Source organism: Cenococcum geophilum, assembly GCF_001692895.1.
Source record: "Cenococcum geophilum 1.58 unplaced genomic scaffold K441scaffold_78, whole genome shotgun sequence".
Taxonomy (NCBI): Eukaryota; Fungi; Ascomycota; class Dothideomycetes; order Gloniales; family Gloniaceae; genus Cenococcum; species Cenococcum geophilum.
This window is the reverse complement of record NW_027137636.1, coordinates 353130-424177: the sequence shown is the minus strand read 5'-3', so window position 1 is coordinate 424177 and position 71048 is coordinate 353130. Positions and strand designations below refer to the sequence as shown.

Below are 71048 nucleotides of genomic sequence, written 5' to 3'. Positions count from 1 at the left end.
TACTTCTAAGTTAGTTAAAGCAAAGGTTAAAACTTAATATCTATTACGGAATAAAGTATAAGGGATAGTGCAGCATTTTTTACTAACTAGCTAACCTAGATTAACATATAATATATTAATCCCTTTTAACCCTAGAGAGAAGTCTTCCTCTAGGGTTCCTCTTTTTCTAACTCTATACTATCCTCCTAAATTAATAGGACCTTATTTATCTTTACCGCTATTAGGCAGCCCTTTATAAAGTAGTCTTTTTGGCCGTATAAAAAGCAAGCTCCTTAATTACTAAGTGCCTATTTACGGGGGTTGCTATATATAGGCCGAGTATTAGCCAGGTCTATAGTAGGACTAGCTACGCGGCTTACTGCTAGATTAATAGTGGGCTATATAGCTAGTGCATTAGGAAAAAATTTAGCAGCATTTAGCCAGCATTTTCAGCATTTCGCAGCATTTCGCAGCATTTAAAACAGACTATACGCATTAAGCAGTATCTAGGTAGCTATATATATATATTATATAAAAACATAAGTTATAAGTAATTTATAATTTTTTTTTTATATAATATACTATATCTAATTAACTATCTAAAAATAAATTTTTTTATTTTATATAATATATATATATAGCTGCCTAGATGCTGCTTAATGCGTATAGTTTGTTTTAAATGCTGCGAAATGCTGCGAAATGCTGAAAATGCTGGCTAAATGCTGCTAAAATTTTTCCTAACGTGCCATAGGAGTTATAGATTATGCTAAGGCATTATAGGCTATTCTTAGAGTGCCTATAGTCTAATTTAAAGAGTTTCTGGCTTTATACTGCTTGGCTTATACCTTAATTTAATAGAGGCCTTAGTTAATAGCTAAGCACTAGTCCGTAAGTTCCTTTAGCGTCTATATAGTAATAAAAACTAGTAATACGGCCCGCTGCAGGTTTAGGGTAAGCTTATTAAATAGGTCTAGTATTAAATCTTCCTAGGGAATTTAGGCCTAACTAGCTAGGTATAGAAAGCGGGTCTAAAAGGCTAAGAATATCTCTATTGGTTTTATATTTAGGCTTTTATAATTAAGCTAAGCGTTTTATACTTTAAAGGGGTCCTTATAGATAGAAGACAGCTAGAAAATTATCTCTTTTTTAGAGAGGAAGGGATTTGCTAAGTCCTATACGTATCGCGGACATAGGTGCGTCTATATGTCCCTACCGGTGCGGCCAAAGACGTAAGCCATTTTAGCTTAAGTAGTAGGGAAGTAGTCCATATTAACTTTAAGCTTATTCTATAATTAAAGCTTCCAATTATTAAATATAGGGTTGGTTCTATTTGTAAGCAATAGGGGGTCCGCAACCTTTATAGACCGCATTAATACTAATACTATACGTTAGGCTAGGGCCTTAAGGACTATAGTAAGTCTATATGTGTCTAATAACTTATTACTAGGTATAGGGGGTTCCCTAGCTTTAAGCAACTCTTAAAGTTATTTAATTTTAATATTAGCTACTACAAGCTCCACTTAGGGGTTTAAGTCAGTTACTGTTTTACTATTAAAGGTATTTAAGGGTCCTGTAGCTGCTTTACTGGCTACTACACTTCTTAGTATAGTAGTAGGGGTATTAGGTAATTCTAGGTAATTCCTTTAAGTGTTCTAGTCTATACGTGTTTTTTAGGTTATATTATATATATCCTTATCCTATTCTTAGGGTCCTATTTTATTCTTATTATTCTAGTAATATTTTTTGGGGTCCGTTACTATGTCTTTGTCCTATTTATAGTCCGTAGATATATTTAAGTTCCTTCTTAAGAAAAAAGGTTAGTTAAGCTTTAGATAATATTAGCGACTTAGTTAATTAAGGCATGAGTATAACAAAAGGAACGCGCAAGCCTATATAAATAGTAGTCTATAAACGAGGATCTAAAGCTAGGGAAAGGAAAGGAGAAGAAGAGCAGCGCCGCTCGATGTTTTATAAGATCTTCGCGTTACGTAACCGCAATATGCGGCAATTTATGGCAACTTGCTAGTATAAAGGACTGTATAGTTCTGCTAAGTTCTGCTAGTACCGTAATAGTTTGCCCTAATTTAGCTAAAAATAGAATACTTACCCTATATAAGCTTTAACTAAAAAAGGCTAGAAGAACCCTAGACTATATAAGAAAAGCTATCCTATAATACGGCCTAATAGTACGCTAAACGCTTAGAGGAAGCCTAAAGATTAATAAAATAGTAGGTAAACAAATACCGTTAAGAGCTTAACTTTTCCCCTAGTAATATAGTCTAGGTTATAATAAGGAATTAAAAGACTAAATAACTTAGCTATAAGCTAGACTATTAGATGGTAGAACCGTATAAGGTCCTTAAGAAAATAGGTAATTTATATAAGGTAAAGCTCCTAGATTTAATTGGGGTGCACCCTATTTTCTCACTAGATAAGTTATTGTATAATTACAGCACCTGGTGTACTAAACGCGTGTTTACGCGTTTGGTGCACTAACTACTTGCTTATAAAGCACTAACTAATTAGGGGGAGGGCGCGTCAGTATATAGGCTACGTAGTCTACCTTAATAGAATCGACAGTCACTACCATCTAAAAGAGCATACGATACTATACGTATTTCGTGCCCCTGGATATAACTCACTTGTATTATTAAATTGATATAAATACTAATTAGTAAGCGTGCACAGATTAGCAATTACTTAATACCTCCCCCCGAGCGATACACGACAGCGACTACCCGTTTATATCCTAGTACGACCTGCTAGAAGGTTAGAAGTTAGGGATTACAGACTATCACCATCTTTGTATACTTATTTAAGTATTAGTATAGTTTACTAGAAGTTTATAAACGTAAATACAGACCTTTATAGAACTCCCTGCTCTTTTACAAACTATTATAAACCTATTAATTGCCTTTACGGACCATTATAAGACCTCTTAAACTATTACGGACCTGTTAATTAATTTACGGACCGTTATAAGACCTCCTCCACCCGCTATAAGCTACTACTACCCGTTACAGCTTATATAAACATACTACGCTATATAATATGGCAGATATAAATAAGCAAATTAATAAAGGTCAAAAGGAGTGGAGTTAAGGAGTCAACCTTACGTCTATAGACGGCGTTAACGACTATATTAATTTCAAAATCCTTAAATACGGACACTTTAAGCTTCTAAATAACGACCTATAGGAATAATATAAGGAAGACTTTACGGACTTTACAGAAGCTATCTTTAAGGCTTGCAACCTTATAGCTACTCGCAACCTACAAACCCTCTTATATTATTAAGGTGTATAGGTTAAAAAGGATAAACAAGTTACTATTGCACGATCTTTGTATAATATATTATATAAGGAGGACTAAACGGAATAGACTAAAGAGCAGATCTTAAATTATATCAAAACCAATAGACTCTTTGCCTCTTTTAAACTTAATAGGATCTCCGGTCTTATAGACAACCTATTTAACTAAATTTATTTTATAGACTAAAGAGATCTTAGAATTAATCTTACGGGCTAAAGTATACCTAGTACTTAAGTTACGGACTATAATACCCCCGTAAACCAAAATATGGACTAAAACCCTTTTATTACTTAAGTTATAGATCTGTAAACTACCTAAGTAAAGACTTATAGTAAGGAGCTAGCTAACCTAGCTAAGCTCTATACTAACGAATCTAAGTAAAAACGATAACTTTAACTTTAAACTAACTATCTTTATAGACCTCTGTTAGAAGGCTAATATTCCTAAATAGGAGTTTAGCTAAGCCTACTCTACTATACTAACCTTAAGAGTAACCCCCTTAGTGTTCCCTTTAATAAGCTATATAAAGCTATACGTAATTACTTTAAAGGGCTAGAATATAAGCGTAATATCCTTATATAATAGAATGCGATTAAGTTACGGACCGTAATTAATAAGAATACCGAAAAATCGACTATAGAGTGCCTGTAAATTCTTATTAAAGACCTTCGGCACCTACAGTACGGCCTTAATACTAAGCTTTAAATAGATGACTTCCTATATAATAAACTTATTACGGCTTACTAGGAAATAGAACCTTATAAATACGCCTATTATAAGCCTACAGACACCTTAGCTGGCCTTATTAACGATTTACGGTCCTTTATTGTAATATATAAAGTTTTAAACCCACTAGGTAGTACTTAAGCCTTTATTACGGACCTATAAAACCTATAAACTAACTTAGATACCTACTTTATAGACCGCCGCTACTGCTAGCAGTACCCGTACCGACTAAGTCCCACCTATAACCCCTACAGTAACTTCTGTACAAAAGTATACCCCTATAGACAAACTAGCCAGAAGTGCTCTATATGCGGCAAGGAAGAATATTAGTCTATAAGGCATACTTAGGAAGAATATAATAAGTCTAAGAAGAGATTTAATAATTAGATTAACTAGTTTATCTTAGACTACAAAGGAAAGGAAGTGGAGGAGCCTCTTAACGAGTTAATAGAAGCCCTTATAATTAACTTTAACTTAAATACTTAAGAATAGGAGACCTTAAAGACGTTTTTAACTACTTTTAGACCTTTTACGGACAGCTAAGCCTTTAATATTACGACCGTATTAGCTGACCGCTCCTTTATATACTTAATTGCACCTAAAAGCTAGCCCGTAAGTACACCTATTAAATCCGTTATGGACGTTACAGACTACAAACAGGACCTATTTATATATATTACTATAGAACGCTATACCCCCAAAGAATTCTATAGCATTATAATCGATATAGGTGCCTTTAAGAAGTCTATTATAGGTTATGGACAATACCTTATATATAAGACCACCACAAATAATAATACGGATATTAATACAATGCAAACTAGGGCCATAAACGTCTAATTCAGCATTGGCTTAACTGTATTAATTAGATTAGTTACAGTTAAAACCCTAATTAGCCTAGTTAACTTTTACGTAGTAAAAGCGGATACCCCTTTTCTACTCTATCTTGCGGATATAGATAGGTTATAGGTTTACTATAATAATGTTATAGACACCCTAATTGGCCCCGTAATTGCCCTAGGAAGTAAGCATATTACCCTACCAATTACATAATAATTTGGACACCTGTTCCTTATATAGGGAGAGACTTTATAAACCTATATTTAGGAATCTTTTAACTATAACCTGTACTACCTCACTAGTACGGAAATCCACCGCCTATACCGCCGTTTTGGCCACCTGTTAGCCGAAAAGCTATATAGAGTCCTTAAACGCTTTGGATATAATAACGTTAACAGGAAGGCAATTAACTACCTAACTAAATACTGCTCCTTCTGCTAGAAATACGGACGTTCCCTAAGCCAATTTAAGTTTACTCTTTGTAAAGACCTTAATTTTAACTACTTAGTGTACGTAGACATTATATATATTAATGGTAGCCTAGTATTATATATAATTAACGAGGCAACCCGCTATTAAGCCGCCCGTTAGTTATAAAATATATTTATAAAATTTGTCGTTTACGAAATGCATTGAAATCCTTGGCATGCAGATCTCCGATTTTTACACCCAACCTTACTTGTAAAACCGTGAGATAGCCTATTTCCACGTTTAACACGCCTTATTGTCGACATAACTTCCTACCGTCAGTTAGTAAGTTAAAGCCGACGTCGCCCTACTATTTGCCCTATCTTGACGCGTTTCCTGGTGTTGTAGTGCCTCCTATTAACCCTACTCGTCGCGCGGATATAGTCCGTCTACTTAAATTAGGCTAGCGGCTAGATGCTATTATAGAATAGCTACACGTCAGTTAAACTACTATATATAGCACCGAACGCAACCTTATACGATATGGCCAGCCTATTAGGCCTCGTGTATAGAAGGCTAGCCGGCTAGCGGCGTTAATAAAAGCTAATAGAGAGGCTCTCCTTAAACTTCTGCTCTATAATGGTTGGAAATATCTAGATAAAATTTAGTACTAGCTCTATCACAAACGCGATCTTAATATTACTAGCATTACAATCCACTGTGTTTTAAAGAAGGAAGGGTAGTTAAGGAAGGCAATTAGGCGTATGGCGTAGGGCCGTAACTTATAGCTAAGGGAGCTCTATTGTGATAATATAAGGCGGTTTCCGGCAGATATTATGGTATTTCTTAACGAGGCTATTTTTAACGAGAAGACTAGCTGGTGGACGAGAAGGCGAGCTCTAATTGGTGAGGAGGCGTGTTATAAGGGCGATCTTTAAAGAGGTAATACTTAGAGTATCTGCGCGGCTATAACGATTAACGGCTAGGTTTGCTATTAAGCCTGTAAAGGCTACTTTAAGATTAATGACTTTATTAGGTAGCTATACGGCTGCCTATTTCCTGCGCTTTATAAGTAATATCTAAATTGGACTATAGTAATTGTAATAGATAACCTTCCGGTTTACGTTAATGCGCAGATTCCAGCTGCTATTGAAGAGGAGGGCTATATCATTCGCTATCTACTGCTGTACTTACTAGACTTTAATCTAATTAAGCTTATATAGGCCGTTTTAAAGGTATAGATTTATCGCTGGCACCTATATACTTAAGAGCTCCACTATAATTATAGTGAGTTTCTTAAGTAAGCTATCCGCAAGAGTAGGTGCGATTTCTTTGCCTAATAGTAGTTTTAATATACTATAGAAGGAATCTATATAGAACAGGCTAAGCTAGAGCGTTTACGGCGTTAATTAAAATAATTTAAGCGTAGTGTTAAGGTCTAAGGGCTAAAGGAGTTAATTATAGCCTTTAATATCGCTATGGGTACTTACTAGGAAATCTTCTAATATTAATTTACTATAGAAAACGCCTCTTTCTACCTAGTTTATATATCTTTTATATACGCGTAAAGCCTCCTACTAGGTCTATAAGGGCATTCACCGCTATAGCGGCCTTTTGCTACCTATAGTATACCTTAAACTTGCGGAGCTAGCTAGCTATATTACTAATAAAGCCGTTAGCGGCACCTAACTCTAAAGCCCTACGAAACTTACGTAAATTTTCGTTTTCTATAGTATGTAGATTATCTAGACTCTACTATTGTTCTAATATAATGTCCCTAAACTACTTTAGTTTCTCTTATATTATAGCATTATATATCCTTTTTAGCTTCTAGATAAATAGACACTAAATAGTATCTATATTCTCTTTATTGACCAATATAGGACTTAAGCGTAGGTAATTATTAATATTGCGTGTGGGGGCGAGAAGTAGCGGCGGTAGAGGGCTAGCGGTAAGAGTAGCAGCTTGGATTTGAGGCTGAATAGGCAGTTAAGTAGGCGGCGGTAGAAGTAGTTAAAGCTGCTGCGGTGGTAGATAAGGCACTTAATTTTGCGCATACTATGCATAGGAAGGGCCAGCGTGGTGTTGAGAATACGTAGGTAGCTGCTAATTAAAGCTATATAGAAACGTTGCTATTTACTACTGCTGTCTCTATATGGCAATTAGACGGCGACGCTCCTCTTATTCCTTACGTCGTTTATTATAACGCTCCTTTCTCTTTTCCTCTCTATCCTCTAATTAACGTCTACGGGCCTCTATCTGCAGTTCTTAAAGCTTAGCTATGCGGTTAGTTGCTATATAAAGCTCAGCTATTACTAAAGGTTTATAAGATCGTTAACCTAGGCGGCTAACTGGACTATCTACTATAAGAGCACGGAAAACCTTTATAGACGGCTCCTTGTACTAAGCATTATTAAAGGCAATAGCGTTTGCCCAGGCCTCACGCTAAGCAGCGTTAATAGCGTAGTGTTAACTATTAAATATATAGTAGAAGTTTTAATAGTTACCACAGTTTATATCTATACACTTAATCTATTTCCCTAGGCGGGCTTAGAAGTTAGCAATATTCTTATACACTACTTAACGGCTTAGATTCTGCTATAGTAATGGCTTTAGGCGTAATTTTATAGGCGCGCCTTTGCCTAATATAAGAGTAGGACTTTTAGACTATAAGGTAACCAGTAGGGAAGATAGGATCTTAATAGATTCCTTAACGTCTTTAATAACCTTTCTCTTCCTTCCTGACTTTATTAACGCCTTATAGTTAATCTTAACTTTAAAAGTTAATTAAATATCGCTGTTAAGGTTATGCGCCTACTAAACATTAACTACTTTAAGTAGGCGATTGCTCTGTTTAATAGAGAAGTCGTTAATAGAGTAGTTAGCTCATCCGCTATGGCTAGAAACGTACTATATAACTATAAGACGTTTAACCTAGGTATAGATCTTACCACTAAGTTAACGGTTAATCTTACTTATAATAGCGTCCTTAATAAGGCTTAGGTTGTATAACTACCGTTTCTGTTTAACTAGATAGTCTATAGTAACCTTAGAACTATTAATATAGAGCCTAAACTAACCGTAGATAGGATAGTTAACGGTTACCTGCTTAGTCTAATGCTTAAGACGAACACCTTAACCTTAAATTTAACGCCTTTAATATAGATCTTTCGCTTACCCTTCTAACGCATTTTTAATATTAAAGTCCTTATTATCCTAATTAATAAGATCTAAACTAAAAGGACCTAAATTAAGCCTCTCTAGATCTAACGGAACCTTTAAATTTAGGCCCTTAAGTCTCGTAATATCGCGCTCCTATCTAGCGTAAAGCTTATCCCTCCTACGCTCCTTCCTCGCCTTAACCTCCTCCTTAGTTTCATTATAATAGTGCCTGTAACAACTATAGCCCTCTAACGCCTAATATGGTATAGCCTCCTTAACTTCCTTAATTTTCTTAATTTCTTTATTCTAAAACCGTATACGCTGACTACGGTCTATAGGTGGCTCTATGCAAGTTATCTAAGTAACCTTTATTGGTTTGGCGCGTTAGCTAGGCTTAGGTGGCCCTAGAGGAGGAGGAGCAGACAGCTTCCTACGTTTATTTGCAGTAGAAGCCTTAGGAGTAACACTAGCAGTATATAGACGAGCGAGAGTATTGCTAATAGAGCGAGTACTGCCAGCTGGAGGAGCTGCTGATGGCGTTAACATTGCTGGCATTAACTTTAAGGCCTGCTTCGCGGGCTTCTTCGCAGGCTTTTTCGCGGGCACTATAATACTAGGAAACGCGTTAAGATAGGGCAAATAGCAGGGCAACGTCGGCTTCAACTTACTAACTAACGGTAGGGAGTTATGTCGACAATAAGGCGTGTTAAACGTGGAAATGGGCTATCTTACGGTTTTACAAGGTTGGGTGTAAAAATCGGAGATCTGCATGCTAAGGATTTCAATGCATTTCGTAAACGATAAATACACTTAGGATATTTTACGGACCTGCTGGATTAATACATACGTTAAACCCCCTAAGTATATTACCCACAACGCTAGTAGGAACTTTATTAGCAAGGAGTTCCAATAGTACGCTATAGCTATAGCTATTTTAACAAAAGCCGTTCTAGTTAAGGCGTACTAGTCCGTTAGGCTTATTAAGTAAGCTTACCTAGCTCTACGGAGAGCTTACTAGATTATTACGGACGAGTGTAAGGATATCTAAAAGGAACTGGCTTTATAGATGGCCGTAAAAGCTATTAACAATACCGCTAGCCCTAATGGACTAGTACCTACCCTCTTGGTTTATAGAGCCACTTAAGGATAGGCAAACTAGACCCTTCTACCCCATCTGTTATAGATTAAGCAGCTATAATATAAAAGGCAATGGCCGAAATAGTTAAATTACGGGCTAAATAAACTATTAATAGCGCTCTGTACTACCGTAACGGACCTAATATAACCTTAGTTTACGACCTCCCGCTTAACTCTAAAGTCCTTATATAGCGTAAGAGCGGTAATTAGACTGGACCTTACTATTTACTAGCTATAGAAGACGAAACGTGCTGTATATAACTCCCTAGCGGACTAACTAGCTTTAGAAGCACGTCTATAAAACCCTATTTTTGGTCTAAATACACCTATAACGTTAAACTAGATAAACTGGAAGCACCCTTACCTACCCTAAAAGTCCTCTGTAAACCTACTAAACCTATTAAACCTGCTGTAAAGTGTGGTTAAGGACGCCCCTAAAAGAACCCTATAATAGAGAATTACCTAACCTCCGTAGGTATATTTATAAGGTAACCTCCGCCTACGGATATATTAGTTCTAGTATAGGAAACCCCTTTTACGGACTTACGACGCAAAGAGATTAACGGACTACTTAAAAAGGGCGTCTTTGCGGTTATAACGGAGAGAGACGTTCCGTAAGGCGTCCGTATATTTAACTCGCGCTTTGTTAATAAAATTAAGCACCCTAGTACTAATAAAGCCTTTAAAAAATCAAGGCTTATTATATAAGCTTATAACGACTAGGGAAAGGACTTAGTCCTTACGTAATTGCCTATAATTTAATAGATTAGTTAATGGATTATACTTGCACTTATACCTAGACTATAGTAAACTAAACCCGTAGCCCTCTACTTACGGGACATCTTATAAGCCTATGCGCAGTCTAATACCTACTTAAGTAGGGATATCTTTATACGACTACCCCTTGAGCTTAATTTGCAACTAGGAACAATTTTATAGGTCGTAAAACCCCTTTACGGAGTGCTAGAAGCTAGAAACCACTAGTTTAAGATATATTACTAGTATTACATCTGTAAACTTAAGATAGAGTAGTTAATATATAACCCCTACCTCCTATACACCCTATTAAACGGCCTTAGTATTATTAGACTCTAAATAGATAATACCCTCTTTTTAGCGGACTAGACTTTTGTGGACGTTAAAGAAACTAAACTATAAGAAGCTAAGTTTCTGGTAAAGCTATAAGAGCAGTTAACTAAGCAGACTCTAATTAAGTTTAATAGAGGTTTAATTATATAAAAGGGCAACTTAATCTAGCTAACTTAGGAACGCTAAGCTTAAAACCTAAGGCTTATTATAGTAAAGCCTATAGACCTTACTAGTTCCTATAAAGAGACCTATAAGACCATAAATATAAAGGACTAATACGTTATATAGCGTGTAAGAGGCGCCTATATTACTATAGTCTGTTAACCTAAATCTGCCTATAATTTATCCTTTGCGGCCCAGGTAACAGATCCGTAAAAGAAAAATATTAAGCAGCTTAATAAGCGTATTTAGTGGCAAATTAACAATGTAATAAGAGGACTTACTTATGTACTACTAGACCTAAATTCCCTTAGCGTACTAGTATTTATAGACGCCTCCTTTACTAATAACAGAGACCTATTATTATAAATTAGCTTTGTAATTGTACTTACGGACCATAATTAGGACATAAATATACTATATTAGTCTTTAATTAAATATAAACAAGTAACCCATAGTGTGCTAGCTTCTAAACTATATACACTAGCCTATAGCTTTAATATAGCAGCCGTAATTAAATTAACAATCTAGAAGATCCTATAATTGGAGCAGTTACCCCTAGTTTTATACACTAATTTAAAGTCCCTTTACGACTGCCTAGTCAAACTAGGTATAACATAAGAGAAGAGCCTTATGGTCGACCTAATGTGCTTATATTAGGCTTATAAACGACGTGAGATTATAGAGGTTAAATGGATTAGCAGCGGAGACAACCTAGCGGACGCTATAATTAAGGCAAAGCCGCGCCAAGCTCTTAAAACCCTAATTAACACAAATAAGCTTAATCTAAAGGTTATAGAATGGGTGGGACGAGACTAACGGAGCACTTATAGTTTATTTACGGCCTATTAGAAGGCTGCACGGTTTATTTTACGGACCGTAAATAGGACTTATAGCTAGCTTAGAGCACCGTTTGGAAGGCAGCCTAGAAGGCACCTTAGGAGGGATTTCCTATATATTCCTTTTGTGTTTTATAGTTCTGTTAAAGCAATTACGGGGGCTATATATAAGTGGGTCTATTTTTAAGTGCCGCTAGTGTATAATTATAGCACCTGGTGTACCAAACGCGTATTTATGCGTTTAGTGCACTAACCACTTACTTATAAAGCACTAACTAATTAGGGGGAGGGCGCGTTAGTATATAGGCTACGTAGTCTACCTTAATAGAATCGACAGTTACCACCATCTAAAAGAGTATACGATACTATACGTATTTCATGCCCCTGGATATAACTTACTTATATTATTAAATTAATACAAATAGTTATAAAAAGCTATAAATAACCTATTACCTAGATAAAAGAACAAGGCTTACCTACTAATTTAAGTAAACGGTAATAATAAATAGGAAGTTAACAAAATACTAGCCTATAAGGTAGTATAGGGAATATTAAAATACTATATCTAATAAAAGGGCTATAACCTAGACCTAGCCTAGTACCCTATATAGAACTTTATAGGCTGCCCCTAGAAGCTTAAAGAGTTTTATAATTAATACCCTAATATACCTAGACCCCTAAAGTACCTAAATAAGTAAATAGAATACTAGTATAATAAGTTACTAGAGGAGTATAGGGACAAAAACGCCCTAAAGCCCTAATATAGCTATTTGCCAAATTCTGCCAAATTCTGCCAAATTCTACCGTTTTCTGCCAGTACCGTAAAACTTTAAATATCTAGGAACTTCGACCGCTAGTTAAAGTTGTCTAATTAATTAGATCCTTACTAAGACTTTTAGCAGCTACTCTTTCTAGCCTAGTACTTCCACTTAACCTATAGTTGCCTTTTATACCTAGTCTGGATATACTTATATCTTCTCTTTTTTCTCCTTCTTATTTTATATTTTATAATCTTACGTTTTATAAGCCTAGTGCTATCCTATTTCTAACTAAGCCTAAGGGTAGGCTTTCTTTTAAAGAGGGGGGTAATATAACGGCGCTCTTATACGTTACCTGCTAAATTCTACTATATTCTACCGACCTATAATTAACTTGCCTAAAGCTAGCGGCTTAGCGGCTTACCTAATATATTTGTTTACATCGGTCTTAGCAACCCCTTTTTCTTCTCCTTAGCTTAGTATCTTTGTAAGATAGCATTCTATAAGCTTTAGTTTAGAGGCACTTATATAATAAAGCCTTGTAATAGGAACTACGGTAGACTTACTAATAGGCTAGGTATATAGGTATAGAATAGTTAAACAACAATAATATAACTAGTGGAGTGGTTGCCTAATAGATTAACTCTAATTATATTCTAAGAATTACTATAAAGAAGAGAAACTATCTATAGAGACCGTTCGTCCTTAAATATATAACTTCTCCCTATAGTAAAGGATTTAGTATACTGGTACGTTAGTATATCAGTACGTTATATTCCTACATTCTTACGTTCCTACATTCCAAACCTATAACGTAACTAGCCATATAACTTAGCTACCTTTTATCCTATAGCTTAATCGGCTCCAGCGCCTCCTATACTATCTTAACTAACCCGTTTATATCCTTTATTAGTAGTTATGCTACTACTGACATAAGGTCCGTAATACTATCCCCCTCCTCTTTATTTTCGTCCTTAAAGATATCTCCTATCTCTAAGTCATCTATTAGAGGTATAGCATTCCCATCTTTAATTTAATGACCTTTATTATTCCTAATACCTCCTATTAAATCCTCTACGTCTAATTATTATAACTAGCTAGTGACGTTTATTCTTTTACTTAGTAAAGTTATACCGTCCTGTTTTTATTGTGTAGAGAAAAGGTTAGTATATATTGCGATTATAGCCCTATCTAGTTACCAACCTTCTTCCTATGCTAAGTATATACGAGTAAATATGCAATTGTTTTATAATATTCAGTCCGTTTCTAATGCTAAGTATATACGTCTTATTGCTCTTTATAATTGTCTGGTTCCTTATCTAATCTATCTTAGGGTCGCGCGTATTAGTAGCGGCTAAAAAACTAGAGAGTAAGCTAGCTAAGGCCCTTGTTAAGGTTTAGCGTCATTTTAATAAGGCGTTTTAGGCTCTAAAGGCTTAACTAGATGCTTATACTCGCCTAAGCCGTCTAATAAAGGTTTATAAAAAGGTATATTTAAAAAAAACTGCGTTTAGTAGAGTAAGGTCTGTCTAAACTTAAGGCGGAGGAGGCTAGAAAGGATTCTGGTTAAGGAGAGGCGGAAACAGCTAATACGCTAGTAGTAGATCTCCTAGGTAATCTGGCTCGTCTATTACCTTTAACTAATCCTTTTATTTTAGGCTCCTTCTTAATACTACTTAACCTATTTTCTTCTAATACTCCTATACCTTTCCTATAGTATTCTTTAAATTCTATAGTAGTTCCTAGGTAGTCTCACTATAGCCTATCCACTTAATCTTATACTATATTTTATTGTTAATGTCCTTATAACTAATAATCTTTAAAACTTACTATTTATCTTTTTCTTATCCTCTATACGTGTCTGCTTTATAAGCTAGTAGCTTAATATTCCTATATACTAGCTCTAGTATTGCAATGTACTATATAGGGTAGATCTTTATTTTGGCTGGTAGGTTTAACTTAAATATAACTAGTAAAATCCTCTATATAATTTTAAAAGGTCCTAGTTTAACGTGGTCTAACTTCTTACTTAATTATTAACTCTTAAAATTTTTATATAGTAGCTACACTTTGTCTCCCTCTTTAAGATCTAGTCCCTTAGATCTCTTAGCGTTATAGTACCTTTTTATTCTTTTTTATACCTTTTTTACTAACTCCATAAGGTCTATATAAAGATTTATTAGTGTTTTTATTCATTTTTTTAGCTATGCTACTCGTTTTCTTTACTTGCCGTAGTAATAACGATATTCTTAGCTTATATCTATAATTTGCCTTAAATAGTAATATGCCTATTCCTTTTTAAGGTGTTGCATTATATAACGTATATAATGGGGTTATAAAGGTGACCCTAGTTATAAAGGTTTTAAACATCAAAATACTCGAAAATACAAATTTGGTCGCAAATAACCAGTAAACCCCATTTAAAATCACTGCATTATTATTAAGGAGCATTAAAGCCATAAATATATATAATAGAGTCTATATAAAGTCGATTTTTGGTGTTTTAAAGTTTAACTGACGACCAAGTTTGGCTCCAGATATCGCTAATTAACTCAGGCTCCTCATCTAAGGACTCTTCGTCGCTTAAATTACTTATATCATCATCCTCCTACCCTTCCTACGAGTCCTCCTGTAAAGCAGCTTCTTCTACAGCCTTCTTGGCGGTCTCTTAAAGTTGCTTAATAAAAACTATAGCCGTAGCGGCGGTAGTAGAGGACTCTTCCGCCCGCTTCTGGAGCTTATCTACGGTTAATTGTTTCAACGTTATATAATGGGCTGCTATATTAGCCGCCAATTAAGCTTCTTTAGTATGCTTTCTGCAAGCTATATTAGCGGCAGTAAGGGAGTCCTTTTGCGCCTTCTTAGCTACCTTTCCTGCCTCTGCTACTTCTCTATAGTAAACCTTGGCCAGCTCCTTTGCATTAGCAACCCTTTTCCGGGCTGCCTTTCGGACCTTAACTTGCTCCTTAGCAAGCTCTACTACCACTTAACGATCCTTCTTAAGCTGTTTCCTAGTAAGCGTAGCTTACTCTTTAGCCTTTTAAGTGGCCTCTTTGGTGGCAGCGAGCTCCCTTATTGCTTCTAAAGTAAAAACTAATTCAGTAGAGAGTACGTTCCGTTTACGCTTCTTCTTAGCCTTCCTCTCCTCAGTACATTGCCGAAGATCGTTATTTTCAACTTGCATAAGCTTAAGACCTTCCTCCAAGGATTGTAAGTATTACATTAACTTTAAGACAACTGCCTCCGTTGCCTCTGGTGTAGTTTCTAGATAAAGGATTGTATGCGTATACCAAGCTCGAGCGTACTCGCTATCTGGTAGGGGAGGATACATAGGGGAGGATAAGATCGTTACCTCTTTGTAATAAGGTAGAGGCGTAGATAGCTCAATAGATGTAGGCTGTTTAGAGCAGCGCGTAAGGGCTCAATTTAGGTTAAAGAAAAGGAGGCCCACAGCCTTAAAGGCGCTCCTAATTAACTCTCTAGTATATACCTGCGGCCGAATCTCACCTAGTATCCATAGAAAATAGTCTCTATTAATACCAGTAATACTACACGCCGCATATTTATTAACTTTTAATAAATAGAGTCGCTTAAGAACTAAAAAGATAACCAGATCTAAGGGCTAAAAAAGGTGCGTTAAATACAGCGGTAAGCAAATTGGTATAATCTTCTTTAACCAGCAGAACTTAACGAACTTAATATTAACATGGCTACTATAGCCGTCCATAATTAACAGTTAATAGCCGTTGTATTTTCCGTCTTTTATTATCCTCTCCCATACCTTAGTTCGTTGGGTATAGCGCTTAAAGTACTCCAGCCACCGTACCCCAAGCTCTTAATTTAACTATCTATTTTCGCTTATTGCAATTATACACTTGCCTATAGCTTCCTCTACTTCTTGCCATAGCAATTCTATATATTAGCGTCCTTTAAAAATAATAAACGGTGGAATTATCCCCCCTTATATACCAATTAAATTAATTTATAAAACCCACTCCCGAGAGCCGTTAATTGTCTTAAAGTTAATAACGTTGCCTCTTAACACGACTACTTTGGCGCTATATGCGAAGCCCATAGCATAGCCAGTCTCATCCATATTCTATACATTGGCGTTATCAATATTATACTAAGTCTTTACATTTAAGTAGTTAGTAAAAACCCTCTTAATTAAAGCAGGATTATTGCTAGTAATAGCGCGCTCTAAGTTAATTAATCGTACGTAGCAAGTACGGAGCTCCTCCTGCCGTTTTAGGAAGCCGTATATCTATTTTATACTAAGTAGTATAACTTAGGTATAAGGGAGGTTGGGGTTTTCGCGTTAGAGAATAAGTGTCGCGATTGTTCGAACTGTGTAGTATTAACATAAAAAGCTAGCTTTAGTAAGATAAATACAATGTTAAATAACTGCTGCCTCTCTAGCTAGAGTAATACGATACTGATTAATATGAGCAACTTAAGAAGACTATAATTTGCCTTAGAGCCGGCGGCGGAAAGTAACTGGGTTAACCTCATGGGCCTTTGCATAAGCTTCGGCGCTTTTATAGAGACTTATTATTCGCTAGGCTATTAAAGCTGCTTATAAACGATCTTCTGCATTAAGAGCACGCGGCTAGCAAGGCATAGTAATATGGAGTTTTATATAGGGAGGTAAGGAGAAAAGTCAATGTGTTAATGTTTAAAGCGGCAGTATATTTTAGGCAATATGCTAGCCTAAATAGGAAGGCGGTAATGTAAAACCTTTATAACTAGGGTCACCTTTATAACCCCATCACATACGTTATAAACTATATAACTAGTAGTAACGATACTTAATTGTTTTATATATAATTAATATAATATCTTAGATACTATTCTAGTGTTTAATTTAATCTTTCTATCTGTCCGTCCGTCTGCGGATAATATATAGTGGAAGTTACTGCTCTAACTCGCTATTCTGCTAAAAATACCTCTTAAAATACTATTACAAATCTTAGATCCCTATCCGATATAATCTTACTTAGTGCTCTATATCTTGTAAATACTTCTTTAATATAAATTCTAGTGATATCTTCTGCTAAGATTTCTTCTATGCATACTATAAAGTAGCCCTATTTAGTTAACTTGTCTACTATTACTAAGATTATATTATACTCTTATCTAGTAATAGGATCTCTTAACTTTAGTAATTTAATAATAAAGTCCTATAATATAACCTCCTATAATCTCTCTGGTGTTTTAATAGGTTGTAGCCCTTTATATAGCTTATACCTTATTAGTTTATTCCTTTAGTAATCTAAACACTCTCTTATTACTTTTCTGGCTATACCCTAGATTCCGTTAATAATATATTCTTCCTAAAGTTTTAATATTAAGCCTGTTGCTCCATTATGCCCTTAAGTTATTTTTTTATAAAAAATCTTCCACAAAATGCTCTGCTATGCCTTTTGGGATATACTTCGCTTCTTAATTTTTGTATATATCCATCTATAAATCTTCTAGCTATGCTTCTAAAATTCTTTATACCTAAAAGCTCTTTAGTATTTTATAGACTCTTTCTAGTTTTTTATCCTCTTAAGTTGCTATTAGCTTAGGGTAATTATACCTAATTAACCCATTCTTATCTCTGCGTAGTATTGCTCCTAATAGTTTCTTATTATTTTATAGTTTAGCTTTTCTACTAAGTATATCTACTCTTGCATTTTTAGTTCCTTTAGTATACTAAATCTTAAAATGGTATTCTGTAAGCATTTCTGCCCATCTAACCTATCTTTAATTAAGTTCTTTTATTATTAGGAACCCCGTTAGGTTCTTATAATCTATCTTAACTATAAATAGTTTTTCTATACCTTATAAGAATGCTCTCTATTTCTTTAGTGCTGTAACTATACCTAATAACTCCTTGTTATAGATGTTATAGTTTAACTCTAGTAGTATTATCTTCTAACTGTAATATACTACTAGATGCTATACGTCCTTGTACTTCTATAGTAAATATACTCCTAGTATAAAGTCTAATACGTCTGTTTCTATAACTGTATCTAGCCCTAGTTAATAGATTTTAAAGATTGGCTCCTAGGTAAATAACTCCTTAAGTTCTTTAAACAACTTCCTTTATTTATCCCCCTATGCCTATAGTTCCTCTTTCTTTATAAACCTAGTAAAGGGTTTAATATTCTTTAACCATTATACTATAAACCTCCTATGGTAATTGCAAACCCTTAAAAATAACCTTAACTATATTATATTCTTTAGTTCTTACTAACTTACTATAGCTTTAATCTTCTTTAGGTCCATATTAATATAACTTAGTTTAATAATAAATTTAATAAAATCGGTCTTCCTAGTAAAGAACTTATATTTCTTAATTGCTACTAGTATCTATTCCTTTTATAGTCTCTTTAAAACCTATTTAACGTGTTCCCTATATCCTTCCTTAGTTATTAAGTAGATAATAATATTATTAAGGTATACTATAACAAACTTATTAAGGTGTTCTCCTAATATACTATTAATTTGTTTCTAAAATGTTACTAGTGTATTTATTAATCCGAATTATGTAACTAATAGCTTATATAGTCCTTCCTTTAACCTAAAAGCTGCCTTCTATTTATTGCCTTCTTTAATTCTAATCTAATAGTACGCCTATCTTAGATCTATCTTTATAAAGATTTACGCGTTACCTATCCTGTCTTAGATCTTACTAATTAAGGGTAAAAGATACCTATCCTTTTAAGTAATGCTATTTAACTGTCTGTAGTTAATACATAGCCTAAGTTTCCTATTCTTCTTTAGTATAAATAATACTAGATATCCTACTAATAACTACAATAGTCTAATATATCCCTTTTATAAGTTTTCTTAAATAAACTCTTTAAGTGCTCTTAACTCCTTTTAGGTAAGCTTATAGGTTAGAAAAAACCTTAGACTTATTTCTGGTTTTAACTCTATTTTATAGTCCTATGCTATATAATCTACTAGCTTTTTACTTTTTAGGCTCTATAGTTTCTTACTATATTTATAGTATCTCTTTAGTATATAACTTAAGCCTCACTTAGTCTCTTTATATATCGCTCCAACTTAGTACTATACCAACTTGGTCTGTTATTATATTCTATAGCGTTAAGTATTCCTAATATTAACCTATCCTGTAATCTAATTAATCTTTAGATTATATTCCTATAACTAAGACATTCCTAATACTGCCTTATCCCGTCCTAATAGTAGGATATTAAAAGATATCTTAATTTGCCTTCCTTTAATAGTTATCTAAATAGGTCCTATTTTAAGGTTAATAATCCCTCCTCTATAGGTTATTAGATCTCCTAAAATCGTAACTAATAGGTAAAATTGCTCTTTCTGTTTATAAGGTAATCCCATTCTTTTAACTACTATTAGTAAGATATAGTTCTGTATTACTCCACTATCTATTAATGCTTTGAACTATTAATCTTACTATTTAACTTATAAATTTAGGTGTCGTCCTTAAATTCCTTTAAGGGTTTAAGGCTCTACTACTGGCTCCCTTTAGTCCTATAGGCCTCTACTTTTCCTAATTATTAGCTGTTTAATCCTATTATACTTAGCTTACTTTTTAGCCAATACCTAGTTCGCTTTTTGTCCTCTATATACTATAAACACGTATTCTCTAGGCATTTCTACCACTATTATCCATCTAAGCATTCTTCCGTAAGGAATCTTCTTAGTTAAAGTATTAAGTTACCTAACTCCTAAACTTCTGCTGGATGCCATCTATGCATATACTTAGTATTTCTATACTATTGCTTATCTAGCGCCTAATATATCCTTACTAGGTATTTCCAATTCTTTTCTTTTAGATTTTTATGCATTTTGTATATATTATCTATATATATAATCCATAATAGCATATAGTATACTAGGTGCTTTAGGTTAACTCTTAACTTATCTTTATCTTTAAGTTTAAACCTCTGTTATGCTAATCTAAACGTTATAACTTTATTTATAGGTACTAAGATACGTCTCTTACTTCTTTAATCCTCTAATTATTCTTCTAGATCCTTTAATATTATGATTAAAGCTCCTTTAATATAACTTATTGCTTTTTCCGTAATAGGGTAGTCCTAGATAACCCGCTTATCTAACTATATATAGAAATCTTCCCACTTATTATTATATCTCTGCCTATACCACTTTTAGTATAGCTGCTAGAGTGTATATAGCTTATCCGTAAGGAAGTATCTTCTTATTACTGCATTATAATAGCCCTTTATATATTATTCTTTAAATCTAATAGGGATCTCTAGATCTTCTTTACTTTCCAGTTTAGTAAGCTACTTAGCTCTTAGTGTGCCTGCCCTAGGCCTATTAGTAATTCTTTATATAGGTGCTTTGTCCCTTATACAGCCTAGTATACTAGTCCTTTAGTCTAGCTTTTATTCTTACTATATAAGGATTCTCTATCTAAACTTTATTATGGTTTCTTTTGGTTTTTACCTTATAAGTAGATCCTTAAAGTCTTTTTGCTTTTTAATCTTAGTATTGTATTTCTTAATAGTCCTTATTTATGTGTTAAAGTCTTAGTCCTATAGAATTCTTAATCCTAAGCTTGCTTCTATCTTAAGCTTAGCTCCAACCTTAGTCTAACTAGGCTTTTATAGTGTTCTTATCTTATCTTAAGAATCTTAAATCTTACTTATCTCGTCTTAAGAGTTTTATGCCTTTAGGAAACCTCGTCCTAAGCTTATTTATATATTACTAAACTAAGCCGTTGCTCTGCTCTATTAGTTATCGTCTATTATAGGTCCTTAAGCTTATCTTATCCCGTCTTAGGAATCTTAATTATCTCTTATCTTATCTTAAGGATCTTAAGCCTTTGGCCTTTTGTCTTTATTAAGTGTTAAAGTAGTTCGCTGTCCTACTTCTCTTATATTTTATAAAGCGATAAATATCGTATTTAGTGGGGTCTTAATCCCTACTAATATTCCCTGTTCTATAGTGGAATTATTCTTTACCTCTTTTATAATATCTCTAAGGTCTATATACTTCTAGTAAGCTACCCTTATTACCTTATTATTACTAAATATTTCGCCTATATTAAATTTATTGTCCTTAATATCCAATTTACGAGATAGTTTGTTAATTCCTCTAAACTCTAATAATTTTAGCTCCTACGGCTAATAGCTTACGCCATACTTAGCGTCTTTATAAATTTGGTATACGTTATTATAATAATAATAATAATTCATTGCTTAACGTCCGATTTGGATCCCTATTAGGCCCACGCGGACTACTCCTTATTTACATATGGGGAGAAAACTCTATTTAAGAAAAATGAGAAAACCCTATAATCCATCTCCCCGCCTTTTGGGACTCGCCTACTTAGCGCTTACGAGTCGCCTATGGTGCTCTACTACCTTACTGTTTGACCTCCTTGGGAACTACTGCTGCCGTAATAAGCCTACGGACGCGCTAGTATTACAAACTATTACTCTACTACTGTAGAGTTACTAGGGGGCACCTACTGCTCGCCCCCTTGCCTTCTATTACCATTTCCCTTGCAACCCGGAACTAATTTAGCACATTTTAACTAATAAGCCACTAGGTAACCGCCTTGAGGCCTTTTTGTGTTAAGAGCAGTATATTATAGTTCTCTATACCAGCTGCTAAGAGCATTATTTCTTAATTAGTGCGTAGGGGGCATAGCAGTATTACGTGTTTTGGTGTCTGTCTTAGCTAGCTATATTTGCATCTTGGGCTACCTACTAGGATACCCACCTAGTAAAGCCAATCTTTTAGTCCTATTATTCCTGTTCTTAAGAGTGTTGCTATTATATTTTCTGCCTTTGTTAGGCCTTCTTGGAGCCCTTAGGTATTTACCCCCCATAGCGTTAACTATGCTATAGCTTAGGTTTGTCTTGCCTAAGTTAGCCTCTATACCTTTAACTCCTATTCGCCTCTTTAGCGTTGGTCCAACCAGTATTGTATTACGGTAGATGGTTTCCTAGCGTTCTTACGTGTTCTACTTTAGCTCCTTTCTCTATCTTACTGTTGTCTTTGCTAACCTCTTATGCGTCTCCCTTCCTCCTCTATATAGGCCTGGGCCCTAAAGTGGTACCATTCTTCTTCTGCTTTCTTTACCTGTTTCTCTAATATCTCTTCCCTACTTTAGGGTTATTAGTTTGTTCTCCTACGGGGCACCTTAGGGTTCCTCTATAGTTTACTTAGGCGTATCTTAATGTACTTTATAATATTAGAGTTGCGTTTATTTTATATCCTTTATATTGCAGCGGCTTTAATATATAACTGTAGGGGGGGAATATTAGATTCCTTCTTAAGNAGTACTNTNGCCGTTTGCTTNTACCCGCCTGTNATACTCTANAGGNAGGCTNTTTNGACCTTTTAAAGTAGTTTAAGGAGTAATTTAGGGGGGCCCTTTTTAGTTTCTCTAATGGCCTAAATACTGGATCTATATGTTATAGTTGGCCGGATGACTGCTGTATATAGTAGGCGTGACCTTTAGAAGCATGGACCCTATATAGAATTAACAATTCTGGATAAAGCGATAAACTATGCTTGGCCTTTACGGGCCGCTTATGCCGTATATGCGCTCTACTGGAGCTTACTATCTACCCATACTCCTAATACCCTTAGGCCCTAAACTGGTTAACCTTTAAAGCCTTAAATGCGAATTATATGCTAGAGATCTGTAGATTAGTTGCGTTTTCTTATAAAATGGATTAGCTAGTATTTCTCTAGTGAGAATTGGACTTTATAATGTTTTGCCCATTTTATATAAGTATTATAGGCTTTCTCTAGTGTTCTGCAATTCTCTACGGCTATTAGCCCGTATGTAATTAGGTTTGTGTTGTTAATAAAGCCTATCCCCTGGGTCGCCCCTTTCTTAAAAGAGTTAAGTAGGTTGCTTATAAAGAAAAGGAAGAGTATAGGCGAGAGGGGTAATCCTTGTGGTATTCCTATTGTAACTGCGATAGGGGGGCTCTAGTATCCGCTAAAGACTAGTAATGTTTCTTTCTAGCCTATAAACCCTTAGATAAATTGTATAATCTATTCTAGGAAGCTCTTTGCCCTAAGGATATACAGGAGACGCTTGTGGGGTATATTGTTGTAGGCACCACTAATATCTAGGCTAAGTATTAATACTATAAAGTCCTTTTATATCGCCCATGTAGATTTAATGGTGGTAGCGAGTAGCGTAAGTGCTNATAGTGTTAAGCGGTTCTTTCTTACCCCTATTTAGCTTTGTGGTAGTAGGGCGTGTTCCTCTATTATGTCTGCTATACGTTCCACTATTACCCTTTTTAAGATCTTGCTAAGGGTGTTTTTTAAGGCAATAGGGCGGTAGCTTTCTAGGATTAAGTAATCTGCTTTGCCTTCTTTTTATAGGATAATCGTCGTTATAGATCTTCTAAGTTGTGGGTAGTAGCCTATAGCAAAGTATGCTCTAGCTATATCTGTAAGCTAAGGTGCTATAAATAGCCCATAGGTTTTTAGGGCCTTATTTAGAATCCCATCTGGTCCTAGTGCTGTATTATTTAAAAGGCGGCTAATAGTTCTAGCCATTTCCTTTGTTATTATGTCGCTGTTAACCCACAGGCGAGTTACCGGTGTTTTGCCTGTAATATTACTAAGGTTTACTAGAGCTGGTTAGGGGAAGAACCTTTCTATAAAGATCTTTGCCTTCTTATTATTATTATTTATGGCCTGTGATTCTCCTGCTCTTCGTAGGGGTGGTAGGTATAGGTCTTCTGCTAGGCGCCCTACCTTTTTCTTTACCTATTTTGCTATAGCCTAAAGGCCCTTGTTATAGGGGAGGCTTAGGTTAAAAGTATACTCGTTTATAAACCGTCTCTAGTTATTCCTTGCTTCTTTTTTTAGGGTATTCTTTAGCTGGTTTCTTATGTCTTTGTATTATCTCTCATCTTTAGGGTTGTGGCTGCTTATATATTTCCTTCTTACTTGTCATTAGCTGGTAACTAGAACTGCGTATTATATAGACTATATGTGTCGCGTGTAGGGGCCCGGTTTTGAGATCGGGTAGTGCTTTTCTAGCCTATTTTTAATTACTGCTTGGATTCTTTCTAGTCTTTAGTTGATTTCCTTAGGGGTAGCTAATAAGCCTCGCTCGTTTGGTATTGGGTGGATTTCTTCTAGGTCTTGGAGTTGTTGTTTAATTGTATTAAGGAAACTGTCTGTCTTAAGCTTCCTTATTATATATCTTTTTCTATTTAGTTACGCTTTAGTATCTAGGTCTAGCTGTATCTAGATAGGGATATAGTTTAGGGTAAGTGCCTATTCTTCTTCGGGGTTACACCTTTTAAGTCTTTGGTATAGGCCTTTGTCTATAAATATGAGGTTAATTATACTTCTGGCGGTGCCTCGTTGCCATATAATTGCTTCTAGGGGGGTAGCTAGCTTAAGGCCCCAGATATTTATAGCTCTTAGTAGGCACTCTAACTGTTAATCTGCAGCAATATAGATACCCCCCTACTGTAGGTGGTGGAGGTTTATGTCTCCTAGTAGGATAGACTCTATACCTTCGGTTTCTAGTAAGCTTATTACCGATATAATATTCTCTATTTGTGGGACCCCTTCCACCCTAGGGTTATATATATTAATAATTTGTACCGGTCCCCTATATATTTAGATTGTTATAACTATAATATCTAGGTTAACTGCCTGCTATAACTATAAGGATAGGCTGATAGCCTTGCTAATTATAAAGCACACGCGTATAGCTGCTTTTAGTTTATATAGGAGCTAGAATCCTTGGGGGCAGTATATTAATTATATAAAGGTATTATAATACGGTTTTTATATAGTAAGGATATAGTGTTTCTCTGGGTCTAGACTGTCTAGTAGGGGCCTTACAAGGCGGTGGTTTGTGTTGCCGTAGTTATACTATATAATGGATAGGTAGCGGACCCCTGGCGAGGGTTTTTTGACTCTTTTTTATTCCTTGCTTCTTCTGTTTCCACTTTCTTTAGGATATTTAGAGCTTCTGTCTCTTATGTCTATACCCTAGTTACTACTTATTTTATATAGAGCTTTCTATTCCCGTGTCTTATGTTCCTGTTAGCGCTTCTATATCTAAATCTATTATTATTACCGGTTCTTTCCCTGTTCTTACTAGTCGGCTATATGCCCTTTATAGGTTGGCTGTGAATGTTATATTTACCGTATTAAGTTTAATTCTTAATTGTCCTGGTCTTAAGCCTGCTGTCGCTATCTATAGGGGTCTTCCTACAGAGCGTCCTCTCCCTTGTGTCCCCTATAGCCCTTATGTCCCTAATTGGTCTAGTGATGTCGCGCGGCGTCGCTTCTAGCCTGTTAAGGCTTGGGATGGCTAGCCTAGCCCTCTAGTGTTAAAGGTAGGAAACGCTGGGAAGGCGCCTGCGTCCCTCTGGCTTATTGCCTATTGTTTCTATTTATATAACCTAGCGTGTAGTTATTCCCGTAGCTATTAAGCCCTTACCTTCCGTCTCCTGTATTTAATGCAGTCTTCTCTCTTTTACGCCTTATATATGCTTTGGTAGCAGTTTACGTATTTTATTTAGTCTTGATTTAAGCAATATCTTATATTATAGGGGCCTGTATAGTAGCCGCAGTATACCTATACTGCGTATATAGATTAGGTGTGTCCCCATTATATATAATAATAGCATCGTTCTAGGCGTAGTCTATAGTTATAGAGCCTTATATTATATATAAGGCTATTTATAATTATTCCTTTTTAGATAAGAAGTTTTTATATTTCTAGTATATATATGCTAACGATAAGGGAGTTATACGTTTGTCTGGCGTCTCCCTGGCGAGTCTCTAGTAACCCTTATATCCTCTTATTATTCTCGTTATATACTTAGTTTATATTTTCCTATTAAAGCCATTAGATTCGGGTGATTTTAAGTCCTAGTATAAGGCGTTCCGTTTATCTTACTATCTCCTATATAATTGCTGTGTTATTTACCTAGCGTCCCTTTTCTACCCTAAGGCTTATAGGAACCGCTAGGACTTTGACTAGGTAATCCTTACGGAGTACTTTTATGCTAATACGTTCTCCTAGCCTATCCCCTACCCTTATGGCTTATTCCTTTGCCTATTAGTCCTTTAGGGTAACTCTAATATCTCCGCTCTTAAGGTATTGGACTATAACAGTATTATAGACCTCTTTACGTATCTTTATAAGGACTTCTATTTCTAATTATCCCCTAAGCCCCTCTACTTATTCTATATTTGGTTATATTATAATTATATACCCGGTTGTTAACTTAAGGGGGGTAAGTTCCCTATGCTGTAAAAGTATAGCTACGGCGGCCCAGGTGCGGTTCGCCGATAAGGGGGGGTTATACTTATTTTTAATTTTGCTTAGCTGTTAGAGGATTTAATTAAGGGTTTACTAGAGGGGCGCCTGAGGTTCGCTGGACTAGCGGAGCTATTCTACTAGCTATATTAGTTCGTTATAGCTAATGGTTACTCCCCCGCAATTTTAGATACTAGACGCGTCTAATAGGCTTTATATTTTATTAGATGCCTTCTTAATAGAGGTATTTCCGCTTTGTGGTGTGGTATTCGCCCGTCTTTGTTGTGGAGGGCCATTGCTAGGCGTAGTTCTAGCGGTCGCGCGCGAGTGCGAGCCACCGTCGTTCGACGTGTGCCTCCCTTGCGATGCATGCATCTTAGGGGGATTCTCTAGGTGTTTTTTAGGGTTCTTTTGGTTGGTTTTGGTCTTTTTGGGCCGGGTGTAGCAAGAGCTCCTACCGGATTAATCTATACGTTATTATAACAAAACGCAAAACTCTTAATTAAATATTCCTTTATTCCTCGTAGCATATTATTATCCCTTTATACGTATATATCGTCTACTAGTCTTATTCCTCTTACTATATAGTAACTCTAACCACTCTTATAGTCTCTAACAAAATAACCCTATTTTCCGCAATTTATATAAGCCCCTTTTTTAAACTATTTTTCTTGCTATGGAGTTCGCCTAAACGTCCTCTACTATTAAGGTCCCTAGTTTAGCCTTTACTTCTTAAACCTTTAATTACTTAATCCTTATCCTCTAGGTTTCTATAGTCGCTTATTCTATTTCTTATTTTCTTTAATACCGCTTAGGTCTATTAGCTCTATGCTATACTATAGTTTTTAACTTTAACTTTATTGTTATATACTCTGTACCTTATATAACTATAGAACTCTATCCTAACCCTTCTTAGTCTGCTCTCTTTAGTAGATCCTATTATCAATCTTAATTGCTTAATTAATTAGGTCCCTGGGGGTATCCGCATCTTCTATTAGGATAATTATATCCTAGACTTTTGCCTTAAGTCCTTACTTATACTATGCTATAAGCGCCTTATTGTTCTATTTAACCTATATTACTAATATTTAAAACTGCGTTGTATACTTAATTACTAAAGTCCTTTATACTAGGTTTTAAAGCTTTCTTTCTACTATAGTAGTTGCCTCCAGGTCTCTAAATATCTATATTAGGCGTTCCGCAAACCTACTCCAACTTAAGAATATATACTGCACCTCCTAGTTAGTGGTTATTATGCCGTGCTCCTATACCTCCGTAAGGTAAGGTTTAAACCACTTAAGTATCCTTCCCGTTAAGAATAATTCTATATAAGCGACTTGGTCTATAGGCGTCCCTAGCTTCACTCCTTCTTATATAACCTTAAAGTGCATTTATATAAGGAATCCCTTAAGCTTTAACTTTTCTCCTAAGAATTGCTTAATAGAGGGTAACTTAACCTTAGCTACTCCAATCCTATTAATCCTTTCTTTAAGTATCCTATTATTGTCTATTAATTAATTAACTATTTCCTATAGCTGTCCAACGGTAACTAGCTAAGAGTTAGTATCTGCTATATTAGTGTCATTACCTAATCCTAAAGTAGTTGCTACCGTTAACGGCGTTATAGCGGCTGCTTTTGGTGGTATGTTGTCTTAACTTCTTTTACTGTAACTATGGTAGTGATTGTGTAATAAAGCCTTGTAGTAGAAACTATGGTAGACTTATTAATAGGCTAGGTATATAGGTATAAAATAGTTAAACAACAATAATATAACTAGTGGAGTGGTTACCTAACAGATTAACTCTAATTGTATTCTAAGAATTACTACAAAAAAGAGAAACTATTTGTAGAGACCGTTCGTCCTTAAATATATAACTCCTCCCCATAGTAAAGGATTCAGTACGCCGGTATGTTAGTATATTAGTATATCGCGTTCCTACGTTCCTATGTTCCTACGTTCTAAACCTATAACGTAACTAGCTACGTAACTCAGCTACCCCTTATCCCATGGCTCGATTGGTTCCAGCGCCTCCTATACTATCTTAACCAACCCGTTTATGTCCTTTCTTAGTAGTCGTGCTACTGCCGATATAAGGTCCGTAACAACTTATACAAGCCATTATAATACTAGTATCTCCTCCTAACCTTAAAGTAGTTACTATAAGGTAATAGGCTCTACACTACCTAGCTACGGTATAAACCTATAAAAGGTAAGTAAGTGACTGGTAAGATGCTAGGTATAGCTATACGGAACAATATATATAGGCGAGGTGACTTTATTACCTAATAGTTACTACTATAGATAGTATTATAACTAGTTAAGTCTAGCTTTAGGTAGCATCTTATTAACTATTATATACTATAACCTTAGTAGTAAATATATAATAAAGCCTTATAGTAAATACTATGGTAGGCTTTATTAATAGGCTAAGTATATAGGTAAATATAATAATAAGATCTAACTATAGAGTAAGTATTTAATAGATTAACTCTAATTATATTCTAAGGTTTACTATAAAGAGAGAAGCAATCTAAGGTAGGAACTATAGTCCTTTAAATATATAACCTAACTCCTATAAAATGTACTAAGTATGTCGGTACGTTGCGTTCCCACGTTTCCACATTCCGAGTTGTGATCCCGTGATTCATCATGTGACTCGGCTACCCCTCGTCCCATGGCTCGACCGGTTCCAACGCCTCCCGCGCTGTTATTGCTAACTCGCTCATGTCCTCCCTAAGTAGGCGTACTACTGCTGATATAAGGTCCGTAACATCTGCTATAAGGCTTCGTTATATTAGCGGGCGCAAAGAATAATTTCAGCTATCCCGTGCGCTGTTGACAAAGGCGTACGCACAAGCGAACCAACCAGAGCCTCTAGATTGAATCGAGTCTTGGCGAAATGAAGCCGTGGATTTAACCAACGAATTAAGGCTCTAAATCATAATGGAGCCCGAACTTGATATATAATTGACTCTATCGTGTCCTCATTAGGCTGAGGTGTTCCTGCCAACAAGGTCCTTCTTTACAGAGGGGTATATTGCATAAAGCACAGCCGAATTGGGTCCTTGGGGAGCGCTTTGATGTTTTGATGTTCGCGCACGGGCCTCTTTTAGCGTACGGATACTTAAATACTATATGTAAGAGTACATATATTAGATCCCGCCGCATTTGCGAACAAGTTCGCAAGCACTCCGTGTCTTTTTGGCCGAATGGCGACGTTGGGGCGGGAAACGTTACACTATATTAGATGAATTAAGGTTAACTTTTAATCGGGTTAACGTTAATATTTATTGACCCGAGGTACGAGTGGTCTATATTTTCGGGTTCAAGATTTCAAACTTCGCCAAGCTGGCTTCTGATTGGTTAGAAAAAAACTTGCGCGCGGTAAGTCGTGGCAGAATCCACGTGACGAACGTCAAAATATTATAAACATCAAAATATCCTAGTATTGCGCCTTCCTTTTTGTTGACACCTCTATTAATACCGCTATATATAATAAATATGGCAGATCCTACTGTAATTAAGTGCAGTAAGTGCCATATCTATAAGCCCCGCCTTAACTTTATTAAAGACGGCCCTTTAAAGAAGATTTTAAAGCTGTGCCAGTTATATCGGTTAAAGGCGCGTCTTCCCTCTATATTACTTCTACTTCTGCTTACTTTTTTAGGCCTCTAAATATAATTTAAATAAGCGGAGAGCTCTTATAGAGTTGGATTCTACTACTAAGAATCGTCCTATAAGGCGCTAGCGAAGTGCTCCACCTAAAAACGATACCAAGAACGCCTTCCTACCTTGCGGGCAGAATAGCTAAGATACCCCTAAAATAGCTTAATGGCGGAAGATAATTAGGATAATATAACGAGAGTACCGCATTCTTAATCGGCGGGGTGAAGCTTACTTACCTACTCCTCCGCTATATATTATAGATAAAGCTCTATATAGCAGAAGAGGCACTTTAGATGGCCCAAATGTGTTCTTACCGGAACTAGCTCCTATACCTACTCCAACTACAGCTACACTACTACCCGTTTCGGCTGTCGATTGGGAGCGAATTAAGAAGTTTAGGAGTATACTACAGGCTAAATATATAGAGACGTGCAGTCGTTATAAGGAGCGGTAGTTCTAAATGGGCCTAGCTACGGAGGGTAATAATATAGGTATATATAAAGCCTGCATTAAGGACGTCGATAGCCTTAAATATCTAACCCTTCCTCCCCTATTTGGTGAAAGCAATAGGCTTAATCTGGGGCCTATTCCTAACTTCCTACCTATACTTACTACGGTGGAGGAGCTTCTAATTGCGCGTGTATACGTTTATCTGCAAGTCGTGCGTATACGCGGCTAGCAACATCGCTATACTGGCCACGTCTGCTGCTTTAGCTAGAACACACTAAAGACTTAGAGGCAGCTACCGCGGCTACCTACTAAACTTAATATACTGGTCGTAAGGCCTACGGCAGTAGAGGGCGGCGAATACCTAGGTTAGCGGTTTACTAAGCGATATACTATAAGGCGCTCTACTATAGTATAGTGGCTTTACTTTCTAAAGGTCAATTATCCTAATTATCGCGACGTTAAAATATATAGCACTCGGCTTACTAGCTTACCCAAAAATAGCTCTATATTAGATTAACTACCTTATATTAACGAGTTAAAGTCTAATTCTAGTGGCCTAACGGCTTACCCTACTGCTCCTGTATAACGTCCTCCTGCTATTAATCCTCTACCTACTAAGCTTAGCAGTAATATACTAGACGGCGAATTTAATAACAATATACTGGATACTTTAGTTCCTAATCTAGTACCTAACCTTAGTAAATTGGAGCTTTTAGGTCATAAGGTTTAATACTAATAAGACCTATAAGCGGGCCTAGAGGTTCCTACTATATAACAAACACCTCTCTCTAAGCGATTAGCTAGTTTCATTATACGCGGCGCCTTTCCTACCCTGTTTCCTTATAGCAAAGCCGATTTTAATATACCGCGAAGCCGTACGGTTACCCTAGCTACGTACGCTAAGTATATGCTTAAGTATTAGGACGGTCGGTTTAGCCGCTACCCCTTATTTCGCTACTACGTGTTTAATCGGATTATAAAAGAGTAAGCCCTTAACGCCACCTATTTCCTTTACGGCCGATTAGATAAGAATAGTCTATCTTTAAATAAGCTTAGTAATGTTATAAATAGCAATAGGGGTAGCTAGTTACTAAATAAGATTGTATAGCATATATAGAGCCTTAAGGGCACTAGACCTTACTAGAGGCAGAAGAGAAATAAGCTTATAGCTTATACTAAGAATATTAAAAGCGGGTCTCTATTCTTTACACTTAGCGCTGCTAATCTATATTAGTATAATCTATACTCTTATATACCTCTATTTAACGAATATAAGGCTACTAATAAGGCTTAGCGCTACCAGATTACTTCTTAAAATCTTAACAATAATCCGCATATTACTACTTACTGGCTATATCGCCGCTTCGATCTGTTTAGGAAGCACGTACTTATAGGCCTATTTAATAGCACTAACTTTTAGTCCTAATATAAGTGGTAGGTATAAGGTAGCGGCTATATATATAGCTTCTTATAGAGTTTAACAGCCCTAAGGCCAGATCTATTAGCTATTAAATTAAGGGCGGCTTTTACTAAGTACTAGGCTACTTTTATATCCGTAATTAATCCTAATTAATCTAGGCCTCTTAATCTCTAATATTCTTCTACTCTAAGCTATAAAGAACAGCTTAATACTAGTAAGCTTCTTACTACCTACCTTAATTAATTTTAACGGCACCGCAATTACACCAAATCTTACTGCTTAAGATTAAAGAAAGCCTCCACTGGAGTAAAGGAGTGCCGCTTTTATTTTCTACGGTCTCTCTATAATAAGGCTGCTGTATTAAAGGATTAAAATCTATATTACTAAACGTTCTGTCCGCAGCGTAATAATAAGCTTCTTAATAGTTATAATACAGCTATAATATTAGCGTAGATAGTAAATATTAATACGTTACCCGCTACAAGTATATTAGTAATAGTTAACTATATAGGCAAATATTGCAGTAAGGAAGAGAAGAAATTAACTTCCTACTAGGAGTTACTTTAATTAGTACAGCCGTATACTAATAGCCTTTATGCCTTTAGTTTAGTCGTAGTTAGGTTTATAAATAAGCTTATTACTAAACGCGATTAGTTAGCGTAGGAGGTATACTATCTGCTTCTTAATATTCCCCTTTATAAAGGCTTTAAGAATATAGTAACTTTAAATTACTACTAGAAGGACAATCGAAGCACTATATATAAGCTTAATAATAGGCAATTAAGAGGGTGCGGACTGTCTAACTATAATAAATATAAGCGCCGCCCAGATAGGGTAGAGGACGTTACTTTTCTTAATTTTCTACTCTATTTTAATTACTCTACTTATAAGCGTCGGCTAAGAGTAAAGCCTTAAGTTATATCGTACTTTCCGTAATATAACGGCGATCGTTCCTATCCACAGTATCCTAAGTTCTATTATATAAAGCTTATTCTTTATTACCCATAGAGGGAGTATAAGGAAATAGCTACTTATACTAATAGATTTAGGGCCCCTAATTATATAGCTTCCTATTAGGCTTACGTTAACTCTTATTAGCACCCACCTAACTACTTCTATAATTAGAAACTAGAGGAAGGTTATAAAACTGCTAATAATATTAATAAGCTTAAGGGCGATTTCGCAGACGACTTAGAGCTATATTAGTCCTTTAAGGCCCTATATACCCGCGTTTAAAATACTAACGGAGTTAAACTTAAGGATCTTAATAGGCTTAGTAATAGGGAGCTTAATTATAACTATAACTAGAGTATATATTAGGGTACGTACCCAGAGCTTAATAAGAGGACTTATTAGTAGGAAGCATGGCTACAGCCTCTACTATAGAGCCGCCTATCCTAAATAGCAACTCCGTCCTCCTTATAGCTAGGTCAGCGTTATATCTATAATATTATAGTTAATCACTATAGGCAGATCTAAGTAGGCCTTGGCCCCCCCCTACTACGGATTAATATTAATAGAGAGGTAGGAACCGGCAAATCGCATCTTATTACTGTCCTCTCTACTACACTCTATAATATAGTAAGGGCTAATAGCAAGCCGTCGCCATTAGTTCGAGCCGCCCCTACTAGAGTAGCTGCCTTTAATATTAACAGTAGAACTACATATAAACTATTAAGGTTGCCAGTAAATCGCCCCTTTAAGAAATTGCCTACTACCAGTCTTACGCCTCTATAATAAGCTTTTAAGGATATTCACTATCTTATCCTTAATAAGAAATTTATAATCGGGCAAGTACATCTGGCCTAGATTAATCGCCACCTCTATTAGATCTACCCTATACGTAATAACAACTACTTTAGAGGCTTAAATATCTTACTAGTAGGTAATTTCTATCAGCTTCCCCCTATAGGTCAGGCGGCCTTATATAATAATCTACCCGCTAGGCCGTTAGAGCTCGCCAGCTATAAAAAGGGAGCCTATAAGGCAATTAACCAAACTACTATCCTAGATTAAGTTATACAGCAGGGCGGTAATAACGCTAAAAGCTCTATATTTAGGACCGCCCTCGTAAAGCTACGTAGTAATTCTATAAGTAATTTGACCTAAAAGCTTCTTTTAACTAGGTATAAGCAGGGCCTATCTACTAATAAGGTTGCAGGCTTTAACAACGCAATTCGGCTATATGGCACACGCGCTGCTATAGGTAAGTATAACACTATTCGGCTTCGCGATCTTTTATAGCCAGTAGTGGCTATTAAGTTAGTTAACACTAGTGTAGGTACGCGGAAAGTTACTCCTAATTAGTGCGATACTATAGAGAATCTAGCCCTATATATTAGCGCGAAAGTAATACTAATATATAATATCTAGGTTAAACTAGGCTTAGTAAACGGTACTACTAGTATAATTAAAGACGTTATATAAAAGGGATATGCGGATATTAAAAAGGATTAGCCTTAGTTACTACTAGTTATAGTAGATAAGTATAACAGACCTACCCTATTTACTCAGCAGGATAGTAAGAAGGTCGTCCCTATATTTTTTATACTTTGTAAGTAAAAGGGTATAAAAGGCTTTTACTTACGGCGTCAATTTCTAATTACTCTAGCTTTTACTCTTACTATATATAAAAGCTAGGGCCTAATACTTAACCGGGTAGTTTTAGATATTAAGGAAAAAGATAAGATAGCCGGGCTAACCTATATAGCAATCTTACAAGTTAAGAAGCTTTTAGGGCTTATATTTAAATATAAGTTCGATATAGAACGATTTTAGTTATCTATAAGTAAGACTAAAGAGGTATAATAAGAAGATTTTGCACGGAGGTAGCAGTAATTACTTGTAAACGACTTTTCCTAATTAGGAAATCATATACTGGCTTAGAGGTAAATAGAGAATGTAGTATTCGTCTTAGTTTCCTAACTTTTAAACAGCTTAACCGCGAAATCTAATTTTCTAAATTTTAACCCCCCTATCCATCCTACCTTTTTACCGCTTCTGGAGCTGTTAGATATATATACAATAGTATATAGGGAGAATTGGCAGTATTGCCAGATCAATATTGCTGCTATCTATAGCGTTAATTAATTTTTGGATTTTTTGGATTTTTTTTAAAGGGCGGAAATGTCGCTTATATAAGGAGTTACGTAACCTCTGAGAATATATACTACTTGGGACCGCATATTAGCAGCCACGACTTTTTTATACTATAGTTAAGATTTTATATATACCGCACCTAGAGCTACTTAAAATAACTATTACCTATAGATCTGCCGATTTATAAATTAAAAATTAGACGTAGTTAGAGCTGTTAGTAGGGGTTATTAATTGCGCTCCCTATAATAAAATCCAACTAATAAACGAACTAATAAATTAAATTAAAAGTTTGAAATATCCAAATAAGGTTCTACTAAGACGCTAGCTAGACCCTAACCTAGACCCTTCCTAACCTATTAAATTCTAAAAATAACGACCTCTACTAAATTAAAAATTATCCTTATCCTTAATAAGCCACCTAATTAGATTTAATAGTTCTTTATTATCTAAGACATAGCCAAAACTAATAAGGTATAGCAGTATATCGACCCATCTAAGAAGAAAGACGATCTTTTAAAGCTAGAACTACTAAGTCGGCCCATACTAAGGGACATACTACCTATAACTATATTAATAGCAAAGCTAGACCCAAATTAGCTTACTGCCTATAACTAGCTCTACGCCGAATATAAGGATAATTTACGCGTACACTAGAAGCAAAAATAGGCTATAAACGATATCAATAACTATATTGTTCGCACCATATCAGTAGCCTACCTTTCACTTATTAACAGCCTTAGTAGTCGGTTATATTAAATATTTAAGGCGTCTCTACCACTATAGTAGCCACTGCAGTAACAGAGACACCCCGTATTTTGGTAAGTAATTAAGCCTATCTTATACAAGAATCTTATACTTATTAGTACTTACCAAATTATATACTCGTAGGGCCTCCTTTTATCTATAAATACTCCCTTCTCTATACCTTCCTCTTTTCTTTTCTTCTTCCTTATAAGAGCTAAAGGTGCTCTAATACTTCTTAGTCTCTACTAAGAGATCTATTAGTTAATATGGCAATATAGATAGTATTAGACGAGGAGACGGGCGAGAGAGAAGACAGGAAGGACGGAGGGGCCTCTAGTAGGTATTAGTCGAGTAACTTTAATAGCTATATTATAGCTGCCTAATCTCCTATACTCGTAGGCCTCCTCCTATCTATAAATACTCCCTCCTTTACACCTTTCTCTCTTCTTTTCTTCTTCCTTATAAGAGCTAGAGGTGCTCCAATACCCCTCCCTAATCCCCACTAAGGGATCTATTGGTCAATGTGGCGATATAGATAATATTTAATAAGACGGGTGAGAGAGGAGACAGGAAGGACGGAGGGGCGCCTGGTAAGTATTAGTTAAGCAATATTAATATCTATATTATGGCTGCCTAATCTCCCGTTTATAGGCCTCCTCCCGTCTATAAATACTCCCTCTTTTATACCTTCCTTCCTTCTTCTTTCTTCTTCCTTATAAGAGCTAGAGGTGCTCCAATACCCCTCCCTAGTCCCTACTAAGGGATCTATTGGTTAATATAGCGATATAGATAGCATCTGACGAGGAGATGGGTAAAAGAGGAGATAGAAAGGACGGAGGGGCGTCTAGTAGGTATTAGCTAAGCAACGTTAACGTCTATATTATGGCTGCCTAATCTTCCGTTCGCAGGCCTCCTCCCGTCTATAAATACTCCCTCCTCTATACCTTTTTCCCTTCCTCCCTCCTCCTCCTTATAAGAGCTAGAGGCGCTCCAATACTCCTTCCTAGTCTCTATGAAGGGATCTATTGGTCGATATAGTGATATAGACAGCATCAGATAAGGAGATAGGTAAGAGAGAAGATAGGAAGGACGGAGGAACCTCCGGTAGGTATTAGTTAAGCAACATTAACGGCGGTTTTCGTCACCCAAAAATTGCGTCACGTGACGATATTTGGGAACGCAAATATGTACCCACTATATCAGATCCTACGTAGAGGGCTCTGTATTAAAGCTCTGCAGTCCAAATATATACTAGATTTGTGACCAATATAATCCTTAAGCCCAGCTTAAGTAGGGCGCCTTAGTTACTGTAGTAGATCCTTACCTAGCAGTGACCAAGGCGCCTTAATCTTACTACTACTTCTAAATTAAGCAAAAGCTCTATATAGGGGGGTCCCAGGGGGTCTCCCCCTGGAAAACCCCACCCCTATATATATTAATTAAAGTCTATATAATAAAGCTCTAAAATTGATTGGCTTATTACTTATAAACTCGGGTCAAAATTTACGTTGGGGGATCAACGTTCCGCATGTTATATATAGGGGTGCTGCTAAAAATCTATAATTCGGATAGCGAGCTGACAGCTTAACAGTCAGCGTACCTAATTTTGACGTAGCGGACAGCGAGCGATCCACTTAGCTGCAGTCAGTCAGCTAGAAGGCCTCAAAGCTCGCCATCCGCTGACTATTGGACACACTGCACGAAGAACGAATAGGTAGGCGGACATCCACAGAAGCTTCTTCAACCCGTAGATTCGATCATGGAACCTTGATCCTATTCATTCTACTGGCTGGATCTTATCGATAACCGCGGGACAGGGGATAGAGCAGGGAAATATTAAGCATCAAGACTGCTGTGGCGAAGTTTCACTGTAAATGCGCCATCCGCTCAGCCACAGGCCTGGAATTGGGCTGCTTGATTTGACGTGCTGTCCTGCATGAGACGTGGCTGTGCAAGCCCATAATGGCGAACCAAATTTCAGGCCTGACGTAGGCGCGCGTTTGGTGGAGCGTGCTTGGCTTTTCTACCACACCCCTCGTTTTCAGCCCTCTCTACTCCAAGACCGTGATACGCGTCCTTCTCTCCTACATTCACCACCTTATTTATAAATATCAACCCACTAGTTGCAAATATCCTTTCTTGAAGTCGCCCATCACTTCCGGCCTCCCCACTACCACCTCGAACCTCCCCCTCCCCCACCATGGCAGGCCACAACGACCCCCGCCTCCTCTATTCGATAAAGGGAATTCGAGCGTATCACATACAGAATGGAGAGGAATCTTCTCTCACACCTTCTGGCCCTCAAACTCTTTCGTTATTAATGGTCCCAACAAACTCTCCATTCGCAGATCTGAGCAACACCCACGGTCAGAACGAAGCGCCCGAAGAAGACTTTTACCTCCACCTCAACCTGCCTCCTGAGCTCGACCTACCTCTACCAGCGACAACCCAAATATACCATCAGCCGCCAAAAAGCTATCTGATTCCTCGCTGGGACCTGGGACCGGACAGTGGCGCTTTCACCCGCATTGAATTTCCCACGCTAGGGAAAGGCCCACACCCTGTCACTCAGGAGGACGTTGATACTTTTGAGACCATACTAGCACAGTGCACTGCGTTCCTCGAGCGTGCAGCGCCCCCGCCATCTGGAAAAGCCCCCAAACCCTACAATCCTGCAGAATTTGCACCAGGTGAGGCGTATGTGGGTATTGGGGAAAGTGAAGAGAAACAACCCGGACAAATTGTGCTTGTAAATGAAGATGACGGCAGCGTTGTTGGCGAATTGGTAGAAGGGACCAATGTCGTGGAAGATCCAAATTTAAAACCCGGATCAAAGAGTAAGCAGGACCAACTTTAGATTCAAAAGTCAGCCCACACTCTAACCCGTATTTTTAGATCCTGTGGAAATTCAAGTATCCGAAGATGGCAAACGGATCGACGTTCGTCCAATTTCAGAAGACTACCTCTCTATGGCTCGACATCCTGCATACAGGGACTCTGCCCTTGTGCAGAACGCTGCAGCGGCATCCCGTCTTATCGTCACCGGTTCAAGCATGCTTAGTAACATGCTAGTGTCAGGCGCTGAGAGTTTTACTCAGAAAACAAAGCCCGCCGAAAAGCCTATGACCTTCACACCTACGACTCATGCTCGCGTGCGTAAGATTAACACTTTTACCACCGGCGCAGCAGGTCTCTCAGCCAAAACGGTCGGCCAAGCGACAAAATACGCACAGAATCTTGGAGCGTCGCTCGCAGGTCGAAAAGTCAAGACGCCCAAGGGCATGAACAAAGATGGGACACCCGACGAAGAATACAAGCCCGGTTTCCTGAACAAATCGATGATTGCATTTTCAACCATCGCGGACGGTATTGCATATTCGGGTAAAAACTTGCTTATCATGAGCGGTGCTGCTGCCACGACAGTTGTAGGTCATAAATACGGTCCAGATGCTGGATCCATTGCGGCAGATCTCGCTGGCGGCGTCAAAAACGTTGGCCTCGTGTACATTGATGTAACAGGTGTCTCACGCCGTGCTGTTATTAAATCCGTCGCCAAAGGCATGGTCGTCGGCAGAGTAAAGGGAGGAGGGGAAATCGTCGTTGGAGGCGGCGACGGTGGTATTATCAACCCTAACGACCTGAAACAAGGTGGCGTCAGCAACGGTAACCTTGGGCAAGGTCAAATGGGCGGCCCTCCTAGTGTAGTGAGCTTCGGCAACGCAGCACCTTCAGGTTATTCGTCTAGTATCGGCGAGCCACTAGGTGCATACCTGGATGAAAAGGATTTTTATGGCTCATATCCGCCTGAGAAACGCTGAGCGTTGCTCCAGGTCTGGTGCGTGTATACGGGACTGGTTCGGGTTGGGCTCTAGCATCTGTTTTAATTTGATGATTCACTTGTGGCCATGGCATTGGATTCACGGAACATTCACCTTTTTCGCACTTTATATATATCGTCGCATTGACATTCTGCCTCGAATCGTCTTATATCTCACGTCTTTCCTTAACTTCGTAAAAAAACCCCACAAAGTTTTGGAGTTCATTAAACTTCACCAACCGTATCCGTCGTCCCTAGATTTAAGGACGTTCCCACATTTCACAATCTCTCGAGTATTCCTACGCTCTCACCACCTCATCTCAACTCCCTTGTCTCGATTCCCCCATCACGCTAAGATGTTCCGAAATATCGCCGCATGTCTCTCCATCGCCTTTGCGGCCCTCCGTGCCGAGCACCGCCTTCCGCGCCTCGAAATGCTAGAACGCATTCAAGGTTCCTAACACTCAGGTAATTAATCGTTTCGTGATATTATTCATATTGCTGATCAAGACAGCGCCTTAAATTGTTTCAGGGGATCAAGCAATACTCAAAGCGACGCCACGGATATCAGAACGACGCTACCCAAAGCTGGGCGAGATGTTGACACATCAGCGGATCGCGCCGTGGGCGTAGGTGTTACTGAGGAGGTGGGTGAGTAACCGGCGTAAAAAGGAGTCTGATTTGGAAGCTTTTATACTGGTTTTGGATTCAATGGAGAGGTTGAGGATGTCCTGGGGTGGGCTGAGAGGCTTTGGCTCGTTGTTATGAGCAGAACTATTTTGTGACGAGAGCTCGTGCGAGGTTTGGATTTTGGGGCAGAGGGAACGTGACGGATGACTTGTGAATAGAGAGTGATTTGTGGGAAGGTTGCTTGGACTGCTGTCGTTGTTTGTCTTGATCCGAGCCCTATATCAACTCCAAGTATCTCTACTGTGCTATCCATCTTATAAGGCTTAAGCATGATTAAGTGAGACGCCATCTGTTCACTTATTGCCACTACTTATGAGTTTTAGATATTTTTGAAGATTTTTGAAACTGCGTATGAGGAATTTGGGGGTTTCCTATATCGTGAAACTTCTAAGACTCCATTGTAATCCCCTTGAAGCTATACTAACCTTCCCAAGGCCATCCCATAATGCATCACTGCGCGCCCCAACCAACATCCACCTCACCAGCCCATCCTCTTCCTCCCTGTCTTTATCTTACCCACAACCCATCCCCAGCAACATTACACCACGGCCTTGCTAGCCTACTCCCCCCGGCAGCATTACCCAAGAACCTTAAAAAAAACCTCCATTCTCGCGTGTGCGCGAGCGAGCGATCGGCTCGGCGACCCGCGTGGTCGGGACAGTCGTTCCGCCTGCACGTTTAACGTCAAATGCAGTGGCGTCGTGCCGAGGTGGGGCGGGGTAGACGGAAGGCAAAGACGGCAATCACACATCCTGCGTGCCGGTGCTTCAGAGACGCTTGGTCGTACGCGCAGCGAGGAATTGGGCATCCGGGCGCGGCACTGAGGTTCTGAGAAAGGCGTGAGAGCGCGGGCTTGTTGCGTGAGCGGCGAGACCGCTGTTGCAGAGCCCCGCAGTGCGGTGGGAGTTGACGGGAATAGCACGGAAATGGCATCACCATCGTCTGAGCTGGAGCAGCAACATCCACTCACCGTTTCCCAATCTCATTTAACCCATCGCTCGTCGCCGTATCCCAGAAGCTTTCCCTCTAATTCCCGTTCTCGTTCTTGTCACCTGCCTTACTAACATGGCCACCGCGACTCCCTTCAGCGCCATTCCAATCCTCCCCCTCTCGCACGCACGCGACCCTACCCTCAAACCCGCCTTCCTCTCCTCTCTCCGCTCCGCCCTACTGCACGTTGGCTTCCTGTACCTGTCTGAAACAGGCCTACCGGATAACCTAGTCGCGGACGTAGTGGCGGAGTGCCACAAGTTTTTCGAGGAGCTGCCGTTGGAAGAGAAGGAACACATCGAGATGAAGAACGAGAAGAGCTTTTTGGGGTGGAGTCGAGTGAGTGCATTTGCTCTTTCCCCGTCTCACATTAGCCACCGCACTTACTTTTGAGTTTGAGCTATTTCCACTTCCTTTTTCCCAAGCAATGGTTTTTCCAATAGTCTCTGCATGCCCCTCTTTTTTTCTTCTTCGAAGCCCCTGATTTAGATTATTTTTTTGCGTTTGTGTTGTCTTATCAGATATACTTTTGCTTTTACTTTATTTTATATGAAGGGGATACTGCTGCTTCTCCTAGCTCGTGCATCCTCTTCAATCCGGTTTTCGTCGTTACACAGCTTCTACCCCGTGTTAGATCTTAGAGAGAAAGGTGCATACGCCAAGAGACGCGCCGCAGCAAGAAGCAAGGCATCAACGAAGAGCAAGGGATAACGGAGCAAGGGATAACGGAGCAAGACAAGCAGGCACAGAGAGAGAGCACCAAGACCACGAAGAGCAGAGAGCAAGAAGTCAAGAAGCCATTACAATTCCCTAATCTCAAACTTTTCAAGCGTATCTAAACAAACATTCTACGCTAAGATCTAGTAACACATCGTAAACCATAAGCGTCGATTAATTTTTCATATCGTATCTTTTCCGCCCCCATTCCCTCCACCCCTTTCCATAATCGCATTCGCGTTCGAATTCGCATTCGAACTCGTATTCGCTCACTCTTTCCGAGTTTCACCAAAACCCCTAGCTAACCTCTCACCTAGCTCGACAACGAAACCACCGCGCACAACCCCGACCACCGCGAACAGCTAGATCTCTCGACGCCGCACGCAGTGCCTTCCCCAACCGCGCCGCTCTACCACAACCTACTCGCGCCGAACCAATGGCCCAGCGCTGCACTGCTGCCGTGCTTCCGCCCCGTATTCGAAGATTACATGGCGCGCATGAGCGACATCAGCACCTTCTTCACGTCGCTGATCGCCGAGGCCATTGGGCTGCCCGCCGGCGCCTTCGCCCGCTTCTTCGACTCGGACCAGCAGCACAAGCTAAAGATCGTGAAATACCCCGAACGCGACGTCCCGCCGCCGTCCGCCTCGGCCAGCCACGAGGAGTGGCGGCGCCACGATGTCGCGCGCCAGGGCGTCGGCCCGCACAAGGACAGTATGCTGACGAGCTACCTGCTGCAGGCGTCCGGGCAGGCGGGCTTGCAGGCGCAGAACGCGGCGGGCGTCTGGATCGACTGTCCGCCGGTTGCAGGCACGCTGGTCGTTGCCATCGGCCAGGGCATGGAGGCTCTGACGGGCGGCGTGTGCGCGTCGACGACGCACCGCGTGCTGTCGCCCCGCGCGGGGGAGGGTCCCCGCTACAGCGTGCCGTTCTTCCAGGGCGTCAGCTACGATGCCACGTTTGAGGCTATGGAGGTGCCGGACGCGGTGCTGGCGCTGCGGGACGAGGCGCGCAGCGGTCGCAGGGATGATGTGGAGTTTACGTTTGTGAAGGGCCGGTGGGGACATCTGGGCGAAGCGACGCTCATGAACAGGGTCAGGAGTCATCCGGATGTGGGGGAGAGATGGGTAAGTGGTCTTTTTTTCCTTCTTCGTTCTTCCTTTCCTCGCCCATGTTCGGTTGGTTGGGGTGGTATGTGGTAGGCCGTGCAGTAATCATTGTCTGCTCTTCACTCCTTCCGGACGTCATTGCTTGAGGCAGCAAGCATCGTGCTATTCCATGTACACTGGAATTAATTTTTATGCGTCCCAGCTGACTAACTCACAGTATCCCGAGCTTCTCGCACAAATTCGCATGGACCAGGCCCGTGAGACCCAGGCCAAGCAGAAGGCGTCTTAAGTGGCGGTGCTATTGCATGAAGCCTGCATGCCACGCGTGTAGCCCCGCTCCAGTCTAGGATGCGCGGATATGCTGCAACAAGGGTCGCGATGCACGGTAACTTTACGTTTTCGACCATTGTTTCAACGAAATTGTTATCCGGTCTCGTCGTACCGCTGTCGGTGTAGGTGAACTGGGAGGGAGTGGTTTCGAAAGCTAGAATTTCGGTGGGCTGGAGACCATGTTGGGTTGGTGTCCAATGCATCTAGCTGTCTAACTATCGGATCGGAGGTGCTGCTTAGGATCAAGTTGCCCTTGCTAGCTGAGCTGACCCGGTCTGGGCTACATTGACAAGATAACTTTTGTTGCTTTGTCTCTGCACTCGATTGACAACAAAACTCGCTCAATGCTGTCGTTATCTCAGCCGCTCTGACTCCCGTACTGTACTGGCTTTCGAACCCGCTCGAACACGCCGGTTGATATAAACACACTCCGTCGTTACTAAATCTCTTCAGTGCTGCTCAGTCTTCATGTTCGGATTCATGTGGTACATTATGTGGCCTTGCTCGCCCATCATCGGCTGTGGCATCATAGCCATTTCGCCTGGATGTGTCGAGGTAGGCAAGTACCCCTGATGGCTGTGGGTAGTATACGAGTACTGTGGCTGCTGAGCCGTGGCTAGCTGCAGAGTTAGATGGCGATGAAACTCTGGCGGGTGCGGTGAGGGGTTTGACGTCGGTGTGCCGTAGCCAGACATGGACTGGGAGACCATAGGCTGGGATTCCATCTGGTACTGCATTGGGCGGCCGCTGGTATCTAAAACATAGGAGTATGGCAGATGCGAGGAGTCAACGGCGTGCAGAGGGCTGTCCGGTACCGGCAGCGAGGTCGAATGTTGATGAGAGTGCGGGTGCGGGCTCCAGCGCACTGTATCTGGGGGGCCGGAGATGTCGGATAGCACCGAGGAGGCTTCAAGAGGGGAGGAGGCTGCAGTGCTGTAGCCGGTATGCTGGGGTTGCCATTGGTCCGGTTGCGAGACGGTTGGGGCAGGATTTGCAATTGAGGGGACGCTCCTGGCGGTCGGCGTCGATGAAGGCCGCGGTTGGCTGAGTATCTGGATCCTGTCGGTTGGCGAAGGCACACCTCCCGGTGTTAGCATGCCACTGTCGCCGCTACCTAGAATGCTGCCTGCAAAAGCAAAAGGATTGTCAGCGCAGCTCTTGGGGCCACCAACTCGCTCTCGATCCCATGGCAATGGTCTTGCCGCTCGAAACGAGATAAACTTGAGATTTGGGGGAAAAAGAATGGGACTGAAGGGGAAAGCGGCTGTCGGCTTACGGGCCACACACAGCCAATGGGCGCGCAGCCGCCGCACAGGGCTTGAAGAGAAATCTGACACCAACGCACCTCCGCTTGAATCCGCACATCCAAACGCTGCTGCAGCGTGATTGAGCCGCGTCTTTAGCACTGTGTTCTCCTGCTCGAGCTCTTCGTTGCGCTGCATCAGCTCTATCAGCTTGCTCTGGTTGCTGGTGTCCTGTTGTGCGGTCAACTCGGTTATCTGGCGCTCCAGATTCTCGATGTGATCTTTGGTTCGTTGCCGGATGGCCCGTTGGGCCTCGCGGTCGTTGGCCCGCTTGCGTTCCAGCTGGGCGGCCGTAAGGGTGGTCACGCTGCGGGTGCCCGCTCTCGAGGCACGTCGCTTGGCACCAGGCAGGCTGGACTGCATCTTGGACTCAGACTCGGAAGAGTAGCCCTCGTGTGAGGGAGACTTCTTCACGCTGGCCATATGAGGAGACGAAACGTAGCTGTGAGTACTCATGGGGTGGCAACTCCGACACTGAATGGGGTTCCTGAATTGTCTTATAGAAGTCATGGATGATCCGCTTGCGGCGGTGACGGAGAAGGGAGTGATTGCCAGCGGCTCTCGGAACTGACGAACGGAGCGCAGCAAGCAGTAGCGGCCAGAGAGCTAGGGAGCAGCTCAGTATGACGAAGAAATGCTGGAAGTTGGCCGGCGGACCTGGCTTTAATGTAAATAATGCAAGATGCAGACCCGCACGGTTGCCGGGGACAATGGTCGCAGGCTGGGTTTTTGTGATCTGCGAGGTGTGATCTGGGGAAAGGGACTTGGTATTTGGGAATGAGGAGAAAGAAGAGGGTTTGGAAAGCTTGGAAAGTGGTGGATGGTCAGGAGAAATTGCTACTTGGATTGCAGATGGATCTTGGGGAAGTTTGTCGAGGGCATGCAGGGACTAATTATCAAAAGCTCATCCGCAACCTGGATGTAACTCTTCGTGCCCTTGGAAGCAGACCGCTTTGCCAGGAGGCGTGCCCACCCCGGGCTGCCCTGGGCTGCCCTGCATCATGGCTGCCACTATTTTCTCGATCCAAGACGCCGGTAAGCACACACGTGCGTATATCTGCGGGGAAGCGGTTTCACATTCAAACTCTGGAGACGAGCCCACGAGGCGTAGAAGGAGGCGCTCGAGAACCGCTCATAGCCCTGCATGCAGCTACCTATCACCGTCGGGCGTACATGCCTCCGATATGCTTGCATCGGGCCAAAATCATACGCTTGCCCCGAAACTGCCCCAGCCAAACGTGACCAGCGACCGACCCTTGACCATGCTTTTCCTAATGGAGTTCCGGGTAGGACCCGGAGGCGGTGTCAGGGCCTGCTGGAGGCAGATCTCGACAGGCGTCATCAGTGCAGCTCGCGATCCGCCCGCGATCCTCTGCCCGTCGTGTTCACTCTCGGTCGCATCGCGGAAGATGCGTGGTCCCGGCCGGGATTGATTCGATGGCGGGACAGCGAGATGGCGAGATGGCGAGATGACGATGGTATTGGAGGGAGGTTAAGACGTTGGCACGGCTGTGGATGCTGGTGTGACTCGAGCTAAATCCCCTTGTTCTTCCCTGGCCTCCTTTGGAGGGTTCTCCCAAACTTGCCAGAACTTTGCCAGCATTGCCAGACGAAGTCCCATCTACGGTCAGCCAATGTGAAGTCTGAGCCCACTCCAAGGACGTGGAATATCCCAGCGTGGCCCACATGGCAGGGCAAGATCAGAGGCCGAAGATGGCGACGCTTATCTCGCCGCTATTTTGCTTCCCTAATCTAGGGCGTCGTATAAGGGGGTCGTTCAGCTGGCTTGGCATCAATCGCTGCTCCTCGTGCCCCGTGCCCCCGGCAAAATGCTGCAAGAGCCGACCCCTGCAGCAAGATGAGCTGACCCTTTTGCCCTGTTTTCCTGCATCCTGGTGTGCACACCCTTGCCCACTGAGCGGCCTTGCCGAGACCAACCACCACGTACAGCACGTGGCTACAGGGACACAGCAGAGTCCGGCAAACTCTGTTAAGTGGGGCTGGAGGGATGTTCAACGGAGGGTCAAAAGGGATGGACGAACGAGGCATGGATGCGCGCGGGCAAGGCACTAGGGCCGTCGACAGATGGTGCGCCAGGCGCTACTTTCGGTGCTTAGCTGCCAATTAGCCCGACAATAATGCTTCGAGAAGAATTGAACTTTGCTGCTGCTGGAGTTGTGGACAGACCGCCCACACACCACCACAACCACCACCACCACGACGGTTGCCGTTGACAGTGGCCCTCGCAGCCCGCGCAGCCCTTTCACAGCTCCTTCGCCGGTCGTCACGCATTGGCCCTAAACGATGGCGCCAGCACTCTACCTGTGCCCGAGCGCTTCTCCATCAGGAGAAGCTTGTGTCGAATTCACCGCAAACTGCCGCAGGCCATGTCCTTGCTGCGTATGCATCCGCGGGGGCTTTCGGGGATACATGGATGCTATGAAGAACACGCACTCATTTCTCCCCCAATCCCGTTTCAGCACCCTGGCGCCTCAATATCTAATCAGAAAGTCAAAATCCAAAAGCATCAAATCGCTGTCGCCCAACATGAGCCCTTAGCCCCGAAATTCCCTCAACTCTCCAGGCTGTTGCTGGTAGCTGGCTACCCGCACTAAGCAACAGAAAATCTTTCGGCAGGATGATGAGAGGGAAATGCGGGCAGAATCTGGGGAGAGGGCACGTTAGGTGGCACAGTCCCCTGCGGGGACTGCTAGTAAACTGGCAACATATTGCGATAAGGTTTATTGCAGCGGAAGTATTGCGAAAGGCACAAGAAAGGGGGCTGACAGTGGCGGCTGCATCATACGATCCAAAAATTGACATTTCTTGTCTCTGAAGGGTGATGACAAACGGCTACGCCCGGCTGCGGCGTCCATCACCTCTGCCTGGCTTGTAGCAAGAGGATTAGCGCGACGACCCGAATACCGAGCGAAAGGATCCCCCAATAAGCTGCTGAAGCCCTCTAACGCTCGCCACATCCAATCGGCACCTATATATTTTTGAATCTCAACGAGACGATCATGCGGCTAAGCATTCATCAACGCTTGGCATGCTGCTGGAGATTCCCAGATTTGCCGTCTAGTCGACAAAAACAGTTTTAGCATGGCGGGTGCTTGCAAATACTAGCTAATGCCGGCTAATGCTTGCGAAGTGCCGGGGAGCGCTGGCGGTGCTTTGGGGTGCTTTTGTCGTGTGTGGATTGGCCTTCATCCGTTGTGCGGTGACCGCCAGTGCGCCCTTTTCGGTTCATGTGTGTCCAGGTATCAGGTATACTCAGCAAATAAGACTGCGCTAAACTATCGTCGCTTTGTTAAATTTTTTTGGCCTGGAGCTTGTGGTCCCAATGCCGAAGCTCAGGTGCTGAGCAATTGCCATCGGGAGGTATGTGGAGGGCAGCGGGAAAAGCAAATGGGCCATGGCGACAAACAAGATGCCCATCATGCAGGTGGCTCTCAGACGCAGAAGACGCTATCGACGATGATCTAAATCTAGCAAATTACCTGATTGGACCAGATTTTTTCGTTGAATATTTTAGAGTTTGGATGGCCGATGAGTGGCTGACGAGTCCATCGGCGAAGCCTACAGAAGGATCCAAATCTCAGCCGCGCTGGCGCCAATCTGGGGGATCAATTGTCAATTGCCCAATGTTGCTAGTGCCCTCAGTGCTGCCAGCGCTGTCTCAGTTGGGCCAATAGTTCGCGGCTTTTTCCATGATGATGGACTTCGAGACGTGAGGCTTTAAGCTAGAGGGAATAGCCCATGATGAATACGAAGAAAATTGGATCTTTGTGTTACAACCTTTTCAAAGAAGGTTTTGCCTCCATCCGCCAATCATATTGCTCGGGAAACCCGAACAACAAATCACATTCTTCAATCCCCTCGACGAGGTGTGACGCCTGCACCGCCAGCGGCAGGGAAGAAACTCTTCCACCATCTACGTCGCTTCTTCTCTCACCGAACTTTCCAACCCTTCATCTTCCCGTGCGCGACTATCTGTAAATGGAAAGCTTCTGGAAGCCAAGCCGGTGGCGATCCGTATCCTTCCATTTACCTATCCCCCCAGAACGGCATCTCGTATGCTGCCCATCGTCAGGCGTGGCTGCCAGCAGCTGCCAGCGTACGACTCGCGGGCATCCCATCTAACTACCGTTTTCTTTCAAAATATTAGCGGCCACGAGGACACCACATGGCAAGCTGAAACGGCACGAATTGCCGGGGCAGGTCACAATAAAGTTTATGAGTAAAATAACGTCCACACCTGCATACGGCCCGGGCACCAACAGCTAGCACAGATCGTCGTCATTGGGTGTCATCATCTCAATTTGATACCATCATGGAGGAAAATCCGTCGAGCTAATAGCCTACATGCAGATCTAGGAGATGCAGGTCTAGGAGATGCAGGTCTATCCTAGAGCGTCCGATCCGAATGCCGGAATCAACATCAAGACTTACCTGCGCTAGCTAGCAGACAACGGTCGACGGTCACCACGCCATCGACGCCCTGCAGAAGTGCAACGTTCGCGATCTGTACCCTTACTCCTTTTTAATGTAGCTCTCGAAGATATCTCCAATAACCTTGGCGCTCTTCTTTGGGTGCCGCTTCTGCCCCCCTGTATAATCGACATACGTAACACCAAACCGCGTCTCATAGCCTTCAGCCCACTCGAAATTACTGTAGAAATCCCAGTTAGCCATTGCGTGTACACTTTTATTTTTGTCCGAGACACGAAATGCGGGACATAGGGCGGCATCACGCAGCTATGAACGCGAGTAATCTGATTAGACGGGACGGATGAGACTTACTCCAAGAGACTCCATGCCATGTAGCCCCTGATATCGATACCGTCTTTGTTGTACGCATCTACCAACGCCCCGATATATCCCCTGAAGTATTCGCATCTGAAGTCGTCTTGCAGCAACTGCTCGAAGTTCAGGTCATTCTCCCCCTTGAGACTCGTCCCATTTTCTGTCACGTAAATGGTAGGGCCGCCGTATCTGTCGCTCAGCCACTTCAAAAGCTTCCTGAATCCCACAGGGTGTGGCCTCAGCCAGACCGACTGCGTCTCCGAGCCGATGCTTTCACCTACCTTGTTGTCAAAAAGTATTTCAACATTGCCGGTATAATCTTCTGGGTCGGCCTCTCCTTCCTTGTGCTTGATGTAATTCGCACAGTAGTGGTTCATGCCGTAGAAATCATTGCTTCCTTTGACCTGTGCCGCCTCCTCCTCCGTGAACTCCGGCAGACGGTCCCCAAGCTGCTTACGCATGCTGTCGGGATATTTGCCAAAGTAAATCGGGTCTCCAAACCAACAGATCGCAAATTCAATCTTCCGGTCGCAGGCTTCGACGTCGGTCGGATCATTCGGATCCCAAGGTTCCGTCCAGTCACCCAGCCTTTGTCAGCTGCGGTCACGCTTGGATGACAGACAGCTCACCATTTAAAGTAATCCCAATTTTACCCCCATCCTTGTCTTTGAAATCCCCCCTATACGCTTTTACAGCTGCTGCATGGGCAAGCAAGAAGCTGTGACCGACAATCCAAGGCTCTCTACCACCATCCCCCTCGGAGCTTTTTGTCCGGTCACTTGTCCGTCCCGGAGCGAATTGGCCGGTGCTATAGCCTAGGATTGAGCTGCACCAGGGTTCGTTAAATGTGATCCAAAATTTAACTTTCGATCCCATGGCTTTAAACATGACCCTGGCATAATTCTCAAAGTCCTTTACGAATTCCCCCTTGCTGAGCATGCCCCCATATCGCTTGTGAAGTTCGTCCGGGAGATCCCAATGAAACAGCGTGATCACCGGTTCAAGGCCTGCAGCTCTCAGGTCATCTACGAATTGGACATAGTGCTGTAAACCCTTCTCATTTACAGGATCGCTGCGACCTCCGAGAGGGATGATACGTGACCAGGAAATCGAAAACCGATAAGCTTTGGCACGATACTGCTTGAGCAGAGCAATGTCCTCTTGGGTCCGATGATAAGAATCGCAGGCTACATCCCCAGAGCCTCCATCAGCGACCTTGCCAGGGATGCGGCAGAATGTATCCCAGATGGAATCAGCCCGACCGTCCTCGTGTGATGCGCCTTCGACCTGGTAGCTAATTGGTTGCCTTGTTTCAGCAAATTCTCGCGTTCTGTGACAGTGGGGTCATGAGACATTCTAGCGGTACCTTGCAGTCGCGAAACCCCACAGGAAATCCTTGGGTAAGACAGCGTCAGGCATGCTGGAGTTGGTTCCTCTGGACTGTGGCGGGGCGTAAAAAGTCGATTGAAGATTGACGCTGAGCGGCGTCGTATCGGTCGCGTTGAGGGATGCCATACTTCAAATACCCGGAACCCTGTCGAGGATTCCGGAGAGCGTCCCGTCGAACCGTCTAAAGGCGTGCTTGAGACCTTTAACGTCAGCCATATCATCTGCCTAGCAGAGGATGCTATGACGGTAGCACAACCGTCTCAATTAGACGGCTGGATGTCGGCCTCTTGTTGTGGAAGAGCTTGTATTGTTAGATGGGCTGTGGGGCCGCAGCTACTGATGACACCTGACTGACTTCATGTTTGGAGTATGCGTTCTATTAGCCCTATCTGCTCCCTTGTAGCTGGCTTTGGCCGGGGAAGTTGAAACAAGGACGGTAGGTGGTGGGGTGCGGGGTGGCATCCCTGGATGAGAGGAAGACTCCAAATACAAGGGGGTCACATGTACGGATAGTAGTTCCTCGGCATAGACTATATGAGTATACAATCCGCCGAACCGCTAATAATCCGTTCATGTCACCCTTGTAGAGTCGGTTACCTCGTTGCTTGTGCTACTCTAATCCAGGGTATCGCTGAACTCCACTGCACTTATCAGTGACTTAGGAAGGTTTACCGCGAAGCATACTCTATTGGGTCTGTTAATATCGCTGAATCCCAAACTGTAATTCTCGAGCGCGCTAAGCTTCTCCATGCAGCTGTAAAGCTCTACAGCATGGTTCTCGAAGAGCCTGTTGCCTGTTAATTCGTCGACGGTTTAACGACTACCTGCAAAAGCTCCGGAGATAGACGAGCCGATTTCTAGGAAACCGGAGTACCCAATACGGAGATCTACCCGACCACCTCAACATTCTTCCATCCGCTGCCCACGCCATCGGCATAACAGGAGCACGGCTTGTTATATAATGGCATGGGCACAAAACCAACACGCCACCATCCTTGCTCCAGATTGACTTACTATATCGTATCCCCGGAGTTAATCACATGAAGCCCCGACAACCCATCATGCACGTTGCTCGAAGATTCTCGAGATTCGCCACAACGAGACCCATAGTCGCACAGCTGCGCACAGCTGCCACCCATGTGCAGAAACGGGCCGGTGACATATCCGACGCATTCCAGAGTCTCTCGGGCCAACAGTTCGCACCGCTAGCCCCTCAATATGCAGAGCTTAAAGGCCGACTGATCAAAGGTCGCGAGGACGCTATACGGGAGTCCTGGGAACGTCTGCTGCGGGACTTGCGGGAAGAGATTCCGATCATTGTGGAATTGGGATCAAAAGTGGTACCGGAGATCAACTTCAAAGACATTGGCAATGCGTCCGAGTCGTTCAAGCAAGAGCACGGGAAGCGAGGCGTCGCGGTTGTGAGGGGTGTGGTGCCGGAGAAGGAAGCATTGCAATGGAAGGAAGAGCTGCGGGAGTATATCCGGAAGAATCCGCACACTAAAGGCGCGTCAATCTCCATCCCATCACTCCGGCCTCATCATCTCCTCCAAGAACTTCCAAGTCCAGTCCCGAGATGTCCCGTTACTTGGCTGACAGCTTCAACAGCATTCCCCGCCGACAACCCGCAAGTCTACGAGCTCTACTGGTCCCGCACCCAGCTCCAAGCCCGAGCCCACCCCCAGCTCCTCCAAACTCACCGCTTCCTGATGTCCTTCTGGCACAGCGCCGACCCCTCGGCCGCCATCTCAACCCAGCACCCAACCAGCTACGCCGACCGGCTACGGATGCGGCAGCCCGGCGACGCGAAGTTCGCCCTCGGCCCGCACGTCGACGGCGGCAGCGTAGAGCGCTGGGACGAGCGCGGCTACGGCCTCGGCGGCGTCTACAACGCCATCTGGGATGGGCAATGGGAGCGCTTCGACCCATGNGAAGCCAGCTGCCGGCTCCCCGTCGTCTCGGACCTGCACCAAGGCGTAGGCGCCTGCAGCATGTTCCGGATGTACCAAGGTTGGCTCTCGCTCTCCACCACGGCGCCTAACGAAGGGACCCTCCTCGTCAACCCGCTGCTGGCCAGGACCACCGCCTACTACCTGCTGCGCCCGTTCTTCTCACCCCGCCGCGGCGTCCCCGCCGGCGCGCAGACCGCGACCGCAGCCGTCACGGCGTCGGCCGACTTCCTGAGCCCCGCGAACTGGACCCTGGACCCGGCGCCGTCGGCCTGGCTGCAGGGCGCGCATCCCGGCCACGGCCAGGAGCTCTCGCCCCTGCTGCACCCGCATCTCGACCTCGCGCGCTCCATGGTCCACGTCCCGACTGTGCGTCCGGGTGACTATGTCGCTTGGCATTGCGACGCTATTCACGCCGTCGACCGCGTCCATGCTGGGAAGGCCGACTCCAGCGTCCTGTATATCCCAGCCTGCCCGCTGACGGAGCGGAATGCGGAGTATCTGGTGCGCCAGCGCGACGCGTTTGTGCGGGGGGTGCCGTCACCGGATTTTGGGGGTGGGGAAGGCGAGAGTCGGCATGTTGGGAGGGTGAAGGCTGAGGAGGTGGAGGAGTTGGTTAGGGAGGGGGGCGCTAGGGCTATGGGGTTGAAGGAGTGGGATAGTTCGAAAGGGGACCTGGCTGCGGGGGAGAAGGAGGCGATGGATCGGGCGAATAAGGTGTTGGGCTTTTATATGTAAATTGGATGCGGATTTGGATTTGGTTAGGTCAGCATTGGGGCATTCCTGGTTTGGGTAAAAGTAGCGAGTTGAGTTGTATCACAAATCGGTACCCGGGCTCTTATAAGTAGTTTTGCGTTCGTTTGTGGGATGGGAGGCCTAGGTGGTTAAGTCGATGCGAGCTCTTTTAGCTAGACTTCTGCATATCTTCAGGTGTTTTAACACTGCACATATGTAAGTGAGAGAAAACTTCAGAAGCCCTTCCGCTGCTCTAGCAAAGGGCGGCTGCTTCTGTAGGTTCTAAAAGGCTTAGTCAAAATGCATATCGCTTTGCAATGAGTATTAAACATTCAGCAGATGAAATAGCGAACCAAAAATACGTAATATAAAATCAAGTATTATAAAATCTTGTCCATGCGAGGATGAGCGAACGCGGGGAGTGTCTGCAAACGGGATTGGCCGGGTCGGCCCAATATAGTTCCTTTTCCTCAATCACTAATATCAACACCATGAGTTTATGTTGACAGGCGGAAGTCATTTTAAGGGATACTAGGTTACTATTTGGTTTTTGTCGTTGAATTTTTTCCAATTTGTTTTACGAATAATCTCAATATCCAGGTACGTATGAGGTTAATTTTGACTTTTCATATATGTCAGCTTTCTTGCAGCCAGGCAGGCCGGTCCGGCTAGGCTGTTTGGAGATCCTCGGATACCACATAGTGATGAATAAGTGAAATACGACTCGCATTATTATCCTCCTGCTCGTCAGGATGTGGATCCGCAGCGTAACCGTAAATTCACTGCAGAGTCTGAGAGAGCCTTGACACGCCCAATGGAAGGCATCAATACACGTAGTTATAGCACGCGGTCTTCGTATCAGTCGGTTGCTCGCATTGAGAGCTCCAGGTGATCTTCCAAAATGATATTGTGTTCGTCATGGCTAGGCTGTGCTCGAGGCGCACTTCGCATTCATCGTAAATTTTCTTGGCTTCAACGGACCATTTCATTCTCTAAATCAAAAATATAAGAACACTTGAACGAACTGCAAATTTTGCAGCATAACTTCTATTATCATAATTATGAAGTATTCAAATCCTCTCTTCGCTCTGCCTTTACTTCTACCCCTCATCTCAGGATATCACCGCCAGAGATGTGCCTTCGGTGATTCCTGCTGGCCCTCTCCGGAGCAATGGGCATCTTTCAATTCGTCTATCTCTGGCCGACTAATTATTTCTCTTCCATCAGCTGCAGTATGCCATCGTGAACATTACGATGCACAACTCTGCCAAACTGCCACCTCGAATTGGACAAACAGCTTCTGGAGAACCAGCCAACCTGGAGCCTACGCAGCCATTGTGTGGGAGTTGGGACAAGACCAGTGCTTTATCAACACCACGATCGATGCTCCTTGTGGGCCTGGTTTAGGTGGGTGCGACAATTTAGAAGTTAGCCTGCACAAATATGCTAACCATCTTGCTTCCAAGTTGCCCATTACTCTGTTGCAGCGCAGGATGTTACAGATATCCAAGCAGCTGTAAAGTTTGCAGATCATAAGGATCTATATCTTGTCATCAAGAACACCGGACATGATCAGTAAGTGGTCTGATTCATTGCAGGTCAAAAATAATAGTGAGATTCTCGTAAAGTTCTAATAGTGCCTATTAGCTTGGGGCGTTCAAGCGGCAAAGGAGCATTTTCTATCTGGACACACAACCTTAAAGGACGAGAGTGGCACAACGCTTTCGTGCCGAAAGGATCTCCGAATGGTAGAACAGGAATTCCGGCCGTGACTTTGCAGGCAGGGGAACAGTGGCTTGGTAGGTTCATACCGATTCTGCGGATACCAACCGGTTCAATCAAGAGTTCAAACCTTAATGCAATAGTTAGATGTATATCGAGATGCCGCCGAGCACAATGTCACCGTGGTTGGCGGTCAGGCACGAACAGTGGGAGCTGCTGGCGGTTGGGCCACTGGAGGCGGTCATTCTCCACTTGCACACTTTTATGGACTAGGAGTTGATAGTGAGTCTTTCAGTAACCATAACCTGTCGCCTTGGATCCGCAATTTACTGAACATCAAAAGACATCCTCGAAGTGAACCTCGTTACTCCTTTGGGGGAGTACAAAACACTCAACAAGTACAATGATCCCCAGTATTTCTACGCTGTGCGAGGAGGCGGTGGAAGCGCGTGGGGCGTAAGTAACCAGGGCCTCACCTCTATTATGATTTATTAACGTTCCTTCCTGTCGAAGGTCATCACGTCCATCACGTATAAAACGCATCCAAATCCTAGTCACGTCCAAGTCGGTTTCGCCCAATTCACCACCACCTCTAACTCCAGTTTCCGCACCGTCCTCTCCCACGCCTTTAAAGCCCTCCCCCGCATCACCGACGCCGGTTACACTGGCTACGGCGCCGGCGACAGCGGATACCTAGGGCTAATCTTCATCCAGCCCAACGGCACGGACGAAACCTTCCGCTCGGCCTTCGCGCCGCTGTACGAGATTGCAAACATGACGAACGTGACCGGACAGATTGGGAGTTTCGACTTCCCGACTTGGATGGACTACCTCAACACGTTCTTGCAGGACCCGAACATTGCCACGAATGTGATGGATACGTCGAGGCTTTTAACCGCGAATGTGCTACTGAATCAGACCGAGGAGCTGCTGGATCTTGTGCAGGACTATCCGGAGATGGGTCTAGGGTTTAATTTCAGTAAGTCTAGATAACGGCTCCGATCCTCTCGAAGCGACGGCAGTGCTAATCTTCATCTGCCCCTGTAGTCGGTAAGGTAAATTCTGCGGAACGCGACAATACCGCTGTGCACGACATATGGAAGCATAGCCGAGCTCTCTTCACCATGAGTGTGGACTGGCGTGACGACGCACCCGAGGCGGAAAAGAAGCGGCTGAAATTGCAGGCGGTTGAGGTCAGCGGGCGGTTTGCGGAGATTGTGGGGCCTGATGGTGGTACTTATATTAATGAGGCGAATCCGTAGGTTGTCATATTCTCCCACGCTGGTGCTTGCTGTGAGTGCTGTTGTTGAGGCTGAGGTGTTGCTGACTGTGTGATGCTGTAGGTATGAACCAAACTGGCAAGAGACTTTCTGGGGTGAAAAGTATGAGAGGCTCATGAGGATCAAGAGGGTAGTTGATCCGACGAATTTATTCGTCTGTAATAGATGTGTGGGGACGGATATTATATATAATCCTTAAGTTGATGGAAGTATATATTAGGCCCACATTAAGCTCAATAGCCAACTCCAAGCAAGTATGGGGATGTCCAATACCGAACGACCCGTTGTGTTAAGGTGGGCAGAGAATATTTCTCCAAGGACTTATCCCTTGCCACGTCGGTTCGGGTCCCCAGGTTATCGATAAGAGCCAGCCAATTAGATTAGATAAATTTGGGGCCCGTACTAAGGCTGGTGATATGTATAATACTATATCAAATTAATATATAAGCTTAATCTTCGGACTTAAGTTGTTTAATATAAGACCTCTAGCAGTCGATCTTCTTGTAGAACGGTATTTTATATATACTGCAGCTAAAATGAGTCCTTAGAAGACGTGTAGAGTAAGAGTATATATAGTGGGTCCCGCCACAGTCGCGATAGATTCGCGAGTACTGCTGGCATTTTAGCTTATTTGGCGGGACACATTACAATAACTTTTATTTTAAAAAGTAATATCCTTAGCTTAACTACTTACCTTACTAAAGGACTTATATGCTTTAATAATTAGATGTCACGGCACTGACCTGACACGTTGTTATGATTCAGTGTTGTCATGACACGAGCACGGACCTGACCCCTGAGCGACGTGTATATATACCACCTCACCTCCTACATAGATCCTCACACGACATCGTTTGTCAATGATATACAGTCACCTCGTACCTCGTACCTTGACAGTCCGCACGTACTGTGACATTAGACTAAGCGAGCGGCTACTAGCTTTTTTACATATCAGTATAAGTATTAGCCTACTTGTGGGGTGAGGATATGGATAGGGATCAATTGATAGAACAATAGGGTGTATTGCATGAACAGACGAATCCTTGAGGGAAAAGGAAGAGTCTGAGTGCAAGGTAAGGAGGGGTTTTCCCAAGACACGTGCAGCGCACGTGCCTCACAGGCGAGTTCTTGGGTCGCCCCTGGGTCGCCCGTGCCTTGCGGCTATATAACTATCTACCCAGGTTTCACCTAACACTACTTAATAAGTTTATTATAGAAATATATTAATCCTTAAAGAGCGATATATCTTTAAAGTTTATATTAAATACTAAATTATATACGCGCTTTTATAAAGGGAATTTTAAGTATTAGGCTATTAGGCTATTAGTTATACTGTAATAGTTATAATAGGGAAACAGGAATAGGATAATAGTCTATAGTAGATACGGGCAGATATAAGACTTAAGCTTTAGGGAAGGTACTACTATAATGTACGTTAGCGATGCTAGTTACTAACGCAACTCTATAAATATATACAGTTGGGGTTCCTACTAATAGTAAATTCCACGGAAAGAGTGTAGGGTGGTTTCTTTTTAGACATGCCTTATTCTCGAAATAAATGCGGCTTTCATGTTGCCTAGCCAACGGATTCGCCCTGCTGCTTCGGTAAAATTGCTACCATGCACCCGTGAGATTCTTCTCGATAGAGCGCTGGTGAGCCCTGGCGTTGTGTGTTGCATGCTAGGAGGTAGTCCACCCTGCCAGACCTATAGCGACTCTAATATACTCCATATTCTCTCTATCGATATTATTGTTGTGAATGACAAGTCCCCACAACCCCGCGAGCCACTTTCCAATTCATTATTTGATTTGTCGTGCTGAATATTTGTGGGTTAACCGACCTGGTCTTAGCGTCTGCATTCACCTTGACACTCCCCCCAAGCAATATCCGGAGGCCGATCGTCTGGAGGCGCATTCCTCAGCGTAGGGAGCACGGTCTGTGGTCCTCACTGATCGGGCAAAGATTTTGCTTTCTCTGCTTCAACCCTCCTTATGAACATTCCTAAGTCCTTATTCACAGGAAGTAGCTCTAACCAGCAGAATCCAGAACGACCTAAAATCGGACGGCTGAGCACACCCGAATATCGCGAGACTTGGATCTCCCGCCTAGAGGCACCGAAGCCTTCTAACGAACCAACAAACAATTCCGGTCCGACCGAGTCTTCATGGACCGCAAGTCGGAATCCTGAACGATCCGACCCTCGGCGACGACCTGCGTCGTCTGCACTAGCAACTGATAGGTCTCCAGACTTGGCGAAAACAACACCTGTGGCGATAGGCAGGAATCGCTCCTCGCGATACACGGACAAATCGCCCATTTTCCAACAGCTGGCTAGCGAACCACCGCTCAAGAGACGACGCCTCTACACTCGCTCACGGCATACTCTAGATCGTTTCAATTTCCCTATAGCTGGGTTGGATAACGGGCAGCCGCCGTCACCTCTCTTTTTCTCGAACAGCCGCCGGGCAAGACCACGGCTGCCGGCCCGGTGTTCGAGCTCCAAGGCAGCGGCAAGAATGCTGAGCAAGACACGGGGTGAAGATACCGGCATAAAGACCGTAACACTTGCTAGAGGGACATTTAGTGGACTAAGCCCACCAGGTACTACAAGCGCGCCAGGCGGTCGAAGCTCTGAGAGATCAAACATACCTAGAACAGCGTCGCCTGATGGCAGGGATAAAAATGATTCTCTCCGGATATTGGGCTCTGTGGGGATTGTGGAATTGCTGGAACAAGACCCGCGGCCCACTTTCATCATTGACCTAACAGACTCGTTAAATTATGGCTCTGGATCCATATTGATGATTTTTGGCAACTCTTCGCTGCGCTCGAACCCTTCTTTGTTAGAACTAGTAACAGGCAGAGCGGCCAATTCTTCTCCAGGAGCCCCTTTCGTGAATACTTCCCCTCGCTTCAAAAGTTGGCTGTTGAGTCTCGGAGGCCAAGGGGAAACTCCTGATGTAAACCCACCTTCCATGGAACACGGAGGCATAATATGGTCCTGTTCGACATTAAGAAAACGATTACGAGTTGTTAGTGGAAGCGGCCCTCATTCAATTTCGCCAAGTTTTCCTTCTAGGAGTGCCTCTTTTGAATTCGCGATACCTTCATCCTTTCTTCCACCTAGCTCTAGTCATCGTCACGAAAGCTCATCCGGTTCCATCCCTGCACTTATTCACACCACCGAAGATGAACCTCAAGATTATTTTGGCAACACTGTGCCGCCACCTCTGGACGAGCAAGACCGCATCCCTGAAGATAATTCTGATATGACTATACCTACTACTGAACCACCTAATCCAGGAGTTACAACTATAGGCGTTAACGGGAGGATGTTTGGCAGGAGCCCGGAAATGCCAAACCCCACGGATTCTCACAGTTCATTTACGAATGAGTGCGTTATCCGAGCTGCTACAGCGGGTGATATTGACTCGTTTTCCAGAGTCTCTAGTCCGTCTAAAGAAATAGGGTTCTTCGATTGGACGCGGTTGCCAATTTCTGACTCTCTTCCTCGACACATTCAATTCGCACGAAGCGTCGATTGGGCAGCTACGCCACTGGGCCCGATAGAATATTGGTCTTCTGATCTACGCCAGATGTGCAATCTAATCGTGGCTAGTCCGCATCCAGCGGCCATGTATTGGGGGAATGATCTTGTAGCTATATACAACGAGGCCTTTGTTCTATTAGCTGGACAGAAACACCCTCAGTTGATGGGGCAAAGATACAAAGACGCTTGGGCTGAAATCTGGGATGATGTAAAAGATGTTTTCGCTAATGCTAAATTGACTGGACAAGCGACAATGAAGGTTTGTGTACCCTTATATATCCAGAAGGGCTTGACTAAAGATATCAAGGATGACGATTGCCTGTTCATGAAGAGGAACAACTACCTTGAAGAGACGTACTTCTCCTGGTCTATAATCCCAATGGTAGGTGGTGATGGTTCCGTGATGGGTCTTTACAACCCCGCTTTCGAGAAGACGCGTCGAAAGATTGCTGAGAGGCGAATGCTCACGTTACGTGAAGTGGGAGAGCGGACAGCAACGGCTCGAGATGTCAAAGGATTTTGGGAGCAGGTTTTGGCCTCACTGGCTGTGAATGAATACGACACTCCATTTGTGCTACTTTATTCCGTCTCCGAAGATTCCGACAGCGATTCTTCTTCAATACATTCAAGCAGCCTCCTAGGCACAAAGCATTGTTATCTGGAGGGCGCATTGGGAGTCCCTAGCCACCATCCATCGGCGCCTGAACAGATCGACTTGAAAGAGGGTAGTGAAGGTTTCGGGCCAGTTTTCCGCGAGGTCATGAAAACAGACAAGCCAGTGTTATTAGATATAGGCACTGGAGATCTTCCTGCTGAGATGTTAGAGGGACTGGAATGGCGCGGTTTTGGAGATCCGTGTCGGTCTGTAGTCGTTTGCCCTATCCATCCAACCACGGGCGAATCTATTCTGGGCTTTCTAGTAATGGGAGTTAATCCACGAAGGCCGTACGATGACGACTACAGCCTCTTTGTCCAACTTCTCAGCAGACAACTTGCAACATCCCTAGCCTCAGTCGTCTTATTTGAAGAGGAGATTAGACGTGGCCAGAAGGCTGCGAAGCTGGCTGCTGAGGATCGCATTATCTTATCCGAACAACTCGCGGCCCGTACCCAGGAAGCCAGGGATATCGAAACCAGATTTACGCGAATGGCGGAGTTCTCTCCCGCTGGACTCTTCATTGCAGATTCGCAAGGCCACGTAACATACTGCAACGACACCTGGTATGTGATCTCACGCGTGCCAAGAGACTCAGAAAGTACGGACAGATGGATAGAGTCTGTTATAGAGGAAGATCAACCAATGGTCAGAGCAGTGTGGAGGGATCTAGTTGAGAACACCAAGTCAATCAATGTTGAATTTAGGTTCAAAGCTTCCTGGGAAGATAAAAATGGTAATAAAGGGGATACTTGGGTGCTGTTCAGCGCGTTTCCGGAGGTATATGAAGCAGGCATCCTCAAGAGTGTCTTTGGGAGTATCACGAATATCAGTCAACAGAAATGGGCCGAAGGATTCCAGAAACGTAAAACGATGGAGGCTATCGAACTTAAGCGCCAACAGGAGAACTTCATCGATATAACGAGTCACGAAATGCGCAATCCACTCACCGCTATTTTGCAATGTGCTGATGAGATCTCAACAACGCTGAATGATTTCCAGTCATCAGGCTCCGAGCGAATTAGCACGGAGCTTGTTAATAGCAATATAGATGCGGCTCAGACGATCGCACTATGTGCTCAACATCAGAAACGAATTGTGGATGATGTTCTTACTCTTTCGAAGATCGACTCGGCGATGCTTGTGGTCACGCCTGTAGATGTACAGCCATTGAATGTTGTTCAAACGGCGCTGAAAATGTATGAAGGCGAGGTACAGACGGCTGGTATCACGATGGAATTTGTTGTTAGCGATTCTTTCAAGGAGTTGGATATCGATTGGGTCAAGCTGGATCCTTCCCGGGTTCTGCAAGTTCTTATCAACCTTACTACCAACGCAATCAAGTTCACCACGACAGAGAACAAACGCACCATCACCGTCATCTTGGCAGCATCACGAGGGCGGCCGTCAGCAGATAAAGAACCTCTCGTCAACTTTTTTCCAACCCGATCTAAGCGGATAGACCAAACAAAAGGGCCAGATTGGGGTGATGGAGAAGAAGTTTACTTGCAATTTGCTGTTCAAGATACTGGACGCGGGCTGAACGATGAAGAGAAGAAACTACTTTTCCAGAGGTTTTCGCAGGCCAGTCCAAGAACGCATGTGCAATATGGTGGCTCAGGGCTAGGTCTTTTCATCTCTCGTGAGCTTACCGAGCTACAGGGCGGTGAGATTGGTGTCGCCTCTGAAACAGGAAAGGGAAGCACTTTTGCTTTTTATGTCAAGTGTCGAAAGACTACTCCGCCAACTGATTCAGCTGAGCAACTGCCCATATCGTTGGGACGCCAAATCTCCGATGCTAAGACGAGGCCTCGAATCGAGGTGACTAGGATTAAAGATTTCGCTTCCATACCGCCACCAATGACTCTGCCTGATAGTGTCCGGCAAAACTGGGCGGATTTGAGGGTACTGATCGTAGAGGATAACCTAGGTAAGATAAACCAAAGACGCTTAGTAGCTTTTGCGAGCTCAAACTCACGGTGATGACAGTAAACCAACGCGTTCTCCAAAAACAACTTAAGAGCCAGGGCATCACGGTGCACGTGGTGAATCATGGTGGAGAAGCATTAGACAAACTCCGCGAGTCACAGTACTGGTGCAAGAGCGGGCCTGATGCGGTAGATCTAGGAGTTTTGCTCATGGATCAGGAAATGCCAGTTATGGATGGCCTGCAATGTACCCGTCGAATTCGTGAATGGGAGGAGGGTGGGCTGTTGAGGAAACATGTACCAATTATCGCAGTAACTGCGAATGCGAGGAGCGAGCAGATAGCTGCTCTGTTGGCAGCGGGAATGGTGAGTTTCTCTTCCCCCGAATTCTACTCGAAGCTTGCAACTAACTATTTACTAGGACGACGTTGTGTCTAAACCCTTCCGCATCCTGGAATTAATTCCAAAGATCGAAGAGCTGACAGCAAGGTTTGCTGACACACCATCGCCAGAACCTTCATCAGCAGTCCCACAACCCACCTCTCCCCTTTCTTAAACGACGGTTCCTAATTTTCTTCTTCATAGTCCTTTTAGTTCGGCTGTGGTAGTAAGATTAGAGTTTTTACGATCTGGCCTGGATGAACGTGGCATTTTGGAGCTAAAAGTATCTATCGACCTTTTCGTTAGGCGCTGGCGGTATATAGTTGCTTCAGCTTTTCGCTTTCTAGGATAGACAGCACAGGGGCGTTTCCGGGTCCCCATATATATCTTGGGAATGATTTGGCATGGAAGTAGTATCTTTTTCCGTTTTGTATGGTTCGGGGTTGGGCCGTCTCACTGATATATTTTGATGTTGATTTTTGTCTTTGACAAATATCGAGGCTTGGCATGATATACGGATTTTGGACTTGCAAATTAAGGGGGACTGGGATCGTGGGGCTTAGTGCTGTGAGATTGAGTCAATGGAGTTGTGTAAATTACCTAGAGGGAGAGAGAAAGGTGACGTGCAGCTTTTCCTTCGCAATACATATTGAAGCCACTTGAATGGCGCTTTTGAGATTTGTTTCCGCAGTGCGACGGCAGTTGTCGTGCCCCAGTACTGCTCCGTCTCCGTCAACTATTGAGTGGAAATCGTCAGTTGCATCTTGCTAGCGTGACTGGCACTGATATATGCCCGAAGTGCCAAGACGGAAAAAAGTTCCGGCAATCTCCGTGTGGCATTATCTCACCTCAAACGAACCAGAAGCGCAAATCGGGGTTGTCCTGACGCGAAAGCCCGCCCTACAACAAACTTTTAAAAGAAAATCAAAATCAAAATGGTGTACAATTGGGAGGGCAAAGAGGCCGAATGCTATCGGCTGTATGTGGAGGAGAAGAAGAGCTTGGACGAGGTCATGGAGGTGTTTAGGGCTGAGGGCTTTAATCCTAGGTACGTTGACCTGTCCTGCCGTGCCCTACAAAACAGGTAGACCTGGCGTTACTCGGCGTGCCGTAACAATATACGGACGCCTGGATGGCCAGATGAGTCAACACATCACTTTGCGCCAACTCCCCTTGTTGGCCTTGTTTGACCGTGTTGCTGGATGAGTGGGTGGGCTGATAGGTGCTGTGCAGCAAGCGCGCTTTTCAGACACAGTTTAAGGTATGAGCTTGCTCTGTATTCTGCTTTTCTACTTCTACCCGAGATGCGATTTTTGTTTCTGCCATTGCTTTGTTGTTTATGAGTATTATTTTGCATACGACCAATAGCTGACCTGTGCACGTGCGTCCCCAGCGATGGGACTTTCCCAGCAAGCAGAACCCCGCGCACAAAAATGCGGCACTCGTCGCCCGCGTCAAGGAGTTATGGGAAAAGAATACAAGCCAGAAAGAGATGCTGATCATACTGAGCGAGGAGGGGCTCCAGATTAAAGAGAGGGAGCTCATGCGTGTCAGGGCGAAGAATAGGTGGTTGTTAAGGGTGCCGAATGGCATGAAGAGTGCCTTGAAGCCGGCTTCTGGCGCGCAGAGTGGAGTGCAGAGTCAGAACATTATGCAGGAGTTGGAGCAGGCGATTATGGTGGGTTACAGTTCAGTCTGATATATCGGATTGGGAAGGAAGGCTGTTAACGCATGGTAGGAGGAGAATGCCAATGCGGACGAAGCGAAGGCGCAAGCTGAGAAGGAAGGGGCTGCTGTGCAGCGTCCATCATCACCAGAATTGGACCCAGAAGTCATTCGCAAGCGGCAGCAAAGGCTAGAAAGACTCCAGGCTGAGAGCGATGAGCGCTGGCGGACGCGGAAGCGTCGACGTCGGACGAGAGGTTGGGCGGGAATGCCAGCAGATCCTGAGGGCCCGCCGCGCTTTCCATCTGAAACCACAATTGACGAAAGCAAAGCGTACCTTAATATGGATAACGACTTGTACCGCCAAGTGCGAGAACAATTCCAGTCAATCTGTGAAGAAGAAGGCGTGCTGAAGAAGACTATCGCTGGCCCAGACAAGTGGACTGAAGTCAAAGACCGACTGATCCGTGAGAACGCGCATCTCCAGAACGTCTTCTGGAATGATCCTCAGCCGCATCAGCAAAATGGCCAACCATCTAAACATGACCAGAAAGCTCTATCACTTGATGTAATTTGCACCGATGTCACCAAGCGCATGCGGACCCTAGAGTGCCGCATGACAATTGCAGAAGCTAAAAATGCCCTCTCTATCAATCCGGAAGAGAGTAGGCAAATCCGCCACGCATTCTATGCTACATTGAAAGCAGATCATTTCACCAGCAAGCTCGAAGCGGGTGATTCCCATTGGAACGAGCTCAAGGAACAGTGGATTGCAGAATCAGACTTACTACAGCGCATCCTGGCTCCAGGCGACGCGGACCCTAACCACGAGCTTAAGAAAAAGGCGCTCGAGGTTCTGTGTCGAGACGTGATGAAGCGGCATCGCGATGACCAGACGAAGCGGGATCCCACTCGGAAGAAACAGATCAACACAGGACCAGGCCCTGGCCCAGCACCGCCATCCATAAATTCTCATGCTTTACCTCGGTCGTACTCGTCAACGACGAACATAGTCATCCGCCAAGAACAGCACGAAAACAACAACCAACCGCAAACCCAACCCCAGCCCCTTTCGCACCCCTCAGACCTCCAAATTGACCCCTCTCTCCTCCTCGCCGCTAACGACCCCTCCGTCATGCAAGGCCATCATGACACCTACCCGCCGCCCTACGCCGACCCCGGCTATGCCTCTGCCAGCCACGCGCAAGCCGCCGTCCCCGCGCCCATCCCTGTCTACTTCCGGCTGCACCCGCACTCGTCGCTGTCGCTGGGCGCGCACAGCAAGCAGCTGTGGCTCGGCGCGCTGCAGATCGGCACTGTCGCTGAAATTAGAAGTCTGGCGATGCGCGAGCATCCAGGGACGATTGTCGTGCGTATTGAGGGCGTCGTTACGCATCGTGGTGGCGAGGGACATTCAGAGAGGGAGATGGTGTATGCGATTGATGATGAGGCGGAGCTGGGAGGGTATCTAGCGCATGTGGCGGGCGGGAAGGTCACGTTTGTTGTTATGCTGGCGCCGGCGGCCGGGCAGGGAGAGAGTGGGTTTGTGTAGGATGGAAGGAGATGAGTGAGAGTGAAGATAAGAGTTTTTTGGGGTGTAGGATGGACGAGGCCTTGTGCTGTTATCGATGCGATGGCGATGTCCTAGTAGATATTGTTATGGATGTTTAATCACATGTTAGGTATTAAGGGCACCTTAGGTATTTACCCTAGAGGTCCATATGCGAGTGGTCTTCGGTATATTGCGAGAACCACTCTGTTTGCGAGATGCGGTGAAATAAACGGCACATGCCAGCGTTCGTTCAACAGTACGTTGCCATTATCATGCGGTATAAGAAAATGGGGGTTAAATCGATTGGTTAGGGGCAGATATCGTCTCTATAACAGATATCTATTCATAATTATTTAGTGACTATACAAGAGTCTCCTTTCAAGAGGTATTTCCTACGGCGATTAAGTTTATATATATACCTAACGCGACTCTAGATTCGTCTATATTCTAGGTATTTTCTACTTTAAAACTAAACTACTTAGTGATAAAGCTCGATTACTTCTTCTTAATGGTTATATAAGCTACTATATAGTAGAGTTCCTATTAGAATATAAATAGAACAATATACAGCTCGTCTTCTTACTACCTTATTTAACACGCATGCTATAAAACCCCTAGATCTATTATACCTCTCCTCTATTAAATTCAGTGTCCAACAGTCAGCTAGCTGCGAGCTTCAGCTTTTATAGCTGACTGACTGCGTCAATTGGACCGCTCGCTGTCCGCTGACTACGAGGTAAGGTACGCTAACTGTTACGCTGTTAGCTAGCTATCCCAATTAGGAAATTGATATAGACTTTATAGTGTTTTATTGCGGATTTTTAGCAGCACCTCTCTCTATATAAATATTAACGTTGCCTAATTAAATCTAACCCTAATTTACCTAATGTAGTATTTAAATATAGCTAAATTCGTCCTGTGTACCCACAGAGGGTTAAAAAGGTAGAATGTTTGGTGACGTTAGTGGTAAAGTTAGAAAGAAGGCATTAGTAAGGGCTCCAGAGGCTCTATTTCTATATTAGATTTAATTAAATATAAAGCTCTGTTAAATGTATCTTACCAAGTTAGCTTTTCTGCCTCTATAGTTACCTTATAACTAGTAAGATTAATATCTAAGCTCGTTAACTAAGGTGTAGTTAAACCTCCATTGGAGTTAATATAGGTAATTAAACTGCTTAATAAAAGGCCTTTAATTAACTACTAGGGCTCGATGAAATCGGCCTCTGCACCTCCACGCGGTGGAGCCCGGGAACCTGGCAGCTACTATTGATGTTCCGTTTGGATCGTGTCAATAGACTACCAGAGCAAACGCAGAGACGTGTGTACGGCTGCGCAGCGCCTGCGCAGCGACGTGGTGGTGGTGGTGTGAAAATTTTTCACTGGGGGGTGAGCCCCAGCAAAAAGTTTGAACATAGCTACTACGTCTATCGTACACGTTCGGTTATTCAAATCGACAAGCAATTATCCCTCCGGCGTACCCCCTCCCTCCTACAAATACTACATATACCGCACAGCAACTACATACATACGCAAACAATCCGCGCCCTAAGCGTAGCAGAAGCCCCCCATTTTAACATTACCTGGTAACCTAGGTATCTAATTATAGGGACTAGTTACCCCTATTAAATACTAGAGCGTCCTCCTATACCTTATAAATAGGTATAAGGGCCTAGGGTTAGGACCTAGGGTAAAAGCGATACTAAGTTATATATACCCCGTTGTAGAAACCTTTTAATAAAGGAATGGATAAGAGACCTTAGTATACAGGCCCGGGCGGAGCGCAAGCGTTATTATTGTTAGGAGATATTTATAGGAGACTTGGAAAAGGAGCTAGGGATAGGCACACGACTTTATACAGGCAATATATAGACGTGGTAAAAATAGTTTACATAGCAGATAAGGGCAAGATAGGCATTTTAGACACTCCCGCGCAAGGGGAGTCTCAAAGCAGTAACCTAATGGTGTTTTTCTCCTCCCGTTAACGTAGTACGGATGTTATCTGGAAGTATTACCTCTTACGTTTCCCTTGGAGGTTTTTGTTCACCCAAAAAATGGGTTTTCTTAGTGTAATATAAGCTTTTCCCATAGGAATTAGTCTGCGTGGACCCATTAGGGGGACCAGGTCGGACGGTAAATTGAATCTACTACTAATTAACTACTATTTTTAATATTAATTTGCTTTAATTATATTAGCTAATAATTAATTACGCTTATTAGTAATAATCCTTTTAGCTTAGCTAAAGGCTTATTTATATATAGAGCTTATTACCGGTATAGAGAATAAATTAAGGTTAATCTTAGTAAGTATTAAATAAAGGATTTAACCAATTTTAAGCCACTAGTTAAGAGGATAAAAAATAATATTATTCCACTTATTACCGTTATTAAAGCGGATTTTAATAAGCTTAAGGCCTATATTATAGTAGCGGTTAAGCTTACTAGCGAGCTTAATACGCTTTTAATTACGCTTTAAGGAAGTAAGGCTCTTATCTATAACTAAGAACTATATATATTTATTGGCTAAATTATTATTAGATTTATAAGGAACCTTCCTATATTATAGCTTAGCTAACTCCTTATCTTCCTTATTTACTTATTTATTAATATAGTTATTAAATAAAGTCTCTATGCACCGCTTAGCGTACTTCTATTATAGGGGCTACTATTTCCACTTATTGCGAAAGTAGGCGCGTTTAAAAGATAGATAAAAGATTACTATAGCGAAATAGTAAGGGCTTTTAGCCTTTATTTTATTAAAATATTTATTAATTTTTTAGATAGCTGTATTAACGCCTAATTTAAAGAAGGAGTTGTATTTATTCTTAAGGCTTTACTAGGTTTACTAGAGGATTTAATAAAGTAGCTCTATATTAGTAATTAATTTATATAAAGCGCTATATAAGCCTTTAATACTAGGACTATTAGCGTTGCCTTTTATACGCTTAGTAGCTAATATAAAAGGCTTTAAAATCTTAACAAGTTGCTCTACTTACTGCTAATCTTTATTAGTAAGCGTATCTTATAATCGATCGTAGCTATTATTAGCAGGCTTCCTCTAAGCTAGTAAATATTTATTAATTACTTTATAAGGCCGTCGAAATCGGACTCTGCACCTGTACGCGGTGATGGCTACGAACCTGGTCTTCGAAGTTCAGATCCAGAGCCAACGCAGAGACGTCGCATAGCGTGCGGACAGGACCTGGTGGTGGTTGTGGGCGTTGAGGGCGGTGGTGAAAAATTTTCGGATGGTGAGATCTTGAAAACCACTACTGTTGGCTCTCTACAATATAACGACTACTACACTGTTCTATCCAGGGCACTTGTACGATCTAACATGGATGTACAGTTTTCGATAGCATCCCCCGACCCCTAGTAGAAAGCATTGATGACCTTACATCGACGGACAAATAAGCGCGAACGAACGAATGAGCAAATATACGGCCCCTCCTAACCCCTAGGGCGATCGCCCGCGGAGTATGCGGTTACTCGCCGTACTGCCGTAATACTACTAAAGCGATAGCCGGATACAACCTATGGTTTTCCTTGTCTCCTCTTGACGGAGTGGTGCCCCTAGAGAGGGCCTAGTGACTGGGGCCTAGGTATAAAAGATACCTAGGTATATATATACATCCCGCTTTCGGCTTTTAGTATTAGGATGGTAGAACGGATGAATCCCCCTTACGCCTTCGATAGGCCTTAGGGGGGGGGAAGGCATGGCGTATATGGCAATGGTTAACAAGAGATAGTATATAGGGGGTGGTTAAGATATGGGACACAACTATAGGCATGCGGTAATTAATCAGCAAGGCCTAGCTAGGACGTAGTGAACCCTAGCTTTGGATAAGCTAGAGAAGGAAGTAGTAGTTCCTAAGGAGTTTAAAACATCTAAGGAGGAGGACGTAGCGTAGGCCTATAGGGCCGCGCTACGTGCAGGCATGGCAATTTGGGGTTTTTTATCCTACTGAGGTGGCTTATAGGGTTTTTCCTCCCCCCTAATAGCAAGGGGTTTTTCCTATCAATATTACTTTCCCCTTATGTACGGAGTAGTCTGCGTGGGCCTAGATAGGATCCGTATCAGACGTTAATCAAAGATCTACTACTACTAATTACTTTATAAAGAAGGTAGGCATAGTTGTCAGATAATCTGTATTCTCTGTGGCGTAGGACGTGCACAAGTCACGTGCACCGTTAATCTCTTCATAGAGCCAGATCAAAGATCAATTAATCAACCCATTTTCATTAATGAAATAGCTCTATATGCACTTCGTGACAGTTATAAGCCCAGTCCGCTAACATAAGAAGCTATTTAACTATTACTCAATCATTTAAAGAAATTCTACCTTATCGTTAGACTCTGACACCTTATCGTTAGACTCTGACACCTTATCGTCATAAGACGACCCTAATTAAAAT

At 42.6% G+C, this 71048-nt stretch overlaps 9 protein-coding genes across 9 annotated transcripts; 7 read left to right on the top strand and 2 right to left on the bottom strand.

Moving 5' to 3' along the window:
- Positions 1-38265: 38265 nt before the first annotated feature.
- K441DRAFT_682274 (uncharacterized protein) lies at positions 38266-39883 on the top strand (the record flags this gene model as incomplete). The annotated part of the gene is made up of 2 exons (XM_067651555.1): positions 38266-38902; positions 38961-39883. 2 exons carry the CDS (start codon positions 38266-38268, stop codon positions 39881-39883), a joined length of 1560 nt encoding a protein of 519 aa, XP_067497385.1.
- Positions 39884-41637: 1754 nt separating this feature from the next.
- On the top strand, positions 41638-43677 carry K441DRAFT_690904 (Clavaminate synthase-like protein; the record flags this gene model as incomplete). The annotated part of the gene is made up of 3 exons (XM_067652433.1): positions 41638-41901; positions 42597-43406; positions 43606-43677. The coding sequence occupies 3 exons, from the start codon at positions 41638-41640 to the stop codon at positions 43675-43677; spliced, it is 1146 nt and encodes a 381-aa protein (XP_067497384.1).
- Positions 43678-44167: 490 nt separating this feature from the next.
- On the bottom strand, positions 44168-45478 carry K441DRAFT_592030 (uncharacterized protein; the record flags this gene model as incomplete). The annotated part of the gene is made up of 2 exons (XM_067644855.1): positions 44168-44840; positions 45060-45478. The coding sequence occupies 2 exons, from the start codon at positions 45476-45478 to the stop codon at positions 44168-44170; spliced, it is 1092 nt and encodes a 363-aa protein (XP_067497383.1).
- Positions 45479-47785: 2307 nt separating this feature from the next.
- K441DRAFT_670019 (uncharacterized protein) lies at positions 47786-48795 on the top strand. Its single transcript, XM_067650217.1, has one exon. It carries the CDS (start codon positions 48162-48164, stop codon positions 48315-48317), a length of 156 nt encoding a protein of 51 aa, XP_067497382.1. The 5' UTR covers positions 47786-48161; the 3' UTR covers positions 48318-48795.
- A 760-nt stretch (positions 48796-49555) lies between these two features.
- On the bottom strand, positions 49556-51247 carry K441DRAFT_591949 (glycoside hydrolase family 1 protein; the record flags this gene model as incomplete). Its single annotated transcript, XM_067644852.1, has 4 exons — positions 49556-49694; positions 49826-50416; positions 50451-51122; positions 51195-51247. 4 exons carry the CDS (start codon positions 51245-51247, stop codon positions 49556-49558), a joined length of 1455 nt encoding a protein of 484 aa, XP_067497381.1.
- Positions 51248-52278: 1031 nt separating this feature from the next.
- On the top strand, positions 52279-53904 carry K441DRAFT_690901 (DUF1479-domain-containing protein; the record flags this gene model as incomplete). The annotated part of the gene is made up of 2 exons (XM_067652432.1): positions 52279-52723; positions 52826-53904. The coding sequence occupies 2 exons, from the start codon at positions 52279-52281 to the stop codon at positions 53902-53904; spliced, it is 1524 nt and encodes a 507-aa protein (XP_067497380.1).
- Positions 53905-54962: 1058 nt separating this feature from the next.
- K441DRAFT_592069 (putative FAD binding domain protein) lies at positions 54963-57102 on the top strand (the record flags this gene model as incomplete). The annotated part of the gene is made up of 8 exons (XM_067644859.1): positions 54963-55308; positions 55368-55476; positions 55549-55700; positions 55771-55905; positions 55967-56079; positions 56137-56602; positions 56671-56881; positions 56967-57102. The coding sequence occupies 8 exons, from the start codon at positions 54963-54965 to the stop codon at positions 57100-57102; spliced, it is 1668 nt and encodes a 555-aa protein (XP_067497379.1).
- A 1694-nt stretch (positions 57103-58796) lies between these two features.
- On the top strand, positions 58797-64088 carry K441DRAFT_670017 (uncharacterized protein). Its single transcript, XM_067650216.1, has 4 exons — positions 58797-60713; positions 60762-63039; positions 63099-63403; positions 63459-64088. The coding sequence occupies exons 1-4, from the start codon at positions 58896-58898 to the stop codon at positions 63591-63593; spliced, it is 4536 nt and encodes a 1511-aa protein (XP_067497378.1). The 5' UTR covers positions 58797-58895; the 3' UTR covers positions 63594-64088.
- A 265-nt stretch (positions 64089-64353) lies between these two features.
- Positions 64354-66635, top strand: K441DRAFT_690898 (uncharacterized protein; the record flags this gene model as incomplete). Its single annotated transcript, XM_067652431.1, has 4 exons — positions 64354-64466; positions 64652-64679; positions 64812-65096; positions 65187-66635. 4 exons carry the CDS (start codon positions 64354-64356, stop codon positions 66633-66635), a joined length of 1875 nt encoding a protein of 624 aa, XP_067497377.1.
- Positions 66636-71048: the final 4413 nt, after the last annotated feature.

Coding starts and splice junctions, on each gene's coding strand:
- K441DRAFT_670019 (XM_067650217.1), top strand. CDS start 48,162: ATGCTTGCGAAGTGCCGGGGAGCGCTGGCGGTGCTTTGGGGTGCTTTT.
- K441DRAFT_670017 (XM_067650216.1), top strand. CDS start 58,896: ATGAACATTCCTAAGTCCTTATTCACAGGAAGTAGCTCTAACCAGCAG. Junction 60,714..60,761: donor CTGGACAAGCGACAATGAAG/GTTTGTGTACCC, acceptor AAAGATATCAAG/GATGACGATTGCCTGTTCAT. Junction 63,404..63,458: donor CTCTGTTGGCAGCGGGAATG/GTGAGTTTCTCT, acceptor ACTATTTACTAG/GACGACGTTGTGTCTAAACC.